The 69,750-nt window shown below is 41.1% G+C and overlaps 5 protein-coding genes across 9 annotated transcripts; 2 read left to right on the forward strand and 3 right to left on the reverse strand.

Annotated features, from left to right (window-relative positions):
* The first annotated feature begins 6,460 nt into the window (after window positions 1–6,460).
* On the forward strand, window positions 6,461–16,441 carry LOC105932632. Of its 2 annotated transcripts, none has more exons than XM_036127313.1 (5): window positions 6,461–8,114; window positions 8,935–10,092; window positions 11,012–11,950; window positions 13,323–13,439; window positions 15,152–16,441. In XM_036127313.1, the coding sequence occupies exons 2-5, from the start codon at window positions 9,040–9,042 to the stop codon at window positions 15,710–15,712; spliced, it is 2,670 nt and encodes an 889-aa protein (XP_035983206.1). In that variant the 5' UTR covers window positions 6,461–8,114; window positions 8,935–9,039; the 3' UTR covers window positions 15,713–16,441. The 2 variants fall into 2 exon arrangements, with proteins under 2 accessions (XP_035983206.1, XP_012727327.2); XM_012871873.3 differs by having other exon boundaries at window positions 6,461–6,949.
* A 948-nt stretch (window positions 16,442–17,389) lies between these two features.
* Window positions 17,390–19,602, reverse strand: cryba1l1 (crystallin, beta A1, like 1). Its single transcript, XM_012871857.3, has 6 exons — window positions 19,492–19,602; window positions 19,190–19,272; window positions 18,960–19,078; window positions 18,372–18,513; window positions 18,132–18,274; window positions 17,390–18,045 (listed from the first exon to the last, which is right to left on the reverse strand). The coding sequence occupies exons 2-6, from the start codon at window positions 19,262–19,264 to the stop codon at window positions 17,898–17,900; spliced, it is 627 nt and encodes a 208-aa protein (XP_012727311.3). The 5' UTR covers window positions 19,265–19,272; window positions 19,492–19,602; the 3' UTR covers window positions 17,390–17,897.
* A 3,770-nt stretch (window positions 19,603–23,372) lies between these two features.
* On the forward strand, window positions 23,373–25,513 carry LOC105932614 (beta-crystallin B1). Of its 2 annotated transcripts, none has more exons than XM_012871852.3 (6): window positions 23,373–23,500; window positions 23,625–23,722; window positions 23,810–23,928; window positions 24,021–24,153; window positions 24,569–24,711; window positions 24,805–25,513. In XM_012871852.3, exons 2-6 carry the CDS (start codon window positions 23,630–23,632, stop codon window positions 24,974–24,976), a joined length of 660 nt encoding a protein of 219 aa, XP_012727306.2. In that variant the 5' UTR covers window positions 23,373–23,500; window positions 23,625–23,629; the 3' UTR covers window positions 24,977–25,513. The 2 variants fall into 2 exon arrangements, with proteins under 2 accessions (XP_012727306.2, XP_035982951.1); XM_036127058.1 differs by having other exon boundaries at window positions 23,450–23,505.
* A 1,805-nt stretch (window positions 25,514–27,318) lies between these two features.
* Window positions 27,319–41,525, reverse strand: LOC105932663 (calcium-binding protein 2). 3 transcript variants are annotated; one of them, XM_012871906.3, is made up of 7 exons: window positions 40,824–41,525; window positions 39,660–39,941; window positions 30,591–30,621; window positions 30,372–30,506; window positions 30,096–30,205; window positions 27,698–27,845; window positions 27,319–27,600 (listed from the first exon to the last, which is right to left on the reverse strand). In XM_012871906.3, exons 1-7 carry the CDS (start codon window positions 40,905–40,907, stop codon window positions 27,575–27,577), a joined length of 816 nt encoding a protein of 271 aa, XP_012727360.3. In that variant the 5' UTR covers window positions 40,908–41,525; the 3' UTR covers window positions 27,319–27,574. The 3 variants fall into 3 exon arrangements, with proteins under 3 accessions (XP_012727360.3, XP_035983452.1, XP_012727362.1); XM_036127559.1 differs by lacking the exons at window positions 39,660–39,941; window positions 40,824–41,525 and adding exons at window positions 32,029–32,226; window positions 34,193–34,683 and having other exon boundaries at window positions 27,575–27,600; XM_012871908.3 differs by lacking the exons at window positions 39,660–39,941; window positions 40,824–41,525 and adding an exon at window positions 34,193–34,676 and having other exon boundaries at window positions 27,575–27,600.
* Window positions 41,526–47,498: 5,973 nt separating this feature from the next.
* On the reverse strand, window positions 47,499–55,324 carry LOC105932706 (nuclear factor 7, brain). The gene is made up of 6 exons (XM_012871958.3): window positions 54,614–55,324; window positions 54,003–54,098; window positions 51,830–52,063; window positions 51,641–51,663; window positions 51,114–51,229; window positions 47,499–49,324 (listed from the first exon to the last, which is right to left on the reverse strand). The coding sequence occupies exons 1-6, from the start codon at window positions 55,133–55,135 to the stop codon at window positions 48,759–48,761; spliced, it is 1,557 nt and encodes a 518-aa protein (XP_012727412.2). The 5' UTR covers window positions 55,136–55,324; the 3' UTR covers window positions 47,499–48,758.
* Window positions 55,325–69,750: the final 14,426 nt, after the last annotated feature.

Raw genomic sequence — 69,750 nt, forward strand, 5'->3', positions numbered from 1 at the left:
TTCCAGCTGCAATCATGTTTTTACATTTTACTTTTAAAGTCTTAAAATCTATTGCTTTTCCATACTTTACCACAAACAATGGGATTCATTTGGGGTTTTTATGTGATAGACTAACAAAAATGTGTAATTATGGAGTGGAGGGAAAGGAACGCTTTGTTTAGTTTTCAGCGTAATCAGCACCTGTTAATAAAATAGCTTTCAAAAGTTATCAAATGAGCTCATCATATAGCTCTTCTGTGAATGTTTGTTAGAGAACATTAGTGATCAAAAAGCGTGATGAAGACCAAACAATGCAGCAGACAGGTCTGGGTTAAAGTTGTGGAGAGGTCTGAAGCAATCAGTGGTAAAATCAAACATTTCTCAAGCTTTGAACATCTTGTGAAGCGCTGTCTAATGCGTCATCTGAAAACGGAAAATTTTTTACATTAATGCAAATCTACTGAGCCAAAGACCAAATACTGCATTTAATGGGCAATGAAGCCAAGAGAACCAGTTTAACTCTGGTCCTTTTGAAAAGTGGCAAGAAGAATGCCTAAAGAGGTCCTACGTGCCATGTAGAGGGGAAACAGCAAATATATGGAGAGGCTCTGATCAGATTAGACTAAAATTTAACATTTTGGACCACATGTAATGGCAAGATGGGAAGGGACTTCCTGGATGATTTTGCAAACAAGAATGGAGAAAATATTCAATTTCTAGGTCTGTGCAAACCCTTAGCTGTAAGGGCAAAAAGAGGTCAATTCAAACATTAAACGCAGTACAACTGAACCCCACGTTTTTCCACATTTTATCTATTAAAAAATAAATAAATCTCCAAATCTCTTCTTTTGAATTCACAACTATGCACTTCTATCATTAGCACTGTTGCCATGGTTAATAATCCGTCAGGCTGAGATGTTCTTGATGTGAAACTATATTTGTAGCCCCCCGAGGTTTAAAATAAAACCAAATGTGTAAACGATAGCATTTTCACTGAGCTTTGATCCGGTATAAGCCTTTTTATGAGCTGTAAAATCTTACGGCTGCACCTGTCTCAACGTGAAAACTCCCTGCTCAAAGCTGTATTATTAGAATCGTAATAAACAAGTGAGAAACACGAATGTCCTCTCACAGACATTTCTGAGATGCATGCGTGTGTGTGAGCGTGTATGTTGCTGTTAGTCACCCTGTGTGTATGTGTGTATGTGTGTGTGTGTGTGTGTAATATTTTAACCTGTTCTGCTGCTACACATGCAGATCACCAAATGTAGCAGCACCCCTCCTTACACGTGTCCTGTCATTGGGTGTCAAATCTATTTATGGCTCCCCTGCTGCTCTTTGATTCCTCTCGGCCCGTCCGAAGCTCAAAGAAGAAGGAGCAACATTGGATGTCAGTGTGTGCAGTGTATCTGACGGAGGGGGGGGACTGGGACTAGGAGGACTGCATGACGAGACAGAGAGGACTGCTTTTCTGAGGGATTTATTGGTGGATTAATCACAGCGGGGGAGCGGGGCCCCGTCGGAGGAACCGCTGCACGGGGAGATTAAGTTCGGCTTCATCCCTGCTTCTTCATAATCTCGCGGGCTGAGTTCTTTGAGGGGGAGTAATGTGAGTACCTACAGTATCGGCGTGGGTGCAAAGAAAGGACGTTTGTTGCCGTACACCCCATGGATTCATCCGAGGGCCCCTCCACGTCCTTTTCACATTCAGCTGAGGAGTCCTCGGATTTCACGCCGGCCCCAGATTCCTCCCGCCGCACGACCCACACCGGCAACCAGAGTGGGCTCAGCAACCTCGGCTATGGGGTCGGCGTCGCCTGGCACCACCTGAGGCCCTTCCTGCCCTTCTTCCTCATCAGCTTCATGATCGTGGCCCTAGTCTACCTGATGCAGGCCATCATCTACGGGGGGCCCTTCAAAGACCCGCTCTTCTTTGTCAAGTTTTACGAGCGATGGCCACGGCCAACTCCTCCGCAGGACGCTCAATCGCCCAGAAAGGCTTTCACCACGGTCCCCTCCCAAACGTTTGACCATTTCCTTAATGGCGTGCGCAGACTCAACGATACATGGTAGACTGACAATTGACGGGAAAGTCTCATAAGAAAGGAACGCCATTGAGGCCTCTGTGCCGAAAGTTCCCTGGACGAGTCAGAAGAATGATCCGAATCCCGAGCGGAGGGAGAAGACCAAAACAGATCTTATTGTTTTTGTAAAGTTTTATATCTTATCACTTATGCAGAGACTATTAAATGGTAGTATAATGGTGTGGGCCTCCCTTGTTGCCTCTGGTTCGGCGCATGGTGTGCAGTCAATTGATTCTGAGGCGTACGAGCGATTTCTAGGGGAAAGTTCCCGAATGTCCGTCGCTAAGTTAAAACAAACCAAAGGTTTTATGTCAAGGGGCCGTAGGTTGATATGTAAAAGAGGAAGTGAGTACAGTTTTTTTCCAATCAGATGAGTAACTCCTGTCCGAGTTGAGCAAGAGGATCCCAGAATAAACCTAAAGGAAGCGTGATCTTTACCAGCAACGGTTATTTTATACCGAGGGAGTTTTCTTCAGCTACTAAATCACCATGATCAAGCAGAATTGTTGCCACACATGTTTTTATTGTTAATCTATCTGATTAATTTGGAAAAGGTGACTGTTCTAAGGCTCACTTCTTGCGTAAAAAAGGGCAGAAAATATACATATTATGTGGGCTATACAAATAAAACTCTTTTTCTATAAAAAAAGTAACAGTGAATCAGTTGCTTTACTTGAGACTAAATTAAGCTGTACATTCTCTTGTTACATAGAGAAGTAAAATGGCATTTTAGAATAGTTTGCTGCTATCATTTCACTGTTTAGCAGTGTTGTATAGTAACAAAGTAAAAATACTTCACTACTGTACTTAAGTATATTTTGGAGTACTTTATACTTTTCTCAAGTATAACATTTTTTGATAACTTTTACTTTTACTTCACTATATTTCTGAACTTAATTGCATACTTTTACTCCAATACATTTTCAATGTTTGGTTTAGTTACTTGTTACAAAAAGAGAGAGAGACTCTTGTACGCAAGTGTTTTGACCCCACCTTCTGATTGACTGCGACAAAGTCGGGACTTGCCTGGGTTTGTTCATCACCATCAACAGGATAAGAAGCTGGTTCAGTGGTAAAGCAGATTAAATTAACCTTGTGGTTTAGGTAAAGCATCTAATAGCAGAGAGTCATAATTTTCTTAACTAAATGAGAACCTGCAGGTGTATCTATAAGCAGTTTTACCACTTCCTGTAGGTTGGCTGGACCTGGTTTATCAATTAACCATGTTCTTAGTATACACCCCCTGGTCTAAATTTTGCCTGCACTTGGTTGTGTGCAATTTTAAAGTGCATAACACTTACTTGAAGAAGGAAAACTGAAAGCTTACAAAAAGGTTGTATTTTCTGTCTAAACTTGGTCTAAATTTCTTCTGCACTTGGTTGTTTATATTATTTTAAGTGAATTTGACTTTCAAAGTTTACCAAAATCTAAAAATGTCATTCAAACTGCATTTGCTTTGTTTTACTTCTTACTTATACTTTTTATTACATTACTTGAGTACATCTATTTTTACAGTAATTTTCATACTTAAGTACAAGACATTTCGGATACTTTAAGACTTTTACTCAAGTAAAATTTCAGTCATTGACTTGGACTTTTACCAAAGTCATATTTTGGAGAGGTACTTATACTTTTACTTGACTCCGAGATTTCAGTACTTTATACAACACTGCTGTTTAGATGCTTATTGTCACATTAACACATGAAATTGTATTAACTGTTTGAAATATGCTGTCATGTAAAGCTCTAAAGTTGTTGTTGTTTTTTTTCTAAAGAATGCCTGTATTTTGTTCTAAAAGACGTTTAAAGCCCGTTAGAAATCTAAGGCCAGAAACATTTCAGCACTGTTGTTGAAGTACCAAATGTCTGTGTTGTGTTACCGTCTCCATGGCTCAGCACGCAAACACCTTTAATCATGAATGTGAGGACTGCTGAGCCTCACGGTCTTTTTAGAATCTGTTTACGACTTAGGAACTGGTTCAATGGGCACACGAATTGGTAACATGCTCAGAAAACATACCTCTAAGTAAGTCGCCAGCGTGGGGTCATTCTTCGCTGGGACTAGCATAACATATGTGGAAAAGATTCAACCATCCATCACCTGCAGACAGGTTCTGGCTTGTTTTTCTTGTTTGTTTTTCACCGCCAGTTCGGCTGCCTGCTGTCTAACGCAGAGATCCTGTGGTCTTTACATAATTACATGTCTCAGCGTCTCGACCGGTGCTGTTGTCACTGGTTAACAATGACGCAGATGTTCAAGAACAAAAAACACTAAATCTCATTAATGTTTTCATCCATACCATATCATTCAGCCTTTATTCTAAAGCCTGGACTCAACGTCTCACTTTTTTTTGTTTTTTGTTGGACACATTTTAACACAAGAAAAAAAGATAACCAGAGTAAATATAAGAAGTTGTTTTAAAGAGATGTTTTCAATTAGTAAGGCAAAAAGATATCCAAAACCATCTACCCCTGTGTGAAAAAGCAATTTCCCTTTAAACCTGTTAATTGTTGCTCTTAGTGGAAACAGCTGCCATCATGCAATAACTAGCAATGTGTCTTTACATCCCTGTGGAGGGATTTTTGGCTGCTCATCTTTGCAGAACGGTTTTAATTAATCGACACTGAGGGATTCCTTCACTTAAAAGGCACGTTTACGGGTATGCTGTAAAATAATGGTGAGATTCCAGTGCAAATTTTAACTAGGACACTCCAAATCATTATTTCTTTGAGTCTTTCAGCGGTGGATTCGCTGGCATGCTTCGGATGACTGTTCTTCTGCATGATCCCAATCATTTTAGGTTTAAGGTGACAGACTGATGGCTGGGGCATTCTCCTTCAGGGGTTTCTGTTACCGAGAGGAATTCACTGTTTCATCAGTTTACAGCCAGATGAACAGGTCCTGAAGCAGCAAAGCAGCCTCAGAGCTTCACACGACCCCCACCATCTAGTGGGCTAGATTGATCAACCTTTTATGAAATGCTGTATTTTTTTTTACTCCAGATGTAACAGGAGACACAGTTTACAGAAAGTTTCATGTTTGTCCTATCAGCTCACAGACTATTTTCCCAAGGGTTGTTGTGATCATGAAGATATTTACTGGGAAATGTGAGATGGACATTTGTGCTCTTTTTGGTCAGCAGGGGTTAATGAGACTATCTTGTCCAGCTTCTTTCTTATTGCGGAACCATAAACAATCACCTTAACTCAGGTAAGTAAGGCAGGCAGGCTTTTAGATATAGTTTTGGGTTCTTTTATGGCCCTCTGAATGTTGATTTTAGTACGCCATTTATGAGAAGCTTGTTCCATGTTTTCTCCATGTTTAGGTAATGGCTCTCACTGGTGATTCAAAAAGTTCCCAAGTGTTAGAAATTACTTTCCGTTCCGCACTAATGGATGTCAGTGACATTGTTTCTTAACTGTTGTTGAACTTAGCTATATCAGGGCATAATGTTGCGCTTTTGGAAATCTTTTGGCCTACTTCGTTTCAGCAGACAGGTTCTGTGTAAGCGATTACCTGATTCTACAGGTATTGCCTACACTGTGCCTGGATGTTGCTAGTTGAATTGAGCTCAGCTTTCCAAGAATGTTGTGGTTAGTTAAAGCAAATTCGGAATTTTACAAGACGAGAAATTAGTTTTTCAAACCTGAAAACATGTTATTATATTTTGAAAGAGCCTTTCACATCGATGACATGTGGGAAAGACGGGGAAGATAAGAAATCTGTAAGTAGACAATAATAATAAACTACCACTAACTATACTAGTAATGATGACACTATTATTATTATTATTATTATTATTATTATTATTATTATTATTATTATTATTATTATTATTATTATTATTATTATCCTTCAGCTAATCTCCCTGGTATAACAAAAAGTAGAGCATTTAAACTTCTGACTCTAAGATACTGCCTTTACAACATCATAGTTTTATTATTTATTCTATCTAATCTTTCCCCTTTACATAAAACTAGACCAATATAGAAATCAAGAGAAATCTAAAAATCAAATCAAGATTTGATAAAAAAAAAATTTACGAGACGCAAACAAACCCGGAAGTACAGAAACCTTTTAAAAAAAAAAAAAACTTTATTTAACCAATGTACATTACATCAGGTATCAGTAGAGAACTGCACTAACAGCATTTATAGAAAGTGTATAAAACATTTCTTAATATAGAAGAAAACCAAATATAAAAGGAAGGGAACAATAATAATAATAATAATAATAATAATAATAATAATAATAATAATAATAATAATAATAATTATTAAATAATAATAATAAAGGGGCAACATTATATTATACATAGATTCAAGAACAGGACAATAAACCAGCAGATTAAATTTACTTACAAAAAGAAAGAAAATTACCAGCAATTTATTTTGTTCTTACAAATTCTAACATTTGTGTCTAATTTTTCCAATGGTTTGTTTACATTTGAGGAAACAGCATTTGTGTAAATAAAATTATACTAATAAAATAAAAATATTAACACCAACTTCATTCCTTCCTATTTTTGTAAATATACAGAATAACACTTCTCTTAGAATAAGGTCAGGTAACTGAATTCTTTTAGACTGGATCTTTTGCTGTTTTTGGTTACCGGACCATCATTTGAGTCGGGCTTCGGTGATTGTAGACGCCGCTAGCGCCACCTTGTGGCGTAGCGGCGAACAGCACCATACACAAATCTGCTTTGCTGGTGCTGGTGACCACCAAACTGACCTGTTGCTGACCTCTCTTAGTCAGAGGGAGAAAAATAAAGAATAAAGAGAGACACAAAGCAAAATGCCTTATTTTGTTTGGCTCTAAAAAAATGGCTTTACATTTTTGGACGAATGAATTAATCTTCAGGGCCCTTTAAGACCGACATACGGTGAGTACATGCGGTGTCGGACATCTTCGCGTGTTTCGCCTGATTTAGCTAGCAGAAAGATTTTGTTTTTATCAATACAACTCGGTAGAGTAATTGGACTGTATGTTGTGATGCATGTGGCGTTCCAACAAATAGCTGGTCTGTCATGCCTGATTTAATTTCGCTTGTGGACAGTGTGGTCTTAGCCTGCAGGATGTTGTGACGATAAACTCAGGTGTGCTGCGGTCCCAGCGACTTATCTGTCCGTGGTGATGAATTTAATTTGAATTAATACGCAATCTAATTAACTTTTTTAGTTGAAGAGGAAAACAAGTTACAAAGTCGTTTTAACTTGCAAATGTTAGTCAGAGGAAGCTTAAAGATTGCATAGACCTCATAAAGTTATTAACATGTTGGAGTAAACGTTTAGAAGAGCTTTTTATATGCAACCATAAACACATGCACATCAGTTATATGCTTGCAATTAAAAATGAAAGGTTTCAAAAATTTTAAGGGCTTGAGTTTTTTAATATAAAGCAATGCAGTCTTTGGAAGCAAGACATGGATTTTGTCTTTAATTAATGGAATTTTATTGATTTTTTAACAATTAAAAAATTATGTGATGCATTTTTTTTCACGTCATGTTAAGGTGGATTTTTATGAACGTGACAAAAATCACTTAACTGAGTCTTGCCATGAAGGTTGCAGCAAAGTCTTCTAGTCTGATTCACTCTTGACTCTGCAGGGGATGGAGAAAGGTGCTCGGATTGTTAACCCAAAGATACCAGAAACCTGGCTTTGAAGCCTTTCTACTCGCTGAGCTGCACAGGCAACAACTATGCAGCCACATATTAGTATAAATCATTTTTTCGGGGGTATTTTTTACGAGGTTGCTGATAATTACTTGGAGATAGGACAGGTGCATACAGTGCTGTGCAAAGCTCTTGATTCATCCATATTTTCTACAGATTTAGCATCTAAGGAAACGTAAATCCTGGTAATCTGTTGTAAAGTGGGTGGTCTTTATCAGGAGTTCTTCAGGCTTTCTACGACGTCTTTGGACGTTTTTCTCTGGACTCGGGCTGCTTGTTGCTCATTGTGACTGCAGCAGCTGAGAAAGTCTTTGTTCATCTAATCCACTGTGACCAGTGAATCATTCAGGCATAATAAAGTCACCTATACACAGGTCCCCAGCTTCACAGTCCCAACGCATCCATCCATCCATCCATCCATCCATCCATCCATCCATCCATCCATCCATCCATCCATCCATCCATCCATCCATCCATCCATCCATCCATCCATCCAACCAACCAACCAACCAACCATCAATGTTTGTATCATCCTTCCATCTATCTGTTGTCTATTACTGTATTTATCATCCTTCCGTCATGCTTATCATCCATCCATCCATCCATCCATCCATCCATCCATCCATCCATCCATCCATCCATCCATCCATCCATCCATCCATCCAACCAACCAACCAACCAACCAACCATCAATGTTTGTATCATCCTTCCATCTACCTGTCATCTATTACTTTATCATCCTTCCGTCATGCTTGTCATCCATCCATCCATCCATCCATCCATCCATCCATCCATCCATCCATCCATCCATCCATCCATCCATCCATCCATCCATCCATCCAACAATGTTTGTATCATCCTTCCATCTACCTGTCATCTATTACTGTATTTATCATCCTTCCGTCATGCTTATCATCCATCCATCCATCCATCCATCCATCCATCCATCCATCCATCCATCCATCCATCCATCCATCCATTCACCCAACCAACCAACCAACCAACCAACCAATCAACCAACCAACCAACCAACCAACCAACCATCAATGTTTGTATCATCCCTCCATCATGCTTATTATCATCCCTCCCTACATCTTATAATGCACCATTATAGGAAAGTCTCTCTCTTGTAAAAACTGTTGCGCTGTGTTCTATCAGTTCTAAACGTTTTGACATCAAGCCTTTCGTCATCAGGTGTCTCAGTCTGTCGGCCGTCAGCCCTCTCATCTCTCCGGCTCTGTCGTCCTCACCGTCTCCTGGAGTTTCAGGCCCGGGGGCCCCAGGCTTCGCCCTGGAGAGATGGCCGGGGGAGGGGAGAACGAGAGGCAGGAGGCGGTCCATGCCGCCGCCCAGCTCGGCGTCAGCGGGTCGGTGGAGGTGACAAAAAGCGGAGGACGGCACGGCGGAGAGGTGGAGCAGTACACAGAGGTGGGAGTCCAAACCGAGCCCCTGAGGATGCCCGGCCACGAAAAGAGACGTGTCACGTGGAGGAGAGAAGTCAGGGACGGGCTCACTTATCTGTGGAAGGAGACAACGTCAGACATCGTGAGAGACGTGTGGACTCAAACCGAGGAGCAGCTCGTGAACTCCGACCCTCCTGCCCCGCCGGTGCTGCCCTACGAGACCATCGATATCAGCACCCTGCAGAGTTTGATGCAGACAGATTCTCATCAGCTCGTCCCCCTCACTCTCATCTACCCACCCGATGAAAACCAAGCGCTCCAGTGTTCCTCTTCTTCTTCTTCGCACCTGCTGCAGGAATCCACAACCGCCGTTGTGGCGCCACAATACCTGCCCGCGCCCACTCCCACCCAGACGGCGTCACGCGAGGCCGACTCTCAGAGCTGCTGGGCCGATCCGAACGAGTGGGAAGGCGAAAGGCTGGAGCAGTTCCAGGGAAACATCACGGGATACATCGACCACTTCCTCAACCCCGAGAAGAGGGAGAACGGCCGCGGGGGCAGGGCGGCGAGGAAGCCGAGGGGTGCCAGGGCGGCCGGCGGCGGGCAGCGGAGGACCAGGAGGCCCAGAGGGAGGAGGGGAGCGAGGGGGCGGGGCGGATTCACTCAGACGGTGGACGCGCAGGAGATTGTGGCGAGCAAGCTGCAGAGGGAGTTCCTGCACAGGTGGAGGGTGAGCACGCCCAGAACAGGTCAGGGCGGGGGCGCAGTGGGCAGGAAGCTGTACCTGAAGACCAGGGAGGAGCTGGAGCCAGCCGGGAAAGTTACGAGGAGAAAAGCGCGGGGAAAAGTGCTTGAGGAGGGCCAGGGTCAGGACATGAACCGGGGCAGTGATGGAGCGGCAGCAGACGGCCAGCGAGGGCAAAGAAACGCCTGGCGGCAGTTCAGCAAGGTGAGTGAATGTCGTCCCTGATGCAGGCCGACCGCTGGGAAGGAGTTCATGTTTGATGAAGATACGCTCCAGTTTTCTAGAGCTGCCTCAGATTCTTAATTGGATTAAGAACTGGACTTTGACTAGGCCGTTCTAACAGATCTGTATTTCTGCTTTCCGCTCGCAGGCCGTTTGCACCTTCTGACAGGTTTCCTCCACGACCGCCTCGTCTTCATCCAACCCTCCCATGATGCATCCACCACCTTTCACCTGTGTTGCTTTTCACAGCGTTTTAACTTGCAGGTCAGAAACGTCGGCTGATCGGAGCAAACTGCAGCTGGGATTTCTTACACTTTTCTTCTTGCCCCTCTTTTATAAAGGCTAGATATGTGGAAACCTAGAAGCTGGACTCCTGTGCTAAGATTCTGCAGGATGAGTTGTGGCTCTCTGCAGCTTCCTCCAGAGTTGTGGTGGACCTCCCGGCTGCGCTACTTCGTCCCTCTTTCTCATAAAGTCCCACATTAAAGGCCTCGAAGGCTGCGGTTGTAATGCAACAAACGTGAAGCCGTTCTATAGGTAGAAATGCTTTGTTATGCATAAGATATACCAAAGCATTTTGGTCATGCTTGGGCTGTTCTTTGTGAAACTTACACTTTTACAGCTTGGTTTGTTTTATTTATTGAATCCTGAAAGGCTGATAGACGCTTCATTTTGTGACTAATGTTTATTTTTACATTCAGGGTTTAGATTTTTTTTTCACAAGCAAGATAGCCGCCTAGAAAAAGGAAAACATTTTCTTACCAACAAAATGTTCAAAATAATGAAATTAACGTTTTTTTTCTCTGCAGGCCTTTCTCTGGTTGAACTGAAAGGTCGTAACTTCCTGCAACCGATGTGCATTTTGGTATTTCGTTGACGCGTTTCTCTCTTTTGCTTCCAGGCCAATGTTTCCGTTGGTACGGATGAGAAGTGCAGAGACCAGCCGGCTCCAGGTTGCTCCTCCCTGCCATCCAACGACCTCCACTGTGGGCCAGGCTTACCTCCTCCCAGTCCCCGCCTTGGACCGATGCATTCCCCCATCGCACCATACGTTCCCCCGGCACCCACCCCTCGCCCCCCGGGCCCCCCTCCGCCCCAGGAGCACCAGTTTGAACAAATGGATAATTTTCTGGAGGAAGTCATGATGGGTCTGGACGTTTTTCCAAGCAACACAGCCGCTACTCCCCGGTGCGCTCTTCCAACAGGCAGCGGCACATTCAGCTCCTCCGACAACGCTGCCGTCCAAAGCGACCAAGAGGCCCGGATTAGCAGCTCGGCGGTGCCGGCGCTGCAGCAGGAATGCGAGGGCGATCTGAACGACATCCTGGAAAACTTCCTCCTGTCGTTCGAGCGGCACTTTGAAAGCAGTGTCCGCAGGATAGAGAGCGAGACCCCCGATGAGGGCGGGCACGAGGAGACGGGCCCGTGGAAACACAGGACAGCCCAGGTTCACGAGCAGATCCTCCAAACACCTCATCTGCAGCCGGAGGTCAGTGGCAACGAGGCGCCCGGAGTACGGAGGGAAGATGTCGAACCGTCCGAAAACCGACTGTCGCCCAAGGAAGCGTTGCCGGCGGAAAACTCTGAGGACACCCGGGAGAAAACCGCCGCGCCGACAAGGAGGCCGAAGAACAGACGGAGAAGAAAGGATCGGCTCTCGTTAGAGAAGAGGACGGTGAAGGAGACGGGGTCATTGCAGCATCCGAAGGCCACGTCTGCCCAGGATCTCAAAGAGCAGCAGCTGCAGCTGATCCCGGTGGTGAAACTGGACCGGAGGCACTGCCTGCTGCCAGTCCCAGCGACGCTGCAGGGGCTAAACGACCGGAGCCCCGAGGAAGAGGTGACGGCCTGCTCTGCAGTCCGCTTACACCCCCTACATTTTCAGCTTTGCTCCTCACAAATGAAGCAAAAATGGCAGTAGAATGTAGGCGTGTTGTATTACACAGGGATATATTTCTGTTATTTTTGCTAACTGGGAGGATTATGGCTTAAGACAAGGCAAGGGAAATTTATTTATATAGCACATTTCAGTACAGAGACAATGCAAAGTGCTTTACATGATTAAAATATAGGAAAAAAACTGAATAAAAGCATGTAGGAATAAAATGTAGAAACAAAATAGAACATGGAAAAATATAAACTAAAAGCAAATAATAAAAACAGTTGGACTACAAAGCGGAACTAGTGATGTTTCAGTGAAACAGTTTAACTAGAACAGTCGAAGGCAATTTCAAACAAATGTGTTTTTAATCTTGATTTAAAAGAACTCAGGCTTTCCGCACTTTTACAGTTTTCTGGAAGTTTGTTCCAGATAAGTGGAGCATAGGAACTAAATGCTGCTTCTCCATGTTTGGTTCTGATTCTAGGTATGCAGAGTAGGCTGGAGCCAGAAGACCTTAGTGGTCTGGAGGGTTGATACACTGATAACAAGTCTGTGATGTATTTTGGTGATAAGCCATTCAGTGATTAATAGACTAATAGAAGTATTTTAAAGTCTATTCTCTGAGATACAGGGAGCCAGTGTAAGGACTTTAGAACTGGGGTGATGTTCTCTACTTTCTTAGTCTTAGTGAGGACGCCGGGCAGCAGCGTTCTGGATCAGCTGCAGCTGTCTGATCCACTTTTTAGGAAGTCCTGTGAAAACACCGTTGCAGTAATCAATTCTACTAAATATAAATGCATGGATTAGTTTTAAGGCTAAATAAAACTCTAAGTTCAGCATCTCCCAGAAAGGTGAATATTACACGAGAGTGAGATTCCTGATCAACACAAAGTGTGAAAGATGTTCTAACAGGTTTTGGCAGCTGGTAAGCGGAGACATTTAAGCGTTAAATCAAACATGTTAATCGAGATTAAAAACACATTTGTTTGAAATTGCCTTTGAATGTTCTAGTTAAACTGTTTAACTGTTTTTAATGTTCTTTTTTGTTTCTACATTATATCCCTACTTGCTTTTATTCCTATATTTTAATCATGTAAAGCACTTTGCATTGTCTCTGTACTGAATTGTGCTATATAAATAAATTTGCCTTGCCATGTCCCCGTGTAAGCCTTTTAAAGGCGTTTGAAGTTTAAAAATGATTATTCTTTATATAAATGCCTTCTATGATCTCAACTCTTTAGAAAACATAGCAGGTTTTCTACATGGATGGAACTAAAAGGTGACAACGACAGCACTCGCTCTTGATTTTAACGTGTAATTTTTCCTGCAGAGTTCCCCAGAAAAGCGGACCAGCTCAGCGAAGCGCTCCCGTCGTCGCTGTTTTGGAACGAACTCGGTCATAAAGTCCTACCCTATCAGGAGCAGATTAAAGGGACCGCAAAGCAAGGTGAGCGTGAACCTTTACAGTTAAGACAAATTACTTTTGGGACATCGTTTAAACTTTAGATGTAAAGAAGCACCAGCGAAAATACATTCGCAGTTGCAAGTTTACATGCAGACATTATGAGCGGTTGGTTATCTCTTATTAATCTGAGGCTTTAAGTGGTTTGACTGAACGAGTTTTGTTATTTTTCCTCATTGGAACGATCACACAGTGAATGTTTGTTTGCATAAGCTTGCATGTATTGTGAACTAATCCGCACAGGGCCAAATATGTGAATAACATTTGCCTAAAAGGTACGTCTGAAAAGGTTTGTTGTGTGATTTGAGTGACTAGATTTACTCCGGGCAAATGATTTTCCTCGAGGAGAAAAAAATGCAAGTAGGGGTCTCTGCAATACCAAAGAGGGAGTTTCTTAGGTGTGGGCGGAGTTTATGTAAGCCGTGATTGGCTAAGGGACTTCACTGGGAGGGGTTGGTGTCACATGATTGGTCGGATTGACAATGTTGGGTGGGCTTTGAAGAACTCATGATGAGTCGGATTAAATTATAATTGATGCATAAATTATAATAAAACTGTTTACATGCATAAATCAAGCGCAGCACTATGGCGAAAGCAGAGTAGGGCTCTTTTTGGGATTAAGACAATTGTCAGACAGGACACTATTAAAAAAAAGAAAGAAGAAGCCATGATGAGTCGGATTTTTTACTAGCGTGTTAGCTAACACGCTAGTAAAAAAATCCTGACTCATTATGGCTACATAAGGCACACTTTTTAAATATGATTGATTTATTATACTGATTTTATTAAGGTCCGCTGCTCATTCTGACTCTGCCGCCGCCACACAGCGTGCGGTTCATAAACAGTAGCCGAACTTAGCATGACGGCTAATTGCGAGTCAGAAGCAACTAGTGGGCTGTTGGTGCCTGTGACTAGTCTGTCCACAATCAGCCTCCTTGCAGCGTGTTAGCTGACACTAGTTAGTAGCTGTGCTGCAGTTCCTCGGGAGGGGGGATGTAAAACAATCCAACTCATCATGGGTTCTTCAAAGCCCACCCAACATTGTCAATCCGACCAATCATGTGTCACAAAACCTCTCCCATTAAAGTCCCATAGCCAATCACGGCTTACATAAACTCCGCCCACAAATCTTGATCGGACCCAATCATGTCTTAAGCAAGGTACTGCAGAGACCCCCTTCTCAAAAAAAGACAGAAAGGGTCAAAGAGTTAACAGAGAAGAAGCTGCAACACCTCGAATTTCTCCAAATTTCAACCATCCGAGCCAAACTTTCACCTCGGATGCGACGAAATTGGTTATGAAAAAAATTCCTGGAGCCTACAAGGTTCAAGCCTGTCATAAAAGAAAAGGTGCTGGAACGTCACTGTCACCGTCCGCGACCGAGACGGTGTTAAACCTCCTCGAAGGAGACGCCTGCACGAAAGTCCTAAAAGTCCTGAGGTGAAAGATCTCAGGCTGGACTATGTGACATTTGTGGACTGGGTCACTGGTACGGCACATTTCAGCCTGTATTTGTAACTTTTTTTTCAAAATGGTTGAAGTTTTCCAATATGTTTTTAATTGAACTGATTTCGTATAAATTGTTAAAAGGCCAATAGGAAAAATGGCTTTCATGGCACTGATGAGTGGAATCAAACTTGTGACCTGATCCGGTAGAGGGAAAAACTACTAAAATAATGTTTTTACTTGTTTTTCAGGAATCTTTGCCTTTTCTCGAGCAGAATGTTGTACGGCAGGCAGACCGGCAGAGAGGCTGCTGGCCCGACAGGCCGAGGAAAAACGGAAACCTCCTCAGTTCACCTGTCGCTGAGAGGACAGCAGCTCAGCAGCAGTCTTTGAGCTCCTGTTGTACGATGACGGGACAAACGGAGGAAAACCCCACGGCCCAGGAAGAAGACTTGACGGTCGAGTCAGAAGAAGAGGTGGGAGGACCAGCGGGGAGAGGATTAAAGCGAGGAGCAGAATCGATGAAGGGCGCCGACGATGAGGTGCTGGAAGACAAGAGAATGTTCCTCAGTCAAACATCTAGCGGGGAAACGTTCCCACCGCGCTCTCAGGCCGCAGACGTTCCTGCTGCAGCATCAGCTGCAGAGCAAGACGACGCGGTGATTGACGTAGAAACTGTTTCCCTGAGCAGTTCCACAGATTGTTTGCAAGAAGCAAAACCAGGGGAAGAATCGATCAGCGATGCTGACAAAACCTTTTCAGGAGAAGACACGGAGATCATCGACGTGGAAGGAGACGAAGATGACTGCTGAGGATCGTTCACAGAGAGAGGCTCTGGTCCACCTTCACGTCCCGACTAATTATGGAAAGATGTCGAGGATCGGGACACACAACCCCCCCAGTCCTGTGATCTTCAGCTGGACAGAGTGTATAGACATTGAGGAAGAGGAGGGGAGGAGACGAAGAAGTCAACGTTACTTCTGGTTCTTTTTCTGTGGAAGAGCATCCAGACTGAGGTGCTCTCCCGCTGACACGTGCCCCACCCCACTTCTTTGCTAATTTTGTGGCACGTTATAAAGGAATGTTTGGGGTAAGGTGGGCCTTATGAAGCATACATGCACTTACTAAGTTTACTTATCAGGAACACCGCCATTAATCCATTAGTTTCAGCAGCTGAACCATGCCCATTTACTGCAGACATTCAACACAAATGATTTTATAAGTTTTCACAGCTAATTTGTGACTGTTTGGCAGATATGTTGAGTGCGTTTTGTTTTAGCTGTAAACAAAAGAGTTTGGAGAGTTTTAAAAGCTGGAGAAAACAGGTATTTTAGTTCCTGGAGAAGTTAGCGTTGTTATATTAGTTGTACGTACAACTATGACGGTCTTAGTTGTAATTATTGCTGAAAATTTCAGCAGCCATTTGTTAAATGTTTCAGGAAAACCTTTGTGGACGTTATTTTATTGTTGTGTTCGGCAGCGTTCACTGTGCCACTTTTGTAGCATCTGATTTTGACAATAAAAATGTTGCTTTCACCGGACATGGATGGCTGTTGTGTTGTGACACGTCTTCACAGAGGAGCAAGCCACGCCCCTTGTAATTTAAACTCCGCCCACCTTTGCTACGGAGGCAGAGGAAGCAACAACCTGTATGGCCTTGAAAAGGTTTAAAATAATATTAAACCCACTGACTGTTGGGGGTGAAGGCATATCTTTTAACAGCTGTGGCTGCAGCTACCTTCTCGTAAGTTGTCCCTGAACACGTTTTCTGACGCCTTTATGAATTTGCGTTTAATTGGCGCCCACATATGTTGAGGAGGTGCTGCCTGCTTGCAGCTGAGGATACCCTCCCCATGTGGGGTGAGGCGCAAGTTATCTTGTAACATCTTTGTTTTGGATTTTCTGAGTGCTGTGATCACCCGGGTCAACTTTCGGGGGGATGGGGGGTGGGCATAACGAGAGGCTCGCCCAGGGCACCGACCATGCAAGGACCGCCACTGTAAGGGGGAGGGGGCTACATGCACAAAAACAGGTTTCACATTTTAGTTTGTAAAAAAAGAAATTTGTAAAAAAAAAATTAAAAATTATGCACTACTGTGTGTTGCTCTGTCACATCAGTTAATGCTAATATAAACCAATGAAGTTTGAGAATTTAAACTGAGAAAATGTGAATAGAGCCAAGAGATGTTAAACATTTGTTTTAAAGTTAGCTTTTGTGTTACTGGTACTTGTTTAATTTCTTTATTTTGATCATGGCAACAGTTTGCATTCAAATCTTAGTTTTTTTCTCTCTTGTCTTTTTGTTTTGTTTTCCACGTCTCTTCCACATTAAAGCCGGTCCGCCGTCACTAATTATGATTTGCTTAAACAATCCTCATGTCATCTGCAGATCATGCACCAGAAAGAGGAAGGAGGGAAGGAACCCATTCATATGTTTTGATGCTGCAGTGAAACCTACATACAAGACACAGTAACAAAGCAAGACCACGTGAAGTAAAATGACTTTATTAGTAATCACCCTGTGGATCGGCCTCCTGCACACAAACGGCACATCTGAGCTGCACCTCTGCTTCATTCAGCGGAGGGGATTTGTTTCCCTCTCCCCTCCCCTGGATGTCCAGGTGTTACACCCGTCTGATCGATTTCCTCTCCTGCACCGCTGAGCTCGGGTTTAGAGTACAGCTCAGGTGTGCGCCTGACGCGCGTAGGAGCCTCTAAACCAAATAAAAAGACACTCTGAGCGTCGTTTAATGTCAGCCTGTGTGTGAAGTGTGTCATTCCCTGTGCTTTAACAGTGCGATATTGTCTCTTATCACACTCTGGCAAGCAGCTCCGGATCGTTGCGGTGTCAGGTGGCGGAGGAGGGGGGGGCGGCTCAAGTCAAGAGGAAGAAGAGAAGTGAGGGGAGGAAGGACGAGAGAGAAGGGGAGGGGAGGTTAGAGGTTTGGGGGGGGGGGGAGCTGATTCTGGCCTCAGAGTCTCAGCCCGGTTCTCCTCTCAGTGCTGGATGCGTCTGATCGACTGGATCTGAGGGGTCTGGCAGTGGGAGCCCCAGCTCTTCCAGTGCTTGTAGTCGCCGCTGTGTTTCTCACACTCCATGATGTACTGCTGACCCCTGTAGCCGGGGTACTGGTAGCACACGAAGCTGAAAGAGGGGGCACACGCAGCATGACGATAAAGGGATGAAACAGAGTCCGGCGTCACGCAAGGGGAGACGGGGGTGCAACTTACGCGCCGCACTGCACGTGCATGGAGCCGACCTCCGGCAACATCCAGCCCATGGCCTTCAGGGAGGGGTAGTCGTCGCAGACCTCCACGCTGCGGCCCATGAAGTTCTCCTGCTCGAAAATGATCATGCGGCTGTTCTGGTGGGACTGGACAAGAGCACAGGGATCAGGGTTTACTAACGCCTTACGCTGGAAGCAGCCGGGGGGTCTGTGCGAGAGCGGGGACCAGGGAGGGTGTACTCACGGCGCAGTAGATGGGGCACAAGGACATGAAACGCTCCACGTGGTAGGAGAGGGAGCCGCTGTAAGCGTCCCAGTGGGGGTACTCTCCCCTCTCCAGGATGAACTGCTGGCCCTGGAAATCGTGGTGCTCGAAACCCATCCAGCTTCACACAAAGACACAAAGACCAGTTAACAGATGTGCTCCTTGCATAAAACCAGGGATGCATGGCGGTAGAAAAAAGGTGGAACTAATCTCCATTGCAATCAACCCAGATTTTCCATTATCAGTCCCCACCCCTATGCTTGAGCTTAATGATCTCGCTGATTAGCTGTGGCCACAAACAACGGTGAAAGTTCATCCAGATGTGTGATAGACGAGCAGAGTTTGAGTGCATAGCTCCTGAAATATAATCATCCACCAAATACTGCATCCAAGCGGTCCATCACCACTGTGATTTTTGCAAACATTGAACTTGCAGTGATGGTTGCCATTCTGTACATGATGCAGCTTTTACATACCGGCATTGTTTTTTTTTTTTTTTTTTTGGCTAAAGTCAACAAGTGCAGCTTGTCACTACCAGCGCAACAGTCTAAGCTCCGAGAGACTTACGCTCCGCTCTCCACCCTGATGGAGCGGATGTTGTCCAGTCCGCACTCTTGGATGTTGCAGCACTCGGAGGTGAACTCCACGCACTTTCCTTGGAAGTGCTCCTGCTCGAACACGGTCACCTGAGGAGATATGGGGCAAGTTTCTCGTATCATCTCCTTCCCACTGACAAGAAATCACGCGTCTCACCAGAAAGGAGTAACCTCAAACCTATCTCATGAGCGAGCCATTACCTTGAAGAAAGGAGCCATGGAACTTCCTGAGTTGACCATAGGGTTCATCATTGGGGACCTGGTAGTTCTGGACATCTTGACTCCTGATTGAGGACAGGGAAATAATGCAGAACAGTGTTAGCAGGCATGAGCATCTTTTAGATGATCCCTTCTTACGGTGGTGCTCAGAATCGAAAATAACATCTATTGGTTGCTAAAAAGTGTAATTTGTAGGAGGTCTGTATGATTGCAGTAAAAAAAAAAAAGTGCTTCTGGGTTTGAGAGTGCGCGTCTGAGCCGAGTTAGAGCAGAGATATCCTTACCTATAGACCTGCACTTTATTGGATGAGCTCGGGAGTGGTACGCGCCTACCGCCTGCCTCTAGTAGAGCTTTGAGAGAACCTGGCGCTTCAGTTTTATACCGACAGGTCGGTGGGAGGAGCGCTCACCCCGGTGCGCAGCCGCGCCTCTCTCTCCTGGGTTCACTTGGCACCGCAGCGGCGGCGAGGCGCGCACCCCGGCGCGGCCGCTGCGCGCTGTTGTCCATCCGCATCGACCAGCTCAGCAGATCCTATAGTTCTCCCGGCGCTGGAGAACAAAAGGCGCTCCGGCATGTTCGGACCCCGGTCAGCAGTCCAGCGCCTGAGCCAGCACAAAGGGCCGGCATCGGGGCGGAGAATGTAGGGGGATTAAGGCGCCACACAGACAGAGACCTGTGAGGGCTCTGGGTTGATATAGAAATGACGCAGAGAAGGTAAAAGTCCCATTTGCTTCTTCACGCGCACGGATCTTACGGTCTGCAGGTGCTGCTGTGCGCGCGCATCAGTGGACAATGGCACGGGCGCGCACAGTCGCGTGTTTTAGCAGGATGCTTCAGTGGTTCCCAAAGTTGGGGTCTGGACCCCACGGCTGGACGTAAAGTATCAATTACAGTAATCTCAAGTAAATAAAATGAACCATAAAGATGTTAATAGTTTTAACAGAAGTGTTGAAAAAAATAAACAACACATCGTTTTTTACTAGTTTATTATTATTATTTTTATTTTTAAGTGTTCTATTTAAGTGCATATTTACTGCACCCATTCTTTTTATTCATTTTTTTTTTTGTTGAAAATTGGTCATGTGAAGCACCTTCACCAAATATCTATAACGGACAGAATCGAATAGACACATTATTGTCTTTCAACAACAAACACCAGCAGCACACCTTCTTTTTTAATTCTATTTACTTTTGTACGGTCTAGTGAAATGTGTCCTCTGCAATGAACCCGTCTTTTAGGGAGAAGAAGACTGGCACTTTACTCCCAACTCCCAGGTTTAGTTTGTGAGGCAGACAACCTGTTGACTGTTTAGACTAGGCTTAAAACTTTCCTTTTTGATAAAGCTTATAGCTGGAGTGGCTCATGTTACCCTGATCTCTCTGCTTGAGGACATAATAACTACTTTCCCTCATTCTACTCTCTCCTACTTCTAATCTGAATTACCAGACCAGCTGTTACTTCTATATTGCACCCATCCTGGTGTTTCTGTGTCGTTTTGATGCCTTCCTGGATTCCTTTTCCGATAGATCACACACTTGATCATGTCTTTCTGTGTCTAAGCCCGTCTCTTTCCCAAACAGCAACTGTAGGTGCTACTGCTGCAACCATATCCTCTGTTTTTAATGGCACAGATTCTAGCACTGTTGCCTTGCAGCAAGAAGGTCCTGGGTTCAAGTCCCGCCCTTTCACTTGGTCTTTCTGCATGGAGTTTGCGTGTTCTCCCTGTGTGTGGGTTCTGTTAGGTTAATTGGCCTCTCTAAATTCTTCTTAGGTGTGTGCGAGAATGTTTGTTTGCTCACCAGAACTTACATCCTGAGCAAGGAGGGCATTAATCAGACAGGCAGCACACAGACCAAAGGTAAGCCTGAAGGAGCTGCAGAGCTCCACATCTGAGCCTGGAGGATCTGTTCCTGGATCTGTGTTAAGTTCCATGCAGCTGGGCTTTATGAAAAGTGCAAAGAAAAAATTTAACGTTTTGGCTACCAAGGAATGTGTTATGTCTGGTACAAACCCAACACAACCCATCACTCCAAGATCCCCATCCCCACTCTGGTGGCAGCATCATGCTGTGGGGAGGTTTTACAGCAACAGGGGCTGGGAAACTGGTCCAATTCAAGAGAAAGATGGATGATGCTAAATAGAGAGATATTCTGGAGCAGAATTTGTCAGTCTGTCTGTGATTTGAGACTGGACCAGAGGTTCACCTTCCAGCAGGACAAAGATCCGAAAGGGATGAAAATGTATGCACTCTGACGTTTTCAGTTATGTTGTCCTATTTGTTCTTTGCTTCACAGTAAAAAAATATGTTTTTTAAAGTTGTAGGCATGTTCTGTTAATGAAACTGTGCAAACTCTCAAAATAATCGATTTTAATGGCAGTTTGTGAGTAAACAAAACACGCAAAAATGCCAAGAGGAGTGAATACTTTTGCAACACACATAGATATACATAGTGAAGTGCCTTGATACTACATTTGTTGTGAATTGGCACAGTGAAAAACAACTAAATTTAGTTGAAAACTGAACTGAATTAATTTAGGTTTTGATGACTAGCTATCAGACTGTAAAAAGAATGCTTCATAAATATGTGAAAAATATAAATGCTTAGATATGTGTATACAAATGTGATTATTTACCTGATTTGAAAGACAAAACAAAAAAATATTTCAGACATAAATAAATGTATGAAAATAAAAAAAATATTTAAAATAAACTCCCCAAAATATTTAGGCTATTTTGTTGCTAAAACATGTTTAACAGACTTCCTAACAGTGTTGGTAAACTTGAACCCTTAGAGAATATGACCTACATGTATATTGAAGTTTGTGCAGCCTTTCATAACCAGATGATTGAGCCCCATCCTTCTCTTCCATGGCTCCTGGAGCTCCCCCTCCCTCTCCCTCTCCCTCTCCTCCTGGCTCTGCCTCTTCCTCTCCCTTTCAATGGGAAACTTTGAGGATAATCTACAAGGGTGAATGTTGCTTTGTATTCACAAGTAACTTTGTGACTTCCCAATCTGCTTGTTCAATGTGGTCTGCTATCAGATTCCAAAACATGGAAAGAGACCATTTGATTTTGCCACAATGCAGTAAAACCTGAAAGTCACAGGTCTAGTGCCCCCCAGTGGCTTAAAGTTACATGTTGCTGCCTTAACATCAACAACTTCTGTCATCTTGGACTGTGCATATGCCTGTAAAAAGTAAATTTATTTTCTATTCCCAGATATATAACATGCATATGCTGTGCAATGGTCAATTTTGTACTGTAGTTTAATTTGTGAAGAGAATCTCAAGACCCAACTTTTGCTGATTTTTTACCATAATTGGGGCCCCTACCCAAACTTTGGTAGCCACTGCTCTAGGAGAGAAAAATGAAAAATAACACAGCTGAAGTCCTCTGTTTAGTTTTTTAAATCCATTGTTAGCACTGCAGCACAGCTGGCTGTTGCCAGAAGCTAGAAAATGACCAATTTAAAACCCTTAAAAAGTTGTGTGATCAATGTGTGATCTTTTTATTGGTTGTGACATTCAAACCCTATTAAACATAATTATTACCATTGTCATTATGTTGCTGCCAGTGTTATTAGCATTGGCAACTCTGTGAAATGGTAAGAAGCATCACTTTGCTACTAAAAATCTGCTCTTATTTGTTTTCATGGTAAATCAATAGTTCTGAATTTGACTACAGACATCCATGACTTGAGCCAGCTGTAGCCTAGTTGAAGTCTCTGCTGCTGTGATATTTAAGGCAGCGAGATAAAACGTCCAGGTTTCAACAGTGCAGAAATTCTAGTGAACAACCATTTGTGGACAAATCATAAAAAAAAAAAATGAATATCGTGCCCTAAAAATACAGCTTTTTCAAACACAACTTTGAAAATAATAATTTGTTCTTTTTATCTCAGTCTCCCATTGGTTGTGAGTTGTTGCACACAACCAATGTGTATTTTATTAATTGTATTGTACAAAGTTAGTCACAGTCAGACTAACAGCATATATTGTGTGTATGTGGTGATAAATACAGGAGAATAAAACAATTTAAAAATTAAAAACCGACACTTTAAGTCATGGCAGCTACATTAAATGTCTTTCTGTTGCCCTGCTGCTGTCCATCGCTGCCTGTCCCCCTCTGATGATGAGGGGTTTCTTTTGTGTCCCTGCTCTGACCTCAGCAGGTTTGTTTCTCTCCACATAATCCTCCTCCCGTGGGCGCCAGCGTATAAAAGCGAGGGGCGCTCTCCGAGCCGCACACACTCTGAGTGGAGCTCGGCGCAGGCATCACACACATAGACAGGTAAGGTAGGCTGCACACTGGGAAGTTTGGTCCTTTTGAAAAAAAAAAAAAAAAAAAAAAAACTTTAATTGGCTCTATTTCTTGAATCAAAATGACACAAACCTCCTTGTTTTGTTTCATTCAGCCATCATGTCCACTGGAGATAAGGCCAAGACTTCTTCCCAGACTGACGGCAAGGCCGCTCAGAGCAAGAAATCTGAGATGGGAATGATGTCCTACAAGGTTAGCAGCCCCCCTCTGTAACGCACTGTCACATAAACTAATGATTGTCTGAGGTGTGAAGGTTCTTTGTGGTTCTGCGCCCGCCAGATGTACGTGTTCGACCAGGAGAACTTCCAGGGTCGCATGATCGAGATCACCAACGAGTGCATGAACGTGTGTGAGATGGGCATGGACCGCGTGCGTTCCCTGCGCATTGAGTGTGGACCGTAAGTGTCAGCCAGCGTGAACATCTTTTGTTCGTTTGTTTTTTTGACGAAATCGGCGCATTGGATGTCCGTTGACTTTGTATTTCCTGCAGCTTTGTTGGGTTTGAGCAGATGAACTTCTGCGGTGAGATGTACATCCTGGAGAAGGGCGAGTATCCCTGCTGGACCTCCTGGAGCAACTCCCAGATGAACGACTACCTGCTGTCCTTCAGGCCTGTCAGAATGGTATAAAAAGATCATTTGGATCTTGTTTTGAGTGTTTTTTCCCTTCCCCTTTCAGTTTAGATCATTAGTCTTTAATTTTTTTCTTTTTTTTTCTCGGTTTTCCTTTTTTTCTTTTTCTTCTTTTTACCCTTTTTCTCTCTTTTTTTCTTTTTTTTCTTTTTTCCTTTTTTTTCTTTTTCTTCTTTTTTTTTATCTTTTTTCTATTTCTTTTTTCCATTTTTTTTCTTTTTTCTTTCCGCCCCTTTTTCCCTTTTTTTAACCCTTTTTTTCTCTTTTTTTCCTTCTCTTTCCCTTTTTTTCCTTTTTCCTTTTTTTCCCTTTTTCCCCTTTTTTTCTCTTTTTTTTCTTCTCTTTTTTTCCTTCTTTTTTCTCTCCCCCCCCCTTTTTTTAATTTTCTAAATGTTTTCACCCTCAGGACCCTGAGAAGCACAAGATCTGCCTGTACGAGATGGAAGAGTTCAAGGGCCGCAAGATGGAGATCATGGACGACGACGTCCCCAGCCTGTACTCCTACGGCTTCACAGACATTGTGCGCAGCATCATGGTCAGCTGTGGAACGTGAGTAGCAAAAACCACCAAAAAGACGATATCCGCCGAACAAAAAATCCCAACCTTTTGTGAGCCATGTGCCCTTCCCGTTCCTCTCCCCAGCTGGGTGGGATACCAGTACCCCGGATACCGCGGCACCCAGTACCTTCTGGAGAAGGGCGACTTCAGGCACTTCAACGAGTACGGCGCCCGCTACCCCCTGTTCCAGTCCGTGAGGCGCGTCCGTGACATGCAGTGGCACCCACACGGCTGCTACACCATGGCCAGCAAGTGAGGCTTTGGGAAGGAGAGAAAGAGAAAGAGCGGAAGCGAGGGAGAAGGGCGGAGGAAGAGGGAACGGGGGAGAGACGTCTGAGGTCTTCATCTCAGCGCCTTTAGGAGGTCTGCGATCGAAAAGGAGTGAAAGGAGAAGGTATATTTCTGCCCCCCCACCCCACCCACCGATCAGAAACGAGACCTCTTTGGAACAACCAGCTGGACCAGTAAAAGCCCCCAGACCCCACCCTCCATCCCTTCCAGTCTTTACCTTTCTCTTTCTCCCCTCTGAGCTGCACTTTGCTTTCCCTCTTTTTCTTTTTTTTCTTTTTAAAACTCTTTCAGTTCAACACCCCCCTCCACAGACCTCTGAGACTCCAAAGAGGAAACTCAGTACCTCTTGCTGTTTTACACACGAAGGTATGATGCACCATGGGTAACTGAGCCCCCTGGAGCCCCCCGCCCCTGCCCCTGTCTCCTCTTGCCTTAGTGCTTTACAAACCCTCTCTGCTGTACAGAATCTTGGCCAAGTTTTCAATAAAAAGAAAAACCATGATTTCAACGCTTTTGCTTTTGTTAATTATTAATAAAGAAACGTAAAAGGAAAAGAAAAAAAAAACAGCAATAGCACAGCTAGTTCATGCTTATTGATGCTTTTAGCCACCAGGGACAGGCTGTGTGAGGTTAGAAATTATGCTTTGCAGAGCGGGCCTTTAAAGAGAACCTCCCAGAATCTCATACACGGTTCTGTAGAAACAACTGCAGCCTATGGAGCAGGGGAAAAAGGGCAGCGTCACCCAGCTGCTGCTGAAAATGAGCGGTAACGGTGTAGCACCCGCTGGAATCCAAAGGTTTGTTTCCCAGTCGGGCAAAAATGTCGTGACAAAAACGAAAACCTCAATCAGATAAATGCAAGGAATCTAAAAAGAAACACAGCAATGAACACATAGGAGAAATCATTGATATAGCAGGGGATTTAAATGTAACATGAATGAATGGGTTTGCTTTTTAGGTCATTTATATTTATTTGCTTTGAATGTATTTATTCCGTTTAATCTCTTTGTTAACGTCCTTTTGTAGTTCTGAGCCTCAGTCGTCAAATACAATTATTAATAATAGCAATAATAAAGATAATAACACACAATTTATAAACTGGGTAAAACATTTATAAAACACACTTTATAAATTGGTTATAAAAACTTATTTACACATACACACACACACACACACACACACACACACACACACACACACACACACATATATATATATATATATATATATATATATATATATATATATATATATATATATATATATATATATATATATACATAAAAATGTGTTTTTCGGTGAAATTAAAGCTTTATTTATTTAATTAATTTACACACTGGTAGAATTAATTTTTATGACTGAAAATGAATTAATTAGGCCTAAATACATGCCAAATACATACGCTGTATTGCCTAACTTATTATCTCGTCTGTGTTCACACAACCTCCATGACCTCAGCTTCATATGTTCAGCAACAACAGCTTCGACTTGTCTGGGAAGGCGTTCCACAGGAGTCAGGAGTGTGTTTTTGTGAATTTTTGACCATTCTTCCAGAACAGCATCTGTGAGGTTAGACACTGATGTGGGACGAGAAGGCGCTCTGATTCATCCCTGAGGTGATAGCAGTTTGAGGCCTGGTCTCAAACTGCTATCCTGTGCAGGACGGTAAAGTTCTTCCTCATCAAACTCACTCTTGCCACATCTTCATTGACCTGGTTAGTGATCTGGGGCACAGTCACGTTTTGAACAGGGAGGCACCATCTCAACCATTCCCGGAGCATAAAATAGTCCAAAACGTCTTGGCGTGCTGAAGCGTTAGGAGCTGCTTTCACTGGAACCAAAGGGGCTCGGTCTAGCTCCAGATAAACAGCCCCTCACCATGATCCCCTCTGCACCACACGTGACACAATGGCCAGGAATCCAGGGAAACCTGGATTAAATGCTTTAGGTGGGTCAGTGGATGGTTTTGTAATGCAGTATATTTTCCTCAAACATGTTAGAAACCGTTTTGTAAAATATGCGTCTAGTCTTTTGTTTTCTTTATTTCTTGTCTTTCTGTAGTGGGGCTAAATATGAAAGCTTTGTGTTTTAGTTCTGACTCTAAAAGGAGTAGATATAATCGCATTTTAGAGTTTCAGTTAACACATTTTGAACCATTATTTCATCCCAAGCAGATATTTGATGCTTCTTTTCCGTTTCATCACTACAAATAAAGGTGTGAGTGTTGTATGTTTGACTTGGTAAAGTACTGACTTCTCGTTATTCATTTCTGAGTATTTTTATTCACTATTATAATATTATTATTATTATTTTTTTTACAATAATTACACTCAAAAAAAGATCACTCACATATAAAAATATGTTAAAAACAGGAAACGTATAAATATTTCTATTGTAAAGCTGATATGTATCGTACTGCTGTTCGTATATTTCCTTTCACCTCTTGTCTTTTTCCTGTTTTTATATTTCATAGAAAAATAGATATATTCAACACGTTAAAAATAAAGTTCACTGCAGCATTGTGTTCTCGTTCCCTGCGTCGTCTGGAGAGGAGCTGGCCTGGTCAGCGAGACATCATTCGCACAAACTCTGAGAAGACAGAAAAAAAAAAAACAGAGAAATGAGATGAAAAGGGAGCAGGAGAACATAGATGCTGAAGAAATCCCGTTAAAGAGCTTTTTTTTACCCTCGAAGTCCACCAGGCCGTCCCCGTTGAGGTCCACGTCTTTAAGGATCTCGTTGATCTCTCTGTTGGTCACTTGTTCTCCCATCAGCTTCTTCATGGCCTCACGCAGCTCCGTCAAACTGATCTGACCGTCACCGTTGGAATCAAACTGGGCACGGACGAGGAGACAAATGTCACAATAAACCTGATATACAGCGGAAAAGAGGAGCCATGTACTAGTTTTAATTGGAAGCAGCTGGAGTCGCTGTTTTCCACAGCGTCATTAATCGTATTGCAGCCCTGTAGCAGTGATGTAAATGATGCTTGATGCTCCGCTTGTTTTTACAAAGACTTTGGGGGCAACACATCTGCAACATTTAGCTTTTTAGGTCCTGACAAATAATCCTGCAAAATATTTGAAAGGGAACTGAAAAAAAAACATACCTGCAATTACATTCAGTTATGTCTTTGTGGATATTGTGAATGATTGTTCTCAGTGCGGTTTTCTAGAGTTTCAAAGCTCAAGAAATTACTTTGTAGTTCTTTCCAGACTGATAGATATCAATAACTTTGTTTTCTCATCTGTTCTTGATATTTTTTTTAGTCTACTTTATCTCGTCAAGCAGGTTCTATTTCGGCAACGTCTTGATTTCACAGTATCGCAGTAATCAGGACTGGTTTAGGTGAGTGAAATTGAACTAAAACACTGTGGTTAATCACGGTTAATCCATGATCCAACATATCTTCACTCAGGGCCAGGTCTGTTTGGATAGCTTTCTTACCTTAATAGTTTGAATTATCATTTGAGCACTAATATAATATATTTATCTGATTTAAAAAGAATAATTTCTTCTGACCTGAAACATGTGCCCAACATGTTTCAGGTCAGAAGGCAGAAAATAAAAAAAAAAAATAAAAAAAACACTTTTTCACAGCACCATATTTATAAATGAAAAAAAGATCAAATAATTAACAACAGTACATGGGTATCTCATGACATCTCAGGCATTCTAAGAGATCGCAAAGTATCCTGTGTGGGAGATGCAAACTTCAGCATTTCCGTTTTTTCCTGGGATGACCACATTCATTTCTGAAAAGCCAGACTAAACAGAACTGCTCAGAGGAAATAGGTTCCCACGTCCAGTGTAACTTTGAATTTTTGCGTCCAAACTGTGCCTCTCGTTGAGAAGAGAGTTTGGGCAAACCCAGAAGTCACAGGAGGGACCATATATCCCTTATAACCTGGAAAAGCTGTGGGATCCCCCAGAATCAGCATGAGAGTCTCACATGGCAGAGGGATATTTGGGTCTTTCTGCCAGACCTGGCATCTTTACGGCCCGATATTGGATGAGAGCAACAGTTTCTGCCTGTGTACATCTTTTTTTTTCATGTCTACACCAGGTTGTCTAGCGAGTGTCCTTATTTAGATCATAAAGAGACCTTCAAACCTGGACCTTTCCAACCCATATCTTGTCCAGATTTAAACACAGTTAAAGTTAATGAAGCAAAGAAGTCCCAGGTTCCCAGACTGAGCTGTTTCTGCATGAAGTCGGCATGTTCTCCCTATGCATGCAATGGCCTTCCCTTTGCAGTCCAAAACTGACTGTTGGGTTAACCAATCTCTTTAAATCTCCTCTCTCTAAATCTCTCTAAATAGCCCGTAGGTGTGAGTGTGTTATGGACTGGTGACCTTTCCAGCCGCTGAAGGTGGGCGCCTGCCCCTGAGCGACTCTGCAGGGATGAACGCGTGTGGAGAATGGATAGATGGATGGATGGACAATGAAAGTTAGGCTCAGTTAGCACATTTTCACATTGTCTAGAAAGAAGCCACTTTTCCCGTATTTTCAACCAGATTTTGTTTTATAGCGGCTGAACAGCGAGTTTAATTCCAGCAGCAAAAGGTTCGCTGTCTCATTTGATACTTGGAGTTATACGTGGCTTTACGTACGGAAGAGGATTAGGGCCACTCAAAAAAAAAAAGTCTACTCAATTCTGACTTTTTTTCTCCGAATTCTGACTTTTTTCTCTAAGAATTCTGAGAAAAAAGTCAGAATTCTGAGAAAAAAGTCTGAATTCTGATTTTAATCTCAGAATTCTGAGATACTTGGAGCTATACGCGGCTTTATGTACGGAAGAGGATTAGGGCCACTCAAAAAAATAAAAAAAGTCTACTCAATTCTGACTTTTTTCTCCGAATTCTGACTTTTTTCTCAGGATTCTGAGATTAAAGACAGAATTCTGACTTTTTTCTCAAAATTCTGACTTTTTCTCAGAATTCTGACTTTTTTCTCTCAGAATTCTGAGAAAAAAGTCAGAATTGTGTAAGCTTCTTTTTTTTTTTTTTTTTGAGTGGCCCTAATCCTCTTCCGTATTTACGTCGTAATGTTTTAAATGAAGATAATATCAAATGTATCTCAACCTCTCTGAATGCGTCTCGTAGCTCTTTGACGCCGATCATGTCTGCCGTCTCTTCCAGCAACTTTGGTCCCATGAGCTCCACGAAATCCTCAAAGTCCACCTTGCCTCCACCTAAAACAAAAAAAACACACAGTCACATAAAAAAACCTACTGAAAGAAGGTAATTCACACATCATCACTGCTGCAGAACAATCCACAGCGTAAACTCCGTCTAACATATCTCTTCACACAGCGGCTGTTCTCTAATGTTTAGTTTTTAGGCCGTCGCTGCACTCACAGATCTGCTGGCTCAGTTCGATGAGCTCCATCTCTGTGGGCATGTAACCCATAGTCCTCATGCACTCCCCTAGATCTCTGTGACTGATGTAGCCCTTCTTTTTCTTGTCGAACTCCACAAACGCCTGGCGGAGCTCTGATCAAAAATGTAAAACGTCATAATACTTATAAAACGTTTTGATGATCGGTAGAGGCTGAGCTTGATTTGCCATAGTCTCACCTTCGAGCTCCTCGGGTCTCAGCTCTCTGTCCTGTTTGAGAAAAGAGTTTCAGGTACTGATTTATTTCTGCACTCAAAGCTTATTTGGTAAATAGAAAAAAAAAAAGATAAAATGTTTTCCAGATGTTCACACGTCAACTCAACACACCAGCTCACGACGGCACGCTAAACACAGTGAAATGAAATTTAACAGCACAAAATACGTTTTTATGACTGGGAAATTCAAATGTTTCATTTGCAAAAAAACAACAACAACATTTGAACTGTTTGGACATTATTTTTTGATTAACTAGCTCACTGCTACATGAACTCAATTGAATAATGTTTGAAAATATGGATATTTTACCCCGCCTCCTGCCCACTGACTCCCAGGACTCTAAAATAAATGCCTTGATTAAAAACACAGCAGTGGGTCTTTGTATATTCTAGAGACAAAATAATTGCCCCAGTTTTCTTTACAAGATACCGACACCTAATCCGTTTGGGTGAGGAGTCTCAAATTACTAAATTACCAAATCCGGATTACCAACTGGATTAAGGTCTGGATTTTGACTGGGCCACCTTGCATTTTGGGCGTCATTATGAGTCTTTTTGTTTTCAGTCTTATAGTCAGGACGTTCCTAGCAGAAACACGTGTTCTTCTGCTGGGAACGTCCTGTTATTTAGCTCGTTTCTGCTAACTCTTACCAGCTCGGTGTAGAAAACCCCACAGCATGATACTGCCACTGCCATGTTTTTACTAAGAGGATGTTGTGTTCAGGGTGATTAGGTGTCTTCTAAACAACATTGCCCTGTTTTTTGTTTTAGTGGCACTAGAGCAAAGGTGACTAATTACAATTGTACACTACTCTTTTTACTGCGGTATTTGTAATAAAAAAACCAAACAAACAAGGTTAATAACCAGATATGACTTCTGGGAGGTAAATTGACACATTTCTTGCAGCACTGCTGCTTTGCAGAGAGAAGGTCCTTGCCTTGAATCCTGATCAGGGTAAGGGACTTACTGCATAGAAATGAATATGATGTTTGAAAGGTAATTAAGAGGAATGATAACCCATTATGAGTGCCAGAGACATAAATACTCCTAATTGACCATTTGATCTGACAGCTGTCTTCATATTGGGATGATTTAGAGCATTTTTGCTCTCTCACCTAGACCTAATTTGTTTTATCGCCCACTTGTCTCAGTTGGAAACTAACACGTTTTCCTGTCCCAGTTTTTAAAGGACACGCTTCAGAGATACCAGTCGATAATTTTCCACTGAAGCCAGTAATCAATCCCTCTGAGCACGTGCTGCTGCTGGGGGATCTGTAGTCTGACCCTGGGCTGCGTGATGAAGGGAGGAGGGATGATGGAGGGCCCAGATGTGGGGATGAGAACGGACTGACACGATAGGAAAAGCTTAGTGAGGAGGACACAGAGTGTCTGTTTACATACGGGCGTCTGAACAAAGCCCTGTTTAAGGAAGATGCAGGCTGGGCCTATGATGTGGTGCAGCAATTTGTAGTTCTTCATTAGCGCCCTGAAGGAATCCTTGAACGCGTTATCGTCCATATCCTGATTCTTCTCTTCCTTCTCCTGCTGCAGACCCCGCTGGCCCCTCAGTCTGCTCCACAGGGGCCCACGTTTGGCCTTCTTATAAAGACACACCGGGCTGTTAGATCACAGCTCTCACCCAGTTTATTTCTTTAAAGCAACAAGAGTTATACCAATGTTTTCTCAACATTTAGACTTGAGCCCGAATGGGATTTAAGCCTGAATTGCATAAGATCTTTATTGTTTCACAGAAATGCTCACTCACACCTACACCAGGGTTTAATCTATGAATTCTGTCTAAAATAACAACAACAACAGCTTCAAGTTTGTCATTAGTCTCCATCTCTGTCTTGGTCTAAAGTGCTTTTAAATTTGTGGTCACATTTCTTTTTTTCAGATCATGAAACAAATTTGAATATTCATCAAAGAAGGTCTAAGTGGACAGGACACTAAAGGTTTTTAAATGATATTTACTGACTCATCTGCGAAAGAAAGAAAGAAAGAAAGAAAGAAAGAAAGAAAGAAAGAAAGAAAGAAAGAAAGAAAGAAAGAAAGAAAGCATCTAAAGAGAACTGGTGTGATAGCATGAAGTGGGCTAAACAAATCTAAAGAAACTTGGGAACAAATCAGAAGTCACTTAAAGCTTTCTGTCTGGAAAGAGGTTCAAATACATTTCTAAAGCTTATATATAAAATTTTGTTTGATGATCTGGAATGATACAAAAAAAATCGGTAAGAGGTAAACCCTTTGTAAAAGCAATGCATGCTGAGAAACTGTATTCTAGCAATCACAATAAGAAATATTTATTCATAGGTTGTTTTAAAACATCCTTAAAAAGGAGCAATATGAAACTGCGCTTTTACATTTAAGAACTTAATGTTTCTGCTTCACAAATTGTGCATTTAAATTATAACAGAAACTGTTCAAAACCATCAACACCCAAAACAACTATAAATTAAAACAGATTCTGCAGATAAGCACACACGTGCCGGCCTTAAAGAGGTATTGCACAAGGAAACAAGGTTCCAGCATTAAAATAGTCAGCTGGAAACAGTATGTGCACATGATCACGTTTTTGGCTAAAAATGGCAAGTTGTTTGCATAACACAGCCTTTTAATTTCTTGTAACATATCCCCAATATGTTTATCTCAAATGTCTTCAAAAACGAAGAGCTAAGTTAAAAATAAGTTTAAAAAATCACACGTTTGATTCAACCTTGTATTGGGAAAGGCTCATTTGAGGAAAAAGAAATTACGAGAATCCTTTATTTTGAGTTACTTCTGATATATGATGAATAAAGAAGGCCGTTTGGAAAAAGTTAAACAATTCAGGTTTAGAAAGACAAGAAAAAGGGTGATGATGCAATTGTATTACTTTTTAATTTATAGTTACAAAATCCAATCATAAATTTGTTAGATAATACAACTATTTTTATCAAAAAAAAAATTCTGGAAGATTAAATTAAATGTTAGTGTTAAATTGTGTGTTTTTGTGTGATATCTGCAATTACCAGTTTCCTCTTGGACAGAAAAAAATAACTGGAGATATGATTTAATTCCTCTTTGAAGGGGCTTAAACACTGTTTTCCTGATTTAGAAGCATTGTCTAAATGCAAACTACATTCATGCCAAATAAATTTCAATGTGTGATCAATGAGGCTCGTCTGTCAGATCTCAAGTGCCTTTTGTTAAATAATCTTTATTTAAGCAGGTATTGATCAAGGTCTTCGTTAAGCCTGTTTACTGTAGTACATTTTATTTTAAGTGGTCTGATGTGTTTTTTTATTCAAAATGTTGTGTTTTCATTACCTGAAAGTTTAAAATCATCACAGTTAACCAAAAAAATAAGGGGTTGAAAACATCAGTCTTTGCATAATTTATGTAATGTGTTTCACTCTGAATTGAGTCACTAGAATAAATTAACTTTTCAATAATATAAGGACTTAAATATGGCTGTGCATAAAAAGATGAAATAAACACATTGCTGAGGAAAAATATTTAATTCAGCAACTAAAAAGAACAGATTTTAAAAAGTCAGGACCAAATTGGAACCAAGCTCTCCTACCTTCCTGAGTTTGTCTCTCACAGATGGTCCAGTGCAGTTTCCCATCACCAAAAACTCTTTGGATCAAAAGCTTCCCCCGCTGCAACTAACTCTCCCCTTCCTCTCGTTTTTCTTGCTTTCCTTAATTTTTTGCGGATGAAATCCATGCATGAGCAACCCTATCAAACAACAATCAAACTAACCCTGTCAAAGCAGCTGTGCACTGACTGCTGCATCCCTCCCTCCTCCCACTGGGGTTTTAATCCACCCATAAAACTACCCCTCCTCTCTTTGTCCTTTCTTAGTCGCTTCATCATTCACACGTTGCATCATGATTCAAATTACTTTAGTGAAGGGAGTTTAAGAGGAAGAATTAAGAGGCCACAAACGTTTAGGCTTTAATCCTGATTAAAAACGCAAGAAAAGGGGGAACAGAGAACAAGGAAAAAACGAGCTAGGGCTGTCCAAATGCACATTATACTGAGAGGCTTCTGAAATTATGTACAAAGATTCCGCACACTTGTGTAAGGCGAGCTTGTTAAATTAAGTTTGAACTTTGTTTGATTTTACTTGAATTACAACGAAACATTTATTTGTTTTTAAAGGAACTGGAATCATGTGAAGAGCAAAGCAAATGCTGGCATTTCCACTGACTTTTACTTCAACCTCCAAAATCTGCGAACGGATAACATTGTTTTCCTGGGAAGAGTTAATAAAAAATAATCAAGAGAGTTAAAAAGAAGAACATCGCCCAAACGTAGTGAGTGGTGAATTAATTTTAGACAAACTAAAAAATTACAGAGGGTGGAGAAGATGTTGCAATAAGCAACAATAACCAGTAGGTGTCACTGTAGCTCCTGCAGAGAATCTTTGAGCCTGTAAACGTCAGACTGTCTGAACCTACAGCCAATTAAAAGTCTCATAGTTTTAACATTTGAACTTTCACACATTTTGGCCCATACCACCTCAAACCTTAACGTTAGTCGTTGAGTTTTTATGCAATATTGTCCAACACAACATAGTAAATGATTAGAGAGTAGAGGGAAAATACATGGATTTTGATTTTATTTGATTTTCTACAAGTAAAACTCTACCTGTGTCGATAACTTGGGGGGAAAAACTTTTTGTTGTAGTTACAGCTGCAAGTGTTTGTGTTTCTAGGAGACTGAAACTGTTGCCCATTCTTCTTTGGAAAATGGCTCAAGCTCAGCATTTAGACCATAACATCTTGCCTGATAACTCTGATTGCTTCTCTGTTCCTGGCAAAGAAAATCTTCCCCACAGCAGCGCAGCCGACGCTGTGGGGAAACTTCATCTTATAGATGATACAGCTGACCCTGTCTCTCAGAGTCAATCCCTGTTTCCTTCTCTCCAAGACCTGACTATTGGCTGAGGTTTTACTGCAACTAACTGTATGTGCTCTCTTTCATCCTCTTGCACAGGAAACTGGCTCGGAGTTTATCCCCTTCAGTGTTTCTTTCCTAGACACAGCCACCTATTGAGATAGTTTGCCATCACCCTCTTTAGCATAGAAAGTATCCCTGGACACCTCCCTCTGCCTGCTCCATCACAGATTGTGTAGGCCTCACCCATGGTGACTTCCTCTGCCTCCATTTGCATTTAAACATTGATGGTTCTAGGTGGGGTGCATGGGGGGAGGGGGGCTGGAGGTACCTACTTTATCGGTTGGTTTTACTGTTCTTTTTATATCTCTCTTTGCAGGTGTAGAAGCAGACTCAGGGGATGTTATATTGCTCATTCCCTTACCTCCCCTCTTTCTGTTTCACCTTTTCTCCCTTTTAGCATTTAGTTTCAGCTGTTTCTCTCTTTTTGTTAACCTATTTTACCTTCCTGTTTCTGTGTCCTCCTTCCCGTTTCAGTGTCCATTGAATATGAAATAGTCCCAGCATAAAATCTAATAAAGCTTCTCGATTATATAAATCGAGCGGAGCACTATGGCGAAAGCAGTAAGGTGCCACTTGTGAAAGTAAAATCTGTCGGGCTCTTTTTGTCATTAAGACAAAAGTTCTTAATGCTACATTGCCAGACAGGACACAAAAAAAGAAGAAGAAGAAAAAGAAAGTATTCCTGGCTCAGAGCTCCTGTGCTTTTTTGTGTCTCTGTCTTCTCTAACCCCCAGTCGGTTGAGGCAGATGGCCGTTCAGTCTGGTTCTGCTGGAGGTTTTTTTTTTGCCTGTTAAAGGGGAGTTTTTCTCTCCACTGTCACTTCATGCATGCTTAGAATGAGGGATTGTTGCAAAGCCATGGACAGTGCAGACGACTGTCCCTGCGGCTCTACGCTCCTTCAGGAGGAGTGAATGCTGCTTGTCAAGACTCGATGCAATCTGCTGGGTTACCTTAGATAGGACATTTTTTTAACCAATTTTTGTCTGGATGATTCAATTGAATCGACTTTGTAAAGTGCCTTGAGATGACCTGTGTTGTAAGCTGGCACTACATAAATAAACTTGAGGTGAAAATTGAACTGAAAGCATGATGCTGCCAATACTGTGTGTCAGTGTGGGTATAGTGTGTTCAGGGAGTTTTAGTTTTTGTTTAGTTACATAATTCTACATAATTAGCTTTGTTTCCTGCATAGATTTAGGCAAACTACCAACAGGACTCATATTTTTTACTTTCAACAATCCCTTTCGTTTTAGCTCTCTTTTACGAAGCACAGGGTTGTGGCGTACAACTCTAATAGTTGCCCCGGCAACAGGTTCTCCCATCAGAGCTGTGGGTCTCTGCAGCTCCTCCAGAGTTACCTTGGTCCGTATAGCTACTTCCCTAATTAAAGCTCCTCTCTCCCAGACTTTCAGTTTAAGTAAATAGCCATGTCTTGGTAGGTTTAAAGTTGATTTTCTCCTTACCCATATGCACTATTTTGTGTTGGTCTAAAAAATTCGAAGAGAACATATTGTTTTGTTTTTTTGTTGTTGTTTTTTGCAAATAAATCAAGGATTTGTGCAAACATGCATGTGTGTGAAGGCACTATTAATATTGAACCATGTGCACAGGTTTTGGATGCAATCGTGTAGATAAGTTCATTGAGTAAATCTTGCCTTTTTATCCAGGATAAATTGCATTCTTCATCTTTTATTTCTCAAAATGTTCCAACCTTTTGGATTTGGCTGCCGTAATAAGGGGGATTGTTGGCCCACAAAATATTTATTCACCCACCAACTCCTGCTGGCCTGCACAGCACGACTGAGTTTTCTTTCCTTTAAGTACATGCAAATTATTTCAGACTGAACCGACACCAACAGCTGCAGCCGAAGCTCCTCTCCAACCAGATTAATTACCAGGCTGATTCTCTCCTCCTGCTCTCAACAATGAGCCTCCTGCCGCCGCTCTCTGTAGGTGAGCGCCTGTGTTTATTTATGTCTCTGGGTCAGTGTTTTGATTACGTTTCGGATGCGTGTTTCAGTGTATCACCACTGAAGGTCACGTCAGCAGCTGCCGGGTTCGTTTCCTGCACCAGAACAAGGCTCTGACAAGGTATCATGGGTTATATGAGAGTCCGGAGGTAAGACAACTCTGTCGTTTGTTTTGTTCTTGGTGCACAGTGTGTGTCAATCTGGTGTTAGATGTACATCTGCTGATTTAAAGTGATGTCAACAAATAGGGAAAGAAACATTAGAAGAGGAAGGAAGCAAGGAAGGAAGTACGGAATTAAGGAATGAAGGAAGGAATGATTGGAACCAAGGAACTTATTTTTTTCAAATATACATAGAAATTTAGATTAATTTTAGTATATATTGATCCGATGTGATCAAAACAGCTATTCCTGCCTCCTGCTGCTTCTACTACAAGCCTACCTTGGTGTATTCTCGTACCACAATCCCCTACCTACTTGCACAAATGGATCACATGGTTACGTGTGGGTTGCATAACCCAAAATAAAAGGGTGAGAAAATGCAACACGGGATATCATCTGAAAATGGCCCCTTTCAAACAAACAAACAGACTCACTCTTACTCTTTATGGTTGCTTCCCTGAAGGGAACCTTATCTGTTCAAGATGTTTGAATTAATGGAGTAATGTAAAGCCTGTTTTTTTTTTTTTTGGTGAGATGTCTCTCTTTAAAAAAAGAAGAGGAAGATGAGTTTTTTGCCAGCCATCTGCTTCCCTTGGCTTCATTATGCGGGGGCCGAGGGTCTGTGGTTGTCCTCTCTGCTGAACCTAAGCTTTCGTGTAATAAAGCGCCGACTGATCCAATCTTCGCTCCGTTCTCTTCTCTCCAGACTTCCCTGACTTCTCTCTCCCACTCACTCAGCAGATTTCGTCTTTTTTTGGATCACTTGCATCACCAGCTCATACCACTTTTTTTTTGTCCCCCCTCTTGCCTCATGCACACAACTACCTGCTGCTAACCTCGGCCCCGCTCAGAGTTGACTCCGTCTTCACCAACGGGGAGAAATGACTCAGGGGGTGAGCTCAGGTCAGCGCCAGGGGGACGAGTTTAACTTCAGCTTAGTGTCATCCTCACACACTTTCCCACACCGTGGTAATTTGACCGAGCGGTGAGACTGATGCCGGCCGTTATCCTCTCGTCTCTTGTGTCGCCTTTGGACCGTCTGAGTGATGGGATGTGATGCGATACTGAGCGTATAAGACGACACCAGAGACAACGAGCTGCTCAGATCACGATAATAGCCGTATCTGTTACAGATTACACGTTACTGATGCTCACCGACCTTAAGGAGATTAGATCCTTAGCTTCAGTTCTGCTTGTTACATCCCAACGTTTCCATAATAGGTTTTTTTTTTTTTTTTGAGGCTTTTTTTTTAGGCTTAAATAAAACAGGGGCGGTTCTAGACAGGGGCCAACAGGGGCCCGTGCACCTGTAGAAATGGTCCTGGCCCCTGTTATGGCCCCTGTACTAAAGACATAACATTAAATACACTTCTAATAATTACTTGCAATGGCAAAGAAACCATAACTGGTTGGTCACTTTGACCAATTTTATTTTTTACTTATACAGTTTTACTCTAAGAAGGATATAAAAATTAAGATGTTTCACGTTTAGCTTTAGCTGTATTGAGCTGGGACCAAAGTTTTCAACTGCTAGATCAGGGGTCTGAAATCTGCAGTTCCAGAGCCACAAGTGCCTCACTTAATATTATTACACAGTTAAATATTGCCATTTTATTGTTTCATTTTTTTGTTCTGTGCCCCTGTGAAAAAACACTGGCCCCACCTTGGCGCCCCTGGTAAATTTGGTCTAGAGCCGCCACTGAAATAAAACAACATTTGTTTAGTTGTGGCTTTGAAAACTTCTGGCCTGTGGGATCAGAGGTCAGGAACAAACCCGGGTCATGTTGGGTTTTAAACTTGAATTGCAGGCGTTGAGTTTCAATCAAGCTAAAGGAGAGACATTTGATGAGCTGAAGAACCTGATGCAGGTGAAACGCGATAGAATACACACAGAGCCACGCTTCAGGGATCAGGAGTTCACACAAGCACACCGATGCCGTCCGGACCTACCTGTCCAAACACAGAGTTTACCATAGGCAGCAGGTCCACGGGCTCCTCCTCCGGCTCTTTCTCCCTCGTGCTCCGCCGAGGTCCCTCCAACATCTCCTCCAGCTGTTCCTCCAGAGCCTCGCTGTCCTCAGCCGCCTCTGCCGCCGTCGTCTGTGGGGGCTGCCTGGTCTTCTGACGCTGCGGAGGCAAATGGGTCGCGGCCTGACCCTCCGCGGCGAGCGTCCCCTGCTCGATGCTGCGCCTCCTCTGCCTCTCCATCTTCCTCTTAATGGCAGCCTGTACCTGAGTGGGGTTAAGCAAAGAATATGTTTAAGCATTTTTATTTCTCTGGCCGCAAAACGAAGGTGCAGACTTGAGTCAATTCACAGGAAAGCAGGCAACTCATTTGGTAAATCTTTTGCAGTATTGTTTCAAAAGAGATTAATTAAAATAAAATAAAAAAGAACCTAGGATGCACTATGGATGTCTTTTACATTTCAAACTAGATTAACTAGATTGACAAGAACAATAAATGCCTGGCTGAATATGACTGGTTGACTGGACTGCATAACAGGAATATGCAGAACGAATGTGAAATATATAAATATGAAATGGATATAATATAATATGAAAGAATATAACCAAAAAAATAAGACAAACCCTGGCCAGAACAAAAGGTACAAAACATATAATCTCAAAACATGCATCCCCCCCAAAATAAAAAAAACAACAACATGAATGCAAAACAGTTCAAACCCTGTGGGTCTTTAAAATGTTTATCTCCAGGCCAACACTTTAAATTGCCCCATTTTCTGGCTTAGTTCATGTAAAAACAACAACAGTTTCAGGCTAAAGACATCAACATTTATTCTGCATACACGTTCATATTCATGTTCATATTTACACTAAAATCATTTGAAAAAGTCTACCAGATTTAGAATCTATTTGGAGAAAGAAAAATGGAAATCCTGGAAAGTCTGTAATAGGTAAGTTTGTTATCTAAGTCACATTAAAAGCCAAAGAGAAAGCTGATTTTTCCCACTGGCAGAGAAGAGAGCAGCACACACACACACACACACACACACACACACACACACACACACACACACACACACACACACACACACACACACACACACACACACACACACACACACACACACACAAACACACACACACACAGACCTGCTTTGCGCTCCTCTCCTGTGGCGCGCTCATCGCTCCAGCACCGCCTCCTCCGGCGGACGGCTCTCGAATGAGCATGAACATCTCGCTGCCACAGGCTCAGCCGCACAGACACCACGCTCTCTCCTTCCTCCCCCTCCCTCGCCCTTTCTCTTCTCTTCCCTTCACTCCTCTCCTCTACTCCACGTCTGCTCGATTTTTACTTGAGCTTGCTTTGAAAAAGGACAAAAAAAACAAAGAGAAAAATCCACAAAACTCTGCTAAGTGAGGCTGGGTTTGTCGGATTGCGCTTCAAGAAAACGTTTCAGCCATTTTCCACTTTCAAAGCAGATAAGACGTGGATAAAAAAAAAAAAAACAGAGGGGGAAAAAAAATAGAGCCAAGCTCTCCCTGTCATCTGCCGTTTACTTCCTTGTGGTCCCCCCTGCCTGCTTTCCTCACGCTTCTGTCCATATCTGCCTCCTGGTGTGCTCAGGTGAGGAGGTTTTATTAACATCAGTTGTCTTGACCCTGGGATTGAGTTCCTGCCCCTCTGCCCCCGATGGCTATCTCCTGATCCTTTAAGTGACACTCGATACCTCCTGAACTTTACCTTCCTTGTGTTATCTACCTCTGAAATGTCGACCTCTGTCTCTCCCTCCCTTCCTCCCTCGTTTTTTCCACCTTTTCACCTTCATCACAGGTAAACAACACTCTCCTCCTGCCATCGGAGCACACGCTTTCCTCCTCTCTCTGCCTTCCTTTGCCTCTTTATCTCCGCCAATCATTTCCTCTAATCCTCTCCCTGCATCTCCTTGCATATTGTAACCCAAACGGGATTCTTATTTTCATCCACCACCCCCCCCCCACCCATTCATTCATTCTGTAAGAGGTGGATGGAGGGATGCAACAACCTCAGCTGCGGTGCGATGATGAAAAGCTTGCTTTTAGTGGAAGAGCATCACCTCCGCTTTGCTCCTGCATGTATAATCCCATCCGTCGAGCATGGCTGAGCTCACACACACACACACACACACAGGTAGACATGTCAGCACCTAGCTCTATTTTTAGCCGGGGCGCTCACGCAGCCATGTAAACATATTATTCTGCTTTTTCGCCTCTCCCGGAGAGCTGCGAATAGCTTCGTGTCGTTGGCCCAAAAGGAACTAATTCCCCTAAAAGCATCGGGTTCCCATAAATAAAGTGCTCAGATGGAAAGTGTTGGACAGCTCAGATCTCACTTTTTCTCCCTATTTTACCCTCAGGCATCACCTCCTGTTAACCTGCTTTAAACGCGGATAACGTATAGCTCTCCAGTTCCGAACGAAAGGTTTCCATAGATCACTTTAGACTCCTTCCTCATTGACTATTAATAAAAGGGTCAGGGACACATTCCAGAGGAAAGACACGCACACTGCAAAAACGGATCTAAAAATAAGTAAAATGTTCTTAAAGTTAGTGTATTTGTCCTTGATTTGAGCCGTTAAATAAGATTATTTGCCAATGGAATGAGTATTTTGACCCCTAAAATAAGATAATTAGACATCCTGCACTTGACATAAGATGATGGAGATGAATTGTTCCTATTTTAAGTGCAAAAATCTTATTCCATTGGCAAATCATCTTATTTACCTGCTCAAATCAAGGACAAATACACTAACTTTAAGAACATTTTACTTATTTTAGGTTCTGTTTTTGCAGTGCATCTCCACGGATCTGCGACGAAACTGCCCTCTGACAACAGGAACGAGGAGCTGGGGCGGTAATTTAGAGCTGAAGGATTGAGTTACCGCCTATTATAATATCTCCTTGCAGATCAGGGCTCTATGGTTAATGTATAGGCTGATGGCACAGATAAGTTTTATTTACGTCAGACTGATTCTCATTACTTATCTCTCTCCGTAACAGTAGTAAACCCGAGGTTCTCTGCTGGCACAGACACACTCTTTAACCTTGCTTAAGTAGATGGTGAAAAAAAAGGAACAAGTTGGCATCTGGGGCGGGTAAACACACCAACACGGCCAGGACCCAGGTAATCAAGTGATTATCGCCGCTGTCAGGTTGAGATCAGGCTCGTTTCAACACGCTCCGATGCAGCCAAGTTTTAGTTATAAAGGTAAAGAGTTGAGCAAAGAACATCCCAAGGCTTGTGCTTTTACTTTTAAATGAACAAACGGTGAAAATAAAAATCCATAAAGCTGCCTCAAGCATAAAGTAGGTATATTTTTATAAACAGAAACGGATCAGTTTTATCTACTCCAGTCTAACGACTTAACCCATAAAAGGTGTAAACATTCCTGTAAAAATTTTGTGTGCCAAAACGGATTCAGACTTAAAATTATTTTCATGCGCCGATGAAGGGTGTTTCTGATACAAACAAATGTGAAAAGCTTCTGTCAAAAGATAATAAAACATTAAAGGAGCGTTTACATTTCATTGCAAAATGACATGTCGAAACATATTCACATCCTTGTCAATAGAATAGAATACAATTGAAATACCTTTGTTGTCCCACAACGAGGAAATTTGGGTGTGAGAGTGGCAAAAACAGACAAAGAGGATACACCAGAGTTACACACTCAATTAAATAATATGAATAAAAAGGTAATTAAAGTTATGTTGTAAAGCAAAAGAGAATGTGCTTATGAGAAAGGGGGAAAAATGGGAAAAAGCACAATTGTTAATATGGCATATTCATGGGAAAATGCTTACATTATGTAAAAAAATTAAAGAAATGCAATATTCAAGTTAATAATAGAGGAAGACAGCAGCCGATTTACAAAACGAAGTGAGAAATAAACTGTGAAATCATTTTTGCAGCTTCTTGCATGTTTCCACTGGCATTTTGACGATTTAACTCGGATGAAAATCTCCAAGTAATCTTCAGCTCCCTCCACAGATTCTCAGTCAGATTCAAGTCAGTTCTCTGACTGGGTCCGTCCAGAATGTAAACATCACTTCTAGTTGGAAGAAACACGCTGGTCAATTAAAAACATTACTTTAAAACTGAATCTGACAGGGGCAGGAGCAATAATTAATTTAATAAAGCGCCACATTTAATGACGCCCTGTTTAACACTTCCTTACATGCCTGTGCAGATTCTCAGTTATCCAGGTCATCGCAGCAGCAAACAGGCTTAAATCGGAGGCAAGAGGAGTTTTGCTCACTTAACGTTTTGACACCTATGCAGGAGTCTTAGTCAATTCTGGTGGCTCTGAATTGACAAAGACTCCTGGATAGATGTTGAAACGTGTTCAGAAATAACTGAGCGAAAGTCCGTTTGCTTTCGATTTAAGCATGTTTGCTAACACTTCCTTACAATCTAAATGAGACTGTTCCTTTTGATGTATTTGAACTGGTGCTGAAGGTCAAAGCAACAAAGATCACGACCCTGGAAAGAAAAGCAGGTTTAGAAGATGGATGACTGGATAATTATCATAATTTGTGACTGATTTCTGAGTTTCTCATTGATTTTACTCCAGTGGACAGAGACAAACTCACACTTTGGTGTCTGTGACGGTTAAACTCCAGAGCCAGAGACAGCCAAAACAGATAATCAATTATCTCCACAGTTAATCATTGCTGTTCTTTGACATGATGTTTTTAAAAATAGCAAATTATTTCTAAGATTAGACGACATTTTATCACTTTTGTTTTTGTGACTTAGGCTTTTTTCGACAATCACAAATTAACAATTAAACTCAATAAAGTTCTACAACTTCTCTCATTTAAGTGAATTGTTTTTTTTAAAACAAACAAAACAAAGCACATAAATAAGTTATACATAAAAACAATGAAGGCCTTTAGACAAAATGTATTTAAGTTCATTTCGGTGGAAGAAATAAAAATGTCCCATTTATATCCAGCCTGATAATTTGGGCCTGTGGGTTTCACTTCTTTCCGCTTTGGACTCCTAAAATAAAACTAGTGGAGACTCTGGTTTCTCCCAGTAGAAGCTTAGCTCCACGTATAGCAAAAATCAGCAGGATGGCAGCACCGATACACCCCCGGCAATTCAACTCAGAGCAGTTTATTTATATAGAGCCAATTCACAACACATGTCATCACAAGGCACTAATCATACAGACAGATTGAGTTAAAAAGTTTTCTGTCTACGGAAACGCAGCAGATTGCATCGAGTCATTGATGTGCAGCGTTCACTCCTCCAGGATGAGCACACACAGAAAAAAAAGCACAGAAGCACTGATCCAGGGGTACCTTCTAAGTGAAAGGAAAGTAAAAGAGTAATGGCAGTAATAGCTCCATTAGTGGCTACATTTAGGAGATCTTTCTACTTCTTGTATTTTCATTCATTTCTGGGCTCTGATTGCAGGGTAGCATCTGTTAGGCTGTCTCCATGTACCACCGCTCCATATACGTGGGTTCAACATCCACTTGGTGCCACATCTTCTGCTTTTGGGAGCTTCTCGGGGGCTAGCCTGGCCAGCCAGACTCAGTTTTGCTTTCGCTTTGCTCTACAGCAAAATTCAGCCGTATCGAAGAGAGGCAAAAGTTAGTCTGGCTGGCCAGGCTATTCGAGGGTCGCTTTCCTGTAACGTTTGGATGTGTCTTTGCTTCCATACACCTGAATAAGAGAACTAAAAAGGACTTTGACATGCTGCAGGCTTGGATGCAGAGGAGGTAACTCAGTTATCTCCTTATCATCTTTTTTTTGTTTTTGTATGTTCAGAATCTTGTGTAAATTCCATTAAACAAACAAAAAAAAAAGCATAAAACCACAAGAAATGATCTATCAGAACATCCGTCCAACCATTTTCCAAACCTGGTTAACACTGCTCAGCTTCTTGGCACAACTGAGTCCCCGTTCCCGCACTTGTCAGGGTAGAAAACCTGCAACATTAAGCAACTACTCACACCTTAAATAATTACATTTCAACGCCTCACATGACAGGGAGCAGCTGGGGTCAAGCATGCCTCTGGAGTTTGAAAATCCTCCAGGTTTCATTGACGTTCGGTTAATATAGAGGGTTTTAAAGCAGCACCCAGGAGTTTAACGGTGTCAGACCAATTCTCATTATTTATTTCTTTGTCACAGTAGTCCCTGATTATTGAATTTCTCTGTTGGCACAAAGGCACTCATTAACCTTGCTTAAGTAGACAGTGACAAAGCAACGCTTTGGTGTCTGTGACAGGTGAACACCAAGCTCCGACACAGCCAGGACAGCTAATCAAATGATTAACCCGCCGTCCAGCTTCCCTCAAACTGCACGTCCTTGTGTCTTCTCAGGTGTTTAGCCCCACGATATAAATACCTGCCTGTTTGTTGCCCTCATAATGTTAACCTTTTTATTTTTTTGGAAATCATGTGTCCTTTATTTGTTCTGGGAGGCTATTCTTACCCGATTTTTGTGAGAACCTTCATCCAAACGGTCAAGAGGACTCATCTTGTTTCTCTTCAATAAAAGCCGTGGTTGTGAATTTAATCTGATTTCTGAACAATCCATAGTAGGTTTTTTTTTCATGACTATGATCAAATATTAGTTTGAAAGCTTCAAGCTTTAAAGCAGGGGTCACCAACATGTGGTGCTAACGAGAACGTTCTAAAAAAAGAAAAGCACAGTCCACCAGTGAGCTGCATCTGAAACTTTATTTTATGCCGTTACTCTTCCTGTTTATTCATACTTGCATTTATATAGATTTAAAAATTACAATATCCATAATAAAGTAGGAAAATGTGTTTATTTTACAAAAAGTTAAGGTGAACTCTGACTCTTGTAATTCAAAGGCCAATACTGGTAGCCCTTTGTATAACATAACACCAATAAAGTAGCTCTCAGTTTCAAAAAGGTTAGTGACCCCTGCTTAAAAGTATACCCCATTCTTAAGGGAAAAAAAACAAACTTAACTTTTTATCCTAGCATTTGAGACCGAGTTGTTGATTTTGGTTGATTTTTAACGCCATTTTACATGTTTGTGTATTGAGATGTTTCCTTTTTAACTGTACAAGTCGTTTCTGTGTTGGCCTGTTTGAAGTGTTTTGTTAATAAAGTTTGATTGGGATTAAAGAGTAATATATCCTGACACTTTCCCTTTTTGCATCTTCCTTATCAAGCAACAAGTAGACCAAAATGTTTCCATTTGTTGTGGATCTGGGCGTACCCACTGGTGGAAAGAGGTTTGCCCCAATTCTCTACATCTCCATTATCAGTGGGTTTCCTCTTGTGAAGTGGGAGCTGCATGCCCTTCCTGCTGGATGAAGGTCCAGACTAAAACTTTCTGAGCCCAAAACTTAAATCGTCTTTGTCATCATTTGTGCAGAGATGATTTAGGTTTTCAGGGTCATTTTTGACACAAAGATGAACTCTGTTAGGATGTAATCCACATATATTGTGTATTTTCTTCAAATATGACTTAAGTTAGAAATGATTGTTAGTAATAGACTGGATTATATAAAAATCTGATCTAAAACAGCAAAAGAAGCAAAACTGTGAAACTAACAGCACCGTTACTGGACAGTGATAATGCCGATAAGTTTATTGTATTATGATGAAAATTAGTAAAAATGCACTTTTTTATTATGTACATAAATTCAGCTTTACTTGTTTTTTATTTAATATTGTCATTATAAATTTACTAATTTTTTTAAGGTCAATGAAGCTCAAACAAACAAATAAAAACTGCTGCACATGGAGTTCATCTTGGCCGCCCTCTAGTGGAAGAAGTCGTAACAACAAGCTCAGAGGGAAATTTAATAGAATAATTACAACCTCACTTATGAACACAGAGGTCTTTTTTGATCATGATGTAGAGGCTCCAAATAAAAACAAAAAGTACAATTAAAATATTGTAATAAGTAGAGAAGTGTGCATCACAATTAAAGCTGTAAAAAAACAAAAAATCTGTCCCTCAGGTCATGCCCACTTCCTAATGAACAAAAACTTTAGACGCTCAATTGACAAGGTTTTATAAACAAAATATTCATAAACATTTATTATTCAGCTGTTAAAAATCCAGAGTGAAATTTGGTGAAATAAGATTTTAATTAAATATTTTTTAAGAATTTATCAAAAAATTATTTAGTTTCAGGCTTGAAACACAATTTCAATATTTGTTATATGTGCAAAATCTGAATGGATAAAATTGATCCACACATTTCCTAGTCATTAAATGATTAAAATAAATGACTCAAAGCGGGTTTTTATTTGTTTTAAAGCTTTTTTTCCAGCTGTGATGACCCAGTTATGAAGGACTGACTTAAAAATAAGTCAGTCAATCCTGTTAGGGGGATTTAGTTCAATTGATAAATTGTGTCAGCTGTGTGTTTCATTGATTTGCGTGTGCAGGTGAAGTTTATAATCCACAGTGTTCTGGGAGGCCTGCGTGTTTTTCCACGTGAGGCGGAATCCGTGTGGGATCCCAAACAGGAAAAGTGAGCATCACAGACACCAGCTTTTGTAACAACAAAGCCAGAAACAGTATTAACTTGTCTGTAGGTTTGTTACAAAACACTTTGTGGAAAAGAAAGCACAGACAGGCAGGCTAAAACAACTTAAAGGGCCATATCCTGAATAGGATATGGCCATTGTGTACGTTGCATGCGATATGTCAAAATATCTGTAGGTTCACATTCACGGTTGCTAACATTTGCATTTTCCAGACCAATGCTACGCTAAATTAGCCAAACAACAATGAATCTGCGGGGTAAATGAATAGCACCAACCAGATTTGAGCTAAACGGATCATATTTGTCAGGAAAACGCCCCAGTGACTGAATTTTGATCTTTAAAAACAGAGTTTGTCAGATTCTAAAGTGCCTTTCATGATGTTCGTCTCTGGTCATTCAGGAGTTAAATTCCTCGTCAGAAATTTCAGCGTCACACAGACAGGAGCTCTTTGTCAGGCAGACATGTGAAGTGTCATGAGACGCTGCCACGGCAGTCCGTAGCTGGAATCTCCTGCTGCTCTTTAATGAAAGCAAAAACAAAAAGGGGGCGCCTATCCCCAGTGTGGCGTTATGATGGTGAGTGGCTCTCGGTTCTGTCCACCCATGATTGGCCACGGATTAAAGTAAGGGAACACCGGCTCTTTAAAGTTTGCGTTGTAGAAGGTGAAGAGGTGGTTCATCGCTCCGGCGTCATAAAAAGACACTTCGCCACGTCCGTAGTCCAGATAGACTCCCACCCTCTTGGGGGGATCGGGGGGATATATCAAGGTGTCGTCGGCGTCGGTGCACGCTTCGTATTCGCTGGTGCCGTCGCCTTTGTACCTCCGCACCAGGGTCCAGAAGCCGTCGTCGGGGCAGAGGCTGATCTCCTCCTTCCTGTTGACAGAGGCTCTGGCGACACCCAGACCCCACGCTTTCTTGCAGCCCACCTCAACCTCCCAGTAATGTCTGCCTGAGGAGTACGCTTCAGAGCCAAGCACGATGTTGTAGCGGGTGAAGCGCTCGGGATTGTTGGGAAGGTTGGGTTGGATCCTTCCCACCTGGACGCTGGTGTGACAGGCGGACACCCACAGGCAGGGGTAGGCCGTGTCCGGGTCAAGGGTCACCGCTGAGACGGCTGGGAGGACACAGATGAGGTTAGAGAGAGAGCAACGTCAACACAAAACTTGTTGCAGAAGGAAACCCAGATCTTTTGAATTAACTGCTTTAACAGACTGGAGGTTTTGTTAAACTAGGTCATGTATTTTAAAATTGTGTAAATTATCTACAACTGTTTGTACTGATTTCAATTACGTTTTTTTCCCCCTCTTAGGATGTCGTGGCCAAAGAAGGGTGAGCCTTATAGCATTTGGTTGTGTTATTATAAATGGTTGAAAGTAGTGTTGCGCCGATGCCATTTTTTGGCCCCGATACCGATACCCGATACCTGGCTGTGCAGTATCGGCCGATACCGATACCATGCCGATACCATTACTTTGAAATTTATGTGTGTGTGTGTGTATATATGAAGAACTGCATACTACTTGGATGTAAAATAATTGCCATCATGACTTTGTCAAGCTGCTACCTTATTAAAGCAGGAAAAAGACTAATACAAAGTGAATCCAGTAGAACTAGTGAGTGTCAGGAGAGAGAAGGCTGCGTTCAAATGACATACTAACATCAAAATGGTATCATGCCCTATTTGTTGGTACTTGCCGATACCGATACCACCATTTTAGCGCGGTATCGGCGCGATACTGGTATCGGTATCGGTGCAACTCTAGTTGAAAGCAGCCGTTATGACGAGGTTATACACGGCATCCCTCTGGTAAAAGCAGCCAGGTATGTTTGTATTTCATTGTGCGTGATTGTTTTATGTGAATGTGTGCTTTGTATATTTCTTTTTAGTTTATTTCTTTCTTTATTTTTAAGTTTTAATGGTGCTCAGATGATCCAGTGATGTCTATGGGTGCAACAACAATAAGGAAACTGAAATCACCTGTCGAGGCTAAACTTTGTTCCAGAGCTGAGGGGCTGCCACAACCGCCAAGGACTCGGTTATTTCACACGAGTCCACTTGCAGCTGTACCATGAAATGAGCTGGAGGAAGAGCTCCAACAGCACGCATCAGAATAAATCTTAAAACATAATTAAATCCCTGCATCGCAAGTATTTCACAATTTTGAAGCTGAGGTAAAAAGAAACCTGGGTTTAATTTTTTTTTTAGACCCAGATGCAGGCCACAAGCCGAAACATGTTGGTTGGCAAATAAAGTACTTTCCCAGGACTTCAAGCGTTGCCGAAGAATTTCTGCTCACCAGATCTTTGACCCTCTGTGTGCACCTGGGAAGTGGGTGAAGCTGTGCCAGGAACATTTGGAGCTCTTTTAATTTTCTTACAAAAAGGAAAATATGTAAAAAGTGGCCTACATTTGTTTTTTAACCCCACGGAGCCAAAACTTTGAAGAACTGCTTTAGCTCTGAAATGTTTTTGTTTGTATTTTTTTATTGGGGGGGGGGGGGGGGTTCCGCTACCAGCTGCCCACAATGGAAACTGAAAATTTTCACCAGACTTCTCTATGAAAATAATTGAAGCTCAGTCAGAGTGGATGCAGAGTTTCTGTAAACTTCCGTTTTCAAGCCCTGCCACAGACTGACTGTGACTGGGTCACTCTGGTAAAGTGTTATAGTCATGATATAGAGCACCATGGGCAGAATTCATATCGACAACACACCTTTCCACTTTTTTAAAGTAAAAATAAATAAATAAAATAAACATTGTTTCCTTTTTCGTTAACTTTACAACTATGTAAACCCTTTGGTCTATCACTTAAAGCATAATAAAACACATGAAAATGCGTGGTATAGATCCAACATGCTGTCTATGTTAAGGCTTGAGGAGCACTTAGAAACCAGAGTTCATACCCGGCTGGAAGATTGAGCTCATTTTCCTCCAGGTCCTGTACTGCAGGGGTCCCACATACTCTCCTGACTTCAGGTCCACACTGACCTCTGGGGGGCGCTCAAACAAACTCTCGGCCCTAGAGGGGGAAAGGCATTAGTGACAGAGGGTTAGGATAGTTAAGAGTGCATACATGTGGTATTCTGCACACCAGCCCCTGATGTAAAATAGTTAAAGGCATGGACAAATTTGAAACCTTAATGATTTAAGTTTATCTTAGACTCAACAAATTTCTGTAAAGAAACGTAGGTTCTTTTGTCTGCTGGTGGCAACTCATCTGGGACAGTGATGAGTCACAAGACCACAGCTATGCCCCGGCATCCTGTCACAGCTCAGCTCACAAGTGATTACCAAACATTACGCCATCGCCTTGTGACGTTCATCGGTCACATGGCGATAAAGAAGATATGACTCTAAAGTCAGTTAAAAAAAATAAATAAAAAAATCTGTGAAGTTGAAATGACACGATTAGGATTGGAGAACTACTCACCCTCCGATGAAATCTTTGATTCCCTGAAACAGAAACGAACCAGCCGTTACAAAACGCTCAGTCCATGTGGAAACATGAAGACAGATACTATCTGTGACACTGAAATAAAGCAAGCTTGTGTATATAATTCGTAATTAATCAGTATCTGTCTTATTTTTCCTTCTTCTCTTCTGTCCTGCATTGACTCACCTTGAGCTGCTCAGGGTTTTCCTCCTCTCTCAGTTTGAGGCGCAGTCTTTCCGCCGTGCTTTCCAGCTGGCTGATTTGCTCTGTGGCCTGGGTGAGCGCCTCCTCCAGCTGATTGAGCTTCTCTTCTTTCTCCTTCTGCAGCTTCTCCTTGATGCTCTCCTCCTCCTCAAGCAGGAACTCCCTCAGACGGCCAAACTCGGCGGTAACCAGCTCCTCCAGGTCTCCTGCGCGCCCCTGAATCATAAATGGTGATATTATTTTTTTGGTCCCCATCGCCCAGCCCTAGTAAGGCGTTTCTTCTTACAGCCAGCAACACATTATTCGTCATTGCATGTTGATTTGGTGTGCCTTTATGAACAATTGGTAAACATGCAAACTGCAAAGCTGTATTTCCTCATTTTCTCCAGCAGAGAATAATTGGGTTGACAGTAGCAGAGGTTCAGTGTTGTCCTTTTGTCGGTTTCTGCCAAAACCTTAAACATCACCTACAAGAATACAGTGAAATGTTTTTAAATGTTTTCAGTTTTTACGGCTCTTGGTCTAAATCTGACCTGAACCCCTCTTCACCCAAACTACCGGACTGTAAGTATTGATTCATGCAGCAAAAAGTTAACAACACGCAAGCTTTGGACAAGATCAACAGACACACACGACTAGAAACAAACTACTGCTTCCACAAACTTAGTAGTACTTTTGCAACGTTATGAAACAATTAGCGATCCAGAATATAAATAGGAAATCAGTTTGTTTTCGGCTTAGTTACCTAAATAAATCGTTGGCAAAAAAAATAAAAAAGTTGCCATGTGGTCAAAAAGCCCAAGTCAAGATGTCAAATAGAGCAAACAGACCAACTGTAAGCATCAAATTCTGCTCGCTCACTCGTTTGACTAATGGTTGCTTGTTGTTTGCAACACACAGATGAAGCAAGAAGAGCCGACTGTTATACGTGACTCTTATTCTTACAGTTTAAATTTTTATTGCTACAGATTGGACTTTCGGGTTTGAGTTTGACCCAATCAACTATAATGCTCAGAAACAAATGACTTGCCACCCCAATGCAATCTTATCGTTGACTTCATTCCTAAGGTGTTAAAATTGTAATTTGTAATATCATCTGGTGTCCCACGGGGTTCTTTACTGGCTTCAATTCTCTTTAGTATCGAGATCTATGATTTAACCTATTACAGTTATTTCTACTCATAGTAAAACCACAGAAGAGGCTGTAGGCAGGTCAACAGATGTTTTGGCAAAGGTTACATGGTGCTTAAGCAGATGTTTGTGGCTAACATATAAAAGAAAAAACTGAATGTTCTCTAAAAAGGTCAAAAAGTTTTCGTTGCCATCCTTCAAATACAAACATAATTTTTAAACAGCAAAATTTAATGTTATTAACAGAGAAGTTAATTTCTTTTGTCTAACATCTCTAACCTGTAGGACAGTCCAGCTCAGCTGCCACTAAACCTGCTGTACATGTACAGTATGACTAGAAATAACCAGTTGTGTCACTTATCCATTGACATCAAATTGCCAGTTAATGCTTTGGAAGAACCAGGCCTAACTTTATATTCTGTCACTTTCCAAAAAAAACAATCAAACAGAAACAGAAACACGCAGGAAGAGGAAGAAAAGACACCAGCTTCCGCTCCGTTTTGCTTATCCACATCCTGCGCTAGCGACAGAAACGAAGAAGTGAAAATTCTGTGAATGTGCGCATAAAGTGGGTCAAACAGACAGCGGAGCCAGGAAGGGGAAAACGGTTTGTAGTAGCCCACGTGTGAAGCTATCTGCTGCTGCAGGAACGACCCCACGCAGCAAAAACTCCAACGCAGTCATATCTCTACTCAACACGCACAAACTTCACTTAAAGGGCCGGCGTCTCCCTCGGCGTACTTGCACATTGTTAACATTTCTGCGTACGTCTGCGTGAATAGAGGGCGTGAGGAAGACAAACAGGACGCGCCGTATTTCAGGTGCCGCATTTAAGGCATCAATCTCCAGCAGTCGTCACGTAACCAACAAGGCCGAGTAACAACCTGTTGTGTCACCATTAGTCATCCCTCGGTCTCGTCGGTCAGATAGCTACAGGTGCAGGAATGCAGGCCAGCACCCTGGGGAAAATGTTTGACCAGGAACGTCTGGATGCAAGGTCAATAGATGAGAACAGCGTTAGTACCTTAACCAGGAGGATCTTTTCATTGGTCTGTTTCTGGAAGAGCGTGGCCTCCTCCGTCTGCAGCTTCACCCTCTCCAAAGCCACAACCAGCTTGTCCTGTTAGGACAGGAATAAAATGAACAGTTTGTTAGGAAGCCAGGAGGGCAAACTAGATCATTTACAGTTAATGTAATCAGCGCTTTTGCTCGGAGAGCAGCCAAATTGGAATCATAGAGTCATATGATGGCTGCCCAAAACATCAGCTGAGCACTCCAGTGCGCAGGAATGTGATTAAGCACCAGAAAAACAAGTAAAACACACAGAGAGGGAGGAGGAGAGCTAAAAAAACAAAAAAAGTTCACAGAGGTCTGTTGAATTTCAGCAAAAGATAGAGAAGCAGAAGGTTGTCTGGGCAAACAGGGAGTGTGCTTTCAAAACACAGGCGCCATGCCAGGCTGGCTGTTTGTACAGACCAACCAGTGAAGCACTTCCTGACTGCAAATCTCTATTTGCTCTGGCTTATCCAGTTGCCATGGTGGTTAGTTAAATCCCCATGGTGTAAGCTGTTCTAAAAGTTTATAAGACGTGGTTCAATGTGGGTATTCGGGTAGAAAAGGAGACATCAAGCTCACCCTGTAGTTTTCAAAGGCCTCCGTGATCGGAATCACGTTGTGCATCTTGTGGTCCCGGGACATCCCGCACACCAGGCAGATGGGCAGCTGGTCGTCCTCGCAGTACAGCTTCAGCTTCTCCTCATGCTCCTCACACATGTCCACAACCAGGTGAGGCCAGTGGCCGACGGAGGAGGTCACGCTGCTCATGCTGGAGCCGGGCTCCCGTTCCTCCGGCATCTCCAGGGGCCCCGCGGGGTCCCAGCCCGGAGTCCCCGCGGCGGCCGCGTCCATGGCGCGGGCTCTGCGCACACTGTCCACCACGTTGCACAGCAGCGAGTTGGGCCGCAGTTTGCGAGCGCACGACTTCCTACACTTTGGACAGCTGGAAAGCTCGTCGGCCTTCGCCTCCCAGCACTGGATGATACACACCTGGCAGAAGTGGTGTCCGCACTCGAGGATCACCGGATCGCGGAAGAGCTCCAGACACACCGGGCAGGTGAGCTCCGACTGCAGCTCTTCAAGCGCGTTGGACTCCGCCATTCTCCGCGGCGCTCATAATTATCCCGAAGAAGAAGAAGAAAAAAAAGCCCGATGCCAGCACTTACTGTGGGAAGTGAAGACTAGACTTCTTCCGTTCATGCCCCTGAGAAAGGGCGTGGCCTGAAGCTGATGGCAGAAGTGTTTTTTTTTTTTTTACGCAGGACGGAAGGCGTGCTGAAACGGGCCCAGCGCTGCTGCGCAATGGGCAGGATCAATCACGCACGAGTGGAGCCCACGGCGCTTTGAGAAGATTTCTAGGAACCCCCCCCCCCCCCCCCCCCCACACACACACACACACACACAATCACACTCATCGATGAATCATAGAGACAGAAAGAAGAGCAAAAGAAGTAACATTTCCAAAGAAATTGTTCCCGAGCCAAAACAGCGATGCAGAGCCAGCCCAAGGCACAAGTGAACTAAACCGGGGTCTCCATACTATGGCTCTCCCATAAACGATTTAATTTTTACACAGACCTACATTTTAAAATCATAGCGCTATTAAGTTTGATTTGACATGTCAGAATATCCTTTTACATTTTCATCAGCACAATGCGTGTATATTTCTTTAATGCGCTATCTGCACCATTATGTGGTCGGTTCGTTGTTGCAACACGTCACGCTGCAACTTGCAAGCACTTGCAATATTCATATTCTCTTACCCATAACTTTTCTGCACATAATAAAATCTCTTTTCTGGTTTTCTGCTTGATTCGTGACAAATGACAAATACTTATATTTAATGTTTCTCTTTTGTCTTCTGTTTTTTACTTGCAACCTGGCAATGAAAGTTCACTCAAATGTGAGTTGGGTGCAGTTGAATGTCAATAAGTTTAGATAAATTAAACTATTTAATTTTTTTTATTGTAACATAGGATTGCACTTTGTAAAAATGCAAAGAATAACCTTCTTTGCTTGTTTAAAATAGTTACAACCTGATGCGTTGAGTTCAAACATTGTGCTTGACCTTAGTTTGCTGCACAAACACATCTCAGCAAATAATAACCAATTATGCATGATTTCTTATAACCTCAGCTAATTAAACCTGAACCCCTCTCCCAGATTCCAACAAATTTGTATTAAATCACTGTTACTGGTGTGGTGGTGATGTCCTTTAACGGGAGAGGGGCCACAAATCAAATTCTGCATTAGGCTTCAAACAACTTATCCCCTGCCTCTCCCCACATGTAGCTGCCAGATTCATGAAAGTCATTTGTGACCATCTGGCGGCCCTTAATTGCTTTCTTGTGCGTGATCAAGTTCGTTCTGTGGATTTCTGTCTGTTCCTTCACCCCTGTCAGACTCTCCTTTTGGTCTCTGAATCTGGACATTGGTAGAGATGGCCAAATAAAGCTTCATGAAGCCTTCCAGCCCATTGCATCAACCAAAGGTTCATTACTCAGTGCATCATTCAGTGCTCTCTAGTGACATCTGCTGCTACAGTTATACTATGATGGCCTGGTCACTTAAAATAAATCACTTCAAAAAAACTATGGAACATAGTAGTGTGTCCAGTGCTGCTGTAACTGTATGTCTGCTCAGTTTTATGTAACTCTGCCGTCTGTTTTCAGACGATTTGCACCCAGAGTAATTCTGCTCTTATGTTCCCTCTCATTGGTTGTGCTTTATTTCATGGCATGCACAAATTGTCAATCGATATATTTGGTGTAATTGCGTCTTGGGAGTACATGCTAGTGGAGGCAGACACAGTGTATTTTGCCATATTATTTTTCCAAGATTAGCATTTCCTCTCAATGGATAAAACAAATAAACATAGATATCCACAACATTTGAAATCATGTTAATTATTGTTTTCTTCTCAGGTTTTAATTTAAAAACAGCCCTTTGAGGATAATTCTGATGTCTGGTTTGGAGGGTGGACATTTGAAGCGGTTAATACTTGTTTTTTTAATTCTCTATTTATTATAAGTGCACACATCATGCTAAACGTTTGAGTTGTTATCAAAAGGTTTTTCCTGTATAGGCGAGGTTTTGATCTTTTTTACTGGTTGTATTTCAGCCACTGTTGCTGAAAAATACTGTTCTCAGGTGATATGATCTCTATCGCTGGTGACGCCCTGACCAAACTACCTGTCACAACCCACAAAGCAACACCATTTATTGTGCTTTTATTTATTTATTTATTTATTTATTTATTTATTTATTTATTTATTATGCTTCTTGTCTGGCAGTGTAGCACTAAGAATTGCTTTGTTTAATGTCAAAGAGAACCCAACAGATTTACTTCCACATGTGGACCGTTGCTGCTTTAGCCATAGTGCTGCGCTTGATATATATGCAAAATAATATCTATTAGATATAGATAATATCTATTAGATATTATTTTGGGATTGTTTTAAATTCAATGAACACAGAAACAGTAAAAGAGAAAGAAAAGGAAGAGAAAAAAAGAGTAGAGGAAAAAGAGAGAACAAGATAACATCCTCGGAGTCTGCTTCTACACCAGCAGAGAGAGAGAGAGAGAGATAAAAAGAACAGCATAACCAACCAAAAAGATTATCACCGGTACAAACAACCAATGCCTTGATAACATCACTAAAAAATACACAGGATTGTTTAATACAAGAGTGACAGCCACAATTTGTCTGTGTAGAAGTGTATCTGTAAGCACCTGGATCTGAGCACCTGTAGGTGTTGGTGAGAGTGCACCTGTGTATGTAAGGTCTATCCATAAGAGAAATGCTCAATAGTGGTTGTGAGGAGACAAAGACACCCCCCCCCCCCTTACCCCCCAGAGCACTGAGGCAGACCAGAACCCCAGACATCCAAAAGGGCGCCCAGAGCAAAGGGGCCCAAGACGAACCAACACAGTGATAGCTGCCTCCCCCATCCCAGAGAAGCGCAGAGGAAAGCCCCATCTTCCTGCTGGAAGGAGAACCTAGCCTCCATGTCTCCAGTCCAAGTCTTTGTGTTGCAATTTCACATTAAATCTCCATTGAACTTGTAACTTTGTAATTCTAGCTTTCAAAAGTTCAAGGCTTAAGAATATTTAACACCGGTCTAAAAATGGCTGGCATCATCTACCATCAAGTGTCAAGAGGACACCCAACATGAAGGAGGATGAGGAAACTAGCGGAGCAAGTCTGTAAGGGCTTGGTTTATTTCCTTTAACTTTATCAGCTCTATTAACACTTTCTATCTCATCATTCATGACTAATTAAAACGTAATGACTCACCGATTTACAACTTTAATTATGTTACTGCATCAGTATTGGCGTTAAGTGTGATTTCACAGACGACCCACTAGATGGCGATGATGCATCATGGAAATGAAGATGATGCTCTTTATTTTTAAGCTTGGTGTTGATTGATAATTTTCTAAAATTATCAATTTGGTTAAAAATATGTTATAAACAGTAAGTGAAAGTGCTGCATTCATTCATTTGATCATTCATTCATGAATAATCTTTATTTATACAGGCGAGTCCAATTTACAGTGAGGTTTAATTTTCAAGAGAAACCTATTTGAGGCAGTTTGTTGCAGACAAACGTCATTCTAATGTTATAGGATACAGTTGTCATGATCCTTGGGTGTTTGTGTTTTTATTTTAGTTGTTTCCTGGACCATGGTTCCTTTAGTTAATTTTCCTTTAGTGTTGGTTTATATTAATTGTTACTTTTGTGGACCAGTTCGTTATTTTATAGGTTATTGATTCTGACAGATTTCTGTGCTTCCACCCTGTTTGCCCTCTCAGCTCTCCTTCATCTCTTAACTGTGTTTATTTGGTTTCAACTGACCTGAGTCCCTTTATCTTCTGATTAACTTTGTTTGTTCTTTATTGCTCTCTTCTCATCTCGTCCACTCGTTCATCACTTTTTATTTGTCTATTTGTTGTATCCTCCATTATCCTTTTGTGATTCCTGCTACCTTTTCATTAAATCTTCTACTCACCGTGAAGCTCCCAAATTACTGTCTGTGGTGTCTGGGTCCAGCAATCACCTCACTAAACATGACATGAGCATTTGGTTTGATTTTCTTTTTATGTTTAAGATAATAAAAAATGTCTGCGTTTTTATATTGTTTCTTGGAAATTATTTGGATATCATTATATACCGCGACTGTAGGACACTCTACATCTTAAAGAAATAGACATTTGTTAAAAATAAAAACACAATGCAAAACTTCTGTCATAAAAACTTGTATTATTTTGCAGAGTAGTTTAGCATTAGGATTAATGTAATAGTTAGCGTCATGATTGAAGTGTTTTGCAATGCCAGAGAATTTATTCACATGCACTGCAAAAACGGAACTAGAAATAAGTAAAATGTTCTTAAAATCAGTGTATTTGTCCTTTATTTGAGCAGGTTAATAACATGCTTTGCCAATGGAATAAGATTTTTGCACTTAAAATACAAACAATTCATCTCCATCTGCTTATTTTAAGTGCAGGATGTCTAATTATCTTATTTTAGGGGTCAAAATACTCATTCCGTTGGCAGATAATCTTATTTACCGGCTCAAATCAAGGATTAAAACTCTAACTTTAAGAACATTTTACTTATTTTTAGATCTGTTTTTGCAGTGTGTTGACGCCTTTATCTAGGACATGCTGTAAGATTAAAAATAAAAATGCAGTTTCCTGGTTGATTTATTTTATTGGACACATTTTGATTATTGAAGGCTTCCCACACCAAATTAAATAATCTTTTTTTCATTTACAGCAAATTTCTTTAAAATGGAAAGCAAATGGGGGGAGGTTTACAGGTCTTGGGGAAAGGGGATGCACAAGAGGACAAAAGCAAACTGTTATAGGCTGAGTGTTTATGTAAAGTTCTGTGCCAACTTATTCAGTTATAGTAAGGCATCACTGTGGACAACAATAAGAACTAGCTAGGGGTCCTAAAATGTCTGGGCAGTAGAGTTGAGGGACTGTATAGGTTGAGCTGAGTTGGCACATACCTGACAGTGTTAAGAATCAATAAATAATTCCAGTTGAGCATGGAGAAAACCTCGTGTTATTACACAAACCCTCAGGAAATATTTATCTAAATTCAGCATTCATGGTGAGAACTCAAAATCTAAAGGACACAACACATTTCTATCTAAAAGTACAATGCTCTTGCAACAATTACCTTATTCTTTAAGTGAAGAGGGGAAATTGTTCTTTGAAGCTGAGCTAAGCTGCAGAGCAGAGTTTGTGGTGTTTAATTTACCAAGTTTATAACCACATGTTGCAATTTTCATGTTGCAGATATTGCATGTTGCAGTCGGACTTGTTGGGGTACCAAGTTTGAAATATTTCCAAGTAGCAGACTTGGCTTGGTCCGGCACTTGCTCCACGTTGTTCTGTGTTTTCTCATCACTAGCTGCTGTATGTGGCAAATCTGCAGTTAGTCCACTAAGACACTTAAATAGTATCAGAGGGACTTAATCTCAGAATATACTTTATATCTGTAATATTTTTATTTTTGTAATATTATGAGTTTATTTTCGTATCCCTTTGGCTTTATTCCCCTGACTTTATTCTCGTAAAGAATACAAATAATTACAAGAATCTAACCTGGCCCTATTACTCCAGGACTAAGACAGTTCTGCAAACTGTGACTATTCTGGAAATGTTCCCCCTTAATTGTCATAATATGATGTTTTTCCCATAATATTACCATATTTGTCTTTTTTTTTTTAACTTTATTCTCCTATGACTTTTTTCTCATATAAGTAATTTTATCTCTCTACTGTAATACTCCCCCAAAAAGTCTGCTGCTAATCTGTGTCTATACCAGATCTTAAAAGGTTCACACGGTTTTATGAAATAATGAAAACCACAATGTTTAGATCTAATCAATTGATTTTTATTTTCATAACACATACACACACACACACACACACACACACACACACACACACACACACACACACATATATATATATATATATATATATATATATATATATATATATATATATATATATATATATATATATATATATTATATATCTTTCTGTCTCTCTCTCTCACCCACACACTTTTCAGAAATAAAGATTGTGAAACTGTGAACATTTATTTTAAAGCAACTAATGAAGGAAGCATTGAGTTGCTTTAAAAACGCAAAAACATACTTTAGCCTTTTATGTTTTATGATGTAAGGTAAAACATCCTTCATTACTTTTTATGTTGTAAACATCCTTAGTATAATATATACCGTGGGGAAGTTTTAATACAACAGCTAAATTATGAACAGCGTAAACAAAATACAAACAAAACAAATAGATCATTAAAGGATCAAACTTCTTTTGATTATGAGATATGGCTTACAGTTACAAACACCTTTTTTAAATCTGTTCACTGTAATTAAATATTAACATAAAGTGGGCAACATACTCGGTTCACTTTTTTAAGAGTGACACAGAGTTTGACCAAACACTACATGAAACTTAAACGAGGATTTTAAAAGAAAAAACAAAAAAAATTGAATTAGTTGTTTAACAATAGCAATATTTATTTTGCCCTGTTTAAACCATTTTTTCTAGCTGAAAGTATGTGGTTCAAGTGACACTTCAGCTGAAAGTATGTGGTTCAAGTGACAGAAAAAGAAAACAAGCTGGTTGAATGCAGGGAAGCTGATGTTACTCGTCTTCTATGGAAAAAAGTCTTAAAGGTAAATATATATAAATCTGTAAAAGTTAACTGAAGTAAATGTTTAATGTTAAAGCCATCCATCCATTTTTGCAAACCTGTCCAAGGCGGGGTACACCCTGGTCAGGTCGCCAGTCTATTGCAGGGCAACACAGAGACAAACAACCATTCTCACACACCTAAGGAGAATTTAGAGAAGCCAATTAACCTAACAGTCATGATTTTGGACTGTGGAAGGAAGCAGGAGTACCCAGAGAGAACCCATGCATGCACAGGGAGAACATGCAAACTCCATGCAGAAAGACCCAAGGTTGGATTTGAACCCAGAACCTTCTTGCTGCAAGGCAAAAGTGCTACCCACTGCCCACCGTGCAGCCCCTGCAACAGCTATCCTTCATGTGAAATTAATGAAATCAAGATAACAACAAGATCAGTTAAACAGAAGCTGCGGCATCATTTCCTGCAGCTTTACCCACATTTTTGGTTCACGTTGATCTCACGATTGATAGTGTGATGGTTCTGCAGACTGATGTTATCAGACATTTTCTCAGGTTTTGCCAGGAAACTGCCTAACTGAGGTGGAAACTCGAGTTACATAACTCGGACTCGAGTCAGACTGGACTCATTCATTTTATGACTTTAAACTTGACTTGAAAAACTGTTCAGAGACTTTGATTTGACATTTTGAATTGAACTTGAACCTGTTTACTTGAAAAGGCTTGATGTTTTAGCCCAAATCTAAAATTTAAAACACCCTTTTTTTAAAAGTGCTAACTGTAATTAATTTCACTCGTGTGAACAAACACAGACCTTATCTCTGTCTTTCCATACTCTGTATGTATGAATGTTTGAGCGTTGTACATCAGGGGTGGTCCTAGCCATTTTAGCGCCCTAGTTAGCATTATGGGGTGTACACACACACCCTACTATGCATTTTAGAGAAAGCTACATCCTACATGATGTATATGTAGGATGTATATCCTACATATACATCATGTAGCATTTTTCTACAGCACACATGAACGCTTTAGACGCTGACGCCACCCGCTCCGTTTCTGCTTTAAATAAACTGTTAAACCTAAACTGTTTGTCTGCCTCGAATACTGGGTCCACCTGGTCTACCTGTTCTTTAAAGACTGATCTAGCAGTCTTGTTATCATGCACCTTATCCACTGTTATATCCACAATACTGATAACTATTTATCAAAAATAGCATTCCACTTTTCCAAGGGGCACATTTTTTCAAAAAGCATTTTATTTGGCTCAGGTTGAACAGTGGCTCTGTGACTGCTGCAGTGCCCAGAACTTTTTAATCTAAGAAAAAAAAAAAGGAATAAATAAAAACCAACACAAAGAAGCAATAATTAAGTCGGTGTTTCCAGATTGGCTCCTTTTGAACACATTGAGCTGGAAAAAATAGTTTATGCGCAGCTTGTAAAAATGTGGGAATCTTTTCACAACATTTGGCTAAACATGATACCCCAGGAAACGGCGAACTTTAAGAAGATCTGTGGCTAGATTGGAAATAAATGAGCCTCTTTTGTTTAGCACAAATCCCTACAGAACGACCAGCCACATATGGCACTGCTACTATTAATATAAAATATAAGTTTCAGAAAGTATGTATGTGCAGCAGGCCATCTGAGGTGTGGAACATACAGAACCTGGAGGTTAAGGGGCTTTTTATCAGACACTTTAAATTCCCGTGCTTTTTGAACACCACAGCAAGGCTGCCTAAAGTAAGTTTATTTTTCTGAACTGTTGTAATCATTAAAATATTTTTCCTGTTGATCTCCACTGTTTAGTTTTGTAACACTAACATTAAACTAGTGTATATCTGGCAATTTTATTTCAGTTAAATCTATTTTTAATCTCAATCTTAACTTGTTAGTTGCTTTCATGACAAAGCTTTGTATTTGACTCTTGTCAATGTTTTTATCACACAAGATGCTCTTACTGGTCTTTTGTAATAGAAAATAATCCATTGCATATCAAAAATGAATACGGTATACTGTGTGAATGCAAATAAAAGTAATGTTTGCAATTTGAGAGAAGGAAGTGAATTTCACCACATGCCCACCTTCAAAAACTAGACCACAACACTGAGCACAGCCAAACAAAATAACATGATTTAAGAGTAAAGCTGTAGACAAATATACTCCCAGGAGTATTCTCTTCGGGCTATTAAAACTACTCAGCAAAAAATGAAAAGCGATTTCTAAAACATGCAACAAGAGAATCGCAGACAGAGATGGAACAGCTTCCGACTTTGTCCGACGTTTACAGTTGCATTAAAAGTGGTAGGTGGCATGTTTCTCTTGCTGCGATGAGAAAGCTGACTATAACATTGTCTTAATAGTAACTGTTCTGTAGGACTGCTTTCATCTTGTACTGAGATATATGTTAGGTCATTATATATATATATATAAAAAAAGTATATATATATATATATATATATATATATATATATATATATATATATATATATATGTAACCAGACTTTCGTTCGTTCAGTTCTTTCTGAAAACGTTTCGACACCGTTTTGCACTTGGCTCCAGTGTGGGCCACCACAATTGACAAAGACTCCTGTTTAGGTGTCGAAACGTTTTTAGAAAGAATACTCTGTATTTAGTCTTCATGTTCTTCGGTTCTCCGTGCCTGCAATTGCTTGTTCCCATTTGTTGCCTGTAAGCGACTTTGATTTCATCAATAAAGTTCATCATCTCCAGTTCTGCATCTACGACTGGGTTCTTCCACTATGAAACACACCATGCACCGGCATAGCTGAGGTTTTTCCACTTTCTTTTACCCACATACATTTTCCAACATTTTATTCCAACTGTTTTTTATTGCTTTTATTCTGTTTTTATTTTCCAATGTTTTAAATCACTTTGCATCATCCTTGTACTGAAATGTACTTTACAAATACATTTGCCTTATCTCGATGGTTGCACACCATCCGGCAGAACATAAACATAACGTGAGCATTTCCAGTCTTTTGATTGGACGACCCGAGCTCGGGGCCAGAGGATTTGTGCTCTATGGCTGTCTACTTAGAGTGTGTTGGGCATGCGCACTGCGATTTCAGATGTCCATTATTTAAACAAACGTTGGTGGGCCGATTTAGCCTACTGAGCTTGTTAGCATTCTGACAGACTTAGATATAGAGAAAAAAATGTTTCAGTATTTTATTGGTAAGGGAATCAGTCTTTTTTTCTTTTACAATATTGTTCTGTAAAGAACCTTCAAGACTCACTGATTATTGTGAAAATAGAGCTCCACAGCGACATCTGGTGGGGGCTGGCCCCGCTGGCCCCGAATGCCAAGACGCTACAGTATATAACTAAGCATTTAGTCAGCATGCTAAATCTTTAGCTTGATTATAGATGGATTTATTTCTAAGTAAAGTTTATTGTTAGGCTTTCTCAATTCAAAGCTACTGAAGGAAAAGTTTGCAGCTATAAGCTGTGGGAAAGTGTCCTGCTGCATATTTAAATTCTCATGCACAGTCACATTGCTTGTTACTGCTGTACTATAGGATGCCGTGAAATTATTTTAATATCACATATTCGACGTGTCAAACTGTGCATTTTTCTGTGCTTATTTTGTAGAGCATGCACGCAACATTGTGGTGAGGAGGTGTTCTATGAGTTTATTGGTCAAAATAATTTTTTTTGCTGTCTTTGTATTTCCATTAATAGCTCATACAACATTAGTAATTTGAAACCAGATTGTTATTAAAAGGCTAACGATAACTGTCTTGAATTAAAAGCCAGAACCATGTGCTAGCTATACATTTTTGTCGAGAGCTCGGTTGGGCATTTCTTGTCCCACTTGTCTTTGGGTTGGTTGTCACACATGTGAAAATTAGTTTAAAATGCAGTGAATCTGCGGCGGGCGTCTATCCGTTGGCTTGATTAGTTGTTTCTCCGGTACTCTACTGCCATGTCTCCCAAAAATAATAACAGTTATCCCAAACGGTCAAAGCAACCTAAATGAAGTACATTTTCTATCAAACAAAGTACCAGCTTTGTACTTTTGTAATAGAACATTAATTAACATCCCTTTTGTCCTTCTACAAAAGCTACCCCTTCGATAAATCTTCCCACCTGAGCTGTGATCCTCAGTCTTTCCAGAGTTACCATGGGCCTCCTATCTGCTTCCCTGATAAATTGTGAGGTTGCTCCACCCCTTTACTCCACACTCTTCACGTTGTACTCTTTACCTACATTTTTATTTATAATGAAATTTGAAAACGATGTGTTCTTTTAATTCCTCTGTACAACTATCCACTACTTGTATACAGCCATGCCATGTATACTTGTTGAAACAAAATCTCTGTAAAATACACAGAGGTTTGTAATTGTGGCACTCAAAAGTTCAAGGGGTACGAATGTTTTTTGCTGGGCACTGAACTGCTCTAAAATAGCTGGCATCAGCTGAGAGTATAGGCCTAAGTGTTAAAAAAATAGATAAATGTATCTTTACGTTTTAATTGTGGGGGGTTTAAACAAATAGGCTATGTACATTTCAGAATTACAACCTGCAGCCGAGTCAGGAGGACACATAACATAAAGAAGGATGAGTAAACCAGCTGATCCATTCTGTAAGAGGTTGTTTTATTTTCTTAATTCCTTTAACTTTTGTTAAATCTGTTTCATTGCAGTAAATAAAACGTTATGATAACATGCTGACCTTAATCCTCTTGTAGTTCCACCAATTGTACACTAGATTGCAATAATGCATCCTACAAGTAGCCCTTGATTTCCAAATTTTGTGATGGTTTTTGTGGCGCTTTGCGGGTGAGAGTTTCAACACTGGACATGAGCAAGGCTATGGAGACAAGCAAATGTTCTTATCATTTCCAAAATGATCACTTTGTTTAAAAATATTTTATAAGCAGCAAGTGAAAGTGCGTCATTCATAATAATAATAATAATTCATAATGAACAACACACTTAAGTGAATGAATGAATGATTCACTTATTCCCCGTATTTATACAGGTGAATCCCATTGAAAGTGACTGTTTAATTTTCAAGAAAGACCTGTATGAGCCATCATACAATATAAAACCCTTTTTATTGCAGACAAACATCATTAAAATGTTGTTTTTAGAGTACAGTACTTCAAATAAGTGAATGAAACTAGGCAGATTTAAAAATAAAATATGCTGTCAGGTTCTCTAAGGTTCATAAAATCAAACGATGCTCCATACAGAGCATCTCATAATACTGAAAACTGGTAAAACATGTTGAAACATTTCAGGAGCCCTTAAACAATCTATTGGTTAGATTTTTCATACATATAAGATGAGAATGATCAAGTAACAGACCAGAACATCTGGATTATAGGAGTAGAAAAGAAACAAATATCAATGTTTGTTACATGATGTAAAGAATGAACAGAAAACAAATTGATACAGAAATCAGATTTCGTTTGTCAAGCACTTGAAAGTATTTAATTTGTTTTTAAAAGATCCTAATGGGACTCTCTTGTTTTCCTTGATAAACTGACCTACCACCTTACAAATCTTTAAACCGAGAAAAGAATTAGTTATACTCAGATTAGGCTTTTGGGGGATTTTATTGTTAAATTTCTTAAACTATTAATAACCCATGTTTCCTACCATATATAATTGAAAGTTTAAGGCAGAAATATAAAGTATATTTATTTTCAGAGATAAAGAATGTGGACATTTATTCTAAAACTATAAAAGAAGTCTTAGAAGCAGAGGCATCAGATTCCTTCAAAAATGCAAAAGTATAATTTTACCTTTAATTTTTTCTGACGTAAGGTAAAACACCTTTCACTACATTTTGTAAAATGTATTACTCACTGAGTAAACTCAAGTAGGGAGTAAACTCAAACTGCTGAGCTGTTCAGAGGCCTGGGTTGGCCCATACTCAAAGCCACACAGTCACTCTCTAATTTGATGTTTATTACGCTGAATTTTCTGCAAGTTTGTTTGTGTCTGTACAGTCTCACATGTGACCTTTTAAGAGAGGATGAAAATAAACATTTATATAACATCTCTCTTGTAAGTACACAACAGCTGATGTCCTTGGATATATTCGGTCCAGTTTGAGAATAAATAGTATGCCAACAGATGATGGGTTTGCGGGTGGGTTCCTACACCTTTAATCACTAAATATCTTTGATGATTATGTCGCAGACGGAGCAAAGCTTAAAGAACAACAAACAGAAATAAACAATCATACTTAAAAGTGATAAATTGTCAGAGAGCCATAGAAACAACATCAACCACTCAGTCATATAAACTGGCATTATTAAACATTAGATCTCTGTCAGACAAATGATTTTTAATCAACGACTTAATTACTGACAATAATCTTGATGTTATGTTTTTGACAGAGACATGGTTAAATTAATTTAGTGAGGCACCAATTCTAAGTTGACTCCTCCAAACTACAATTTTGTTTGTGAGAGTAGACAGCAAAGGAAAGATGGAGGAGTGGCAACATTTGTTTAGTGATGCGCTAAAGTATATTTTAAAGTGTAACAAATATTTGCCTCTTCTGAATATTTGGCTCGTCAGGTAAAGAGCCCGGTATGAATTGTGTTCACACATGTTTAATGCCCCCCTAAGTCCTAATCAAACTTTTAAAATGATTTTAATTACCTCCTATCTGTGATTATGATTGGTTAATTACTGTGGGAGATTTCATCTTTCATGCTGACAACCTGGAAAACAGAAGTGCAAAAGAACTGTGCAACACACTTAGAAACTTTGGTTTAACTCAACATGTTAAACAGGGACATATTTTAGACTTGATCATCACTAAAGGTCTAAACATTTTCAAAGTGAATGTAACTGATGTTGCTCTAATCACTTTTCTATTACCTTTGAAATCATTGTTTCCAGTGACACGATCAGCCCAAGAGACATCATAAGAAAACACATATTTAAGGATAATGTCGCTGAAACCTTTAACCAAGCCTTCTTTTCTACTTCCACTCTGTCCTGTAACTCAGGGGATGAACTATTAGATAACTTTCACGCTAAAGTTTCAGACCTAATTGACCGCATTGCTCCAATTAAAGTGAAGGTTGTTTCTGGGAAGAAAAAAATCTCCTTGGTGAAGTGCTCCAGCCTTTGTGATTCAGCATTGGACTGGTATAAATCCTACTCAAAGAACAGGGACTTTTTTCTGTCAGTAGGTAACCCTACTTCATAGACCACAAAAATCACACGCAGGGTTCTCCAAGGGTCCATTTTTGGTCCCCTCCTATTCCATATCCCCTTTCTCCCTTTAGATCAGGTCATTAAAAACAACATCGGTTACCATAACTATGTTGATGACACACATCTTAGGAAGCCAGAGCTAGCTGTAGCAGATGATTAACCAGAAATCATGAGCGTCAAGGTACTTCCGGGCCATTAGCTAGATGAGTTAATCTTAAATTACACAAACCACCATAAAATGTACATTAATGTTCCCTATTAATGTTGTACTAGCCACTGTAGCACTGATGAACAATGGTGGAGCAAAACAAAACAAGCATGACATTTAAACAAGCCATAGTACTGGTACATAGTACATAGTACAAATCCCAGTACATTATATGTACTGGGATTTGTAGCAGGTTATTAATGGAGGCAAATAGCGGCTAATGCTACCAGACATTCGGCACTCACTTAAAAAGACCTTTATTTAAAGAACTATATTTTGTTGTATTGAGCAGACCGGAAAGCACAAACATTATTGTTCGATCAATATATAAAACCTTTATGAAAATAAAGTTCGTCAAAAAAAAAACGGTTAGCTTAGCCTGTTAGCTCCTGCTCTTAACCTCAGTCAAACCTTAAAACACAGTGAAAACACATTAAAAGTAAACAATTTAACTTTGCCTGCTCATTTCTACCAAACCTCTGCCTCTGTGTCCGTTTGGTCGACCATAGGGCCTCTGGTTGCAATGAGTTACTCCAGGGCGAAGCTGGTTTTTTAGTTTAAAGCTGTTAAAGCTAGTGGTGAGGAAGCTCGGCGCAGTGGGGA

This window comes from Fundulus heteroclitus, chromosome 23 (assembly GCF_011125445.2).
Source record: "Fundulus heteroclitus isolate FHET01 chromosome 23, MU-UCD_Fhet_4.1, whole genome shotgun sequence".
Taxonomy (NCBI): domain Eukaryota; kingdom Metazoa; phylum Chordata; class Actinopteri; order Cyprinodontiformes; family Fundulidae; genus Fundulus; species Fundulus heteroclitus.

What these genes read in the sequence shown, in the direction of transcription:
- LOC105932706 (XM_012871958.3), bottom strand. Translation starts at nt 55,135, where the DNA reads ATGGCGGAGTCCAACGCGCTTGAAGAGCTGCAGTCGGAGCTCACCTGC. An exon ending in AGGCCTTTGAAAACTACAGG is followed by an intron (nt 54,099 to 54,613) that starts GTGAGCTTGATG and finishes CTGTCCTAACAG; the next exon opens with GACAAGCTGGTTGTGGCTTT. An exon ending in AAAACCCTGAGCAGCTCAAG is followed by an intron (nt 51,664 to 51,829) that starts GTGAGTCAATGC and finishes TTTCTGTTTCAG; the next exon opens with GGAATCAAAGATTTCATCGG.
- cryba1l1 (XM_012871857.3), bottom strand. Translation starts at nt 19,264, where the DNA reads ATGTCCAGAACTACCAGGTCCCCAATGATGAACCCTATGGTCAACTCA. An exon ending in ATCAGGGTGGAGAGCGGAGC is followed by an intron (nt 18,514 to 18,959) that starts GTAAGTCTCTCG and finishes CTTTGTGTGAAG; the next exon opens with CTGGATGGGTTTCGAGCACC. An exon ending in TGTGCCCCATCTACTGCGCC is followed by an intron (nt 18,275 to 18,371) that starts GTGAGTACACCC and finishes GCTCTTGTCCAG; the next exon opens with TCCCACCAGAACAGCCGCAT.
- LOC105932632 (XM_036127313.1), top strand. Translation starts at nt 9,040, where the DNA reads ATGGCCGGGGGAGGGGAGAACGAGAGGCAGGAGGCGGTCCATGCCGCC. An exon ending in ACCGGAGCCCCGAGGAAGAG is followed by an intron (nt 11,951 to 13,322) that starts GTGACGGCCTGC and finishes TTTTTCCTGCAG; the next exon opens with AGTTCCCCAGAAAAGCGGAC. An exon ending in TAAAGGGACCGCAAAGCAAG is followed by an intron (nt 13,440 to 15,151) that starts GTGAGCGTGAAC and finishes CTTGTTTTTCAG; the next exon opens with GAATCTTTGCCTTTTCTCGA.
- LOC105932663 (XM_012871906.3), bottom strand. Translation starts at nt 40,907, where the DNA reads ATGTTCATGCTCATTCGAGAGCCGTCCGCCGGAGGAGGCGGTGCTGGA. An exon ending in GAGACCCGAGGAGCTCGAAG is followed by an intron (nt 30,507 to 30,590) that starts GTGAGACTATGG and finishes ATTTTTGATCAG; the next exon opens with AGCTCCGCCAGGCGTTTGTG. An exon ending in CGGCCTGGTGGACTTCGAGG is followed by an intron (nt 27,601 to 27,697) that starts GTAAAAAAAAGC and finishes CTGTCTTCTCAG; the next exon opens with AGTTTGTGCGAATGATGTCT.
- LOC105932614 (XM_012871852.3), top strand. Translation starts at nt 23,630, where the DNA reads ATGTCCACTGGAGATAAGGCCAAGACTTCTTCCCAGACTGACGGCAAG. An exon ending in CCTTCAGGCCTGTCAGAATG is followed by an intron (nt 24,154 to 24,568) that starts GTATAAAAAGAT and finishes TTTCACCCTCAG; the next exon opens with GACCCTGAGAAGCACAAGAT. An exon ending in ATCATGGTCAGCTGTGGAAC is followed by an intron (nt 24,712 to 24,804) that starts GTGAGTAGCAAA and finishes TCCTCTCCCCAG; the next exon opens with CTGGGTGGGATACCAGTACC.